The 56,497-nt window shown below is 37.0% G+C and overlaps 2 protein-coding genes across 2 annotated transcripts; both read right to left on the reverse strand.

The window, feature by feature from the left end:
• Positions 1-360: 360 nt before the first annotated feature.
• Positions 361-11,313, reverse strand: LOC143559666 (protein HOTHEAD-like). The gene is made up of 5 exons (XM_077048170.1): positions 11,138-11,313; positions 10,154-10,795; positions 1,109-1,494; positions 529-995; positions 361-424 (listed from the first exon to the last, which is right to left on the reverse strand). Exons 1-5 carry the CDS (start codon positions 11,220-11,222, stop codon positions 361-363), a joined length of 1,644 nt encoding a protein of 547 aa, XP_076904285.1. The 5' UTR covers positions 11,223-11,313.
• A 32,323-nt stretch (positions 11,314-43,636) lies between these two features.
• On the reverse strand, positions 43,637-44,821 carry LOC143559693 (F-box protein At5g07610-like). The gene has a single exon (XM_077048193.1). The coding sequence runs from the start codon at positions 44,819-44,821 to the stop codon at positions 43,637-43,639; it is 1,185 nt and encodes a 394-aa protein (XP_076904308.1).
• Between the last annotated feature and the right edge of the window lie 11,676 nt (positions 44,822-56,497).

Raw genomic sequence — 56,497 nt, forward strand, 5'->3', positions numbered from 1 at the left:
TTTTTTTCATGCTTGTATTGATTATCCTTATCTAAATTTAATGTCCATAATGTATTGGATTGTTAAAAAATTATGATTGATTTATGTAGTTTTGTACTTGGCAATGACAACCTTAATTAAGAACATAAAAATTTTATTTTATAACTTCATTTTATGATTTGGGATGCTGAACTGTGACTAAAAAAGCGGGTGTAGATGGGAATGTAACCATATAACCACATACTCCAGCTATATTTTTCAACATCAGTAGCTACTCCGTATATATGAACTTTATTAATCATGTTTTTAGGATGTTACATTATTGAAAGCTAAAACCATTTGATCAACGGAATGTTAATATCACATTAACTCATAAGTTGATCACCAATCCGTATATGGCTTCTCACCTGCGAGTCTTTGGCCTAGTATCGTAACTCCCATGTACCTATATTAAATGAAAATCAAATTAATAACCATAATGTAACAATTAGTTAATTAAAGACATTGCATCCATAATATATACATGTTTCGGTTTTCGAAATAACGCACCTCCCAAGCATCAACACACTAGCTTGAGGATTAGTTCCTGGAGAATTGAGTAAAGTTGATCCATCAATGACACGAAGAGAATTGACACCAATAACCTTATAGTCATCATCAACTACCTGCCCGATATGGCATCCACCATGATAATGCCATATAGTTCTTACAGTGTCCTTGCAATATTGTTCTAAGGAGGTACTTGTATTACCGTGTGGTATCAAGTTATATGGTAGTTTCATGTTAAGATCAAGAATGTCTTGGTCTGTCATATTGGCAAACTTGTAGCTCGAAAATCCTTCTGTATTAATTGTTCTTAGAATGGTGCTGACCCCGTCCACACATTTCTGCAAGTCTTCGGGTTCGCTAAAGTAATTGAATGTTAATGATGGGTTGTCAGCTGGATTACGGTTTACAATCTTCAACTCACCCTTAGATAAAGGGCCATTAATTTTTTCAAATACAAATCCCCCTTTCTGCAATAAATAGGTAAAAATCCACTTAGTTAAAACATGGTATAAATAAACTTTGATTATACTTTTAAGACATGTTCTCTTTAATAAATATGTTCAAACCAATAATATAAAACCTCATAGGTAAATCCCTGATAGACCGAAAGATTGGCGAAGATGAAATTAAAGCCACCGACTTCCTCAATATAGCTACCAAACGGAGTAATACCCACAACTTGGAGTACAGATGGCTGAACAACGATTGGAGCAGGAACGAAGAGTACATTTTGTGGATTATCTGCCATATCTTGACCAACATAAGGTTGTTCCAGAACAACACTGATGTTAAGGGCATCAAGTTGATCTTTTGAACCAATGCCACTCAATATCAAAAGTTGTGGGCTTCCCAGAGCTCCCGCAGCAAGTATGATTTCGTCTTTCGCTCCACCTTTCAAATATGCCACGTGCTTTTTCCCCAAACTATCTTCAAACACTACTCCATAAGCCTTTGGCTTTGACAGTCCTGTGCATGTAAGCAAGTAATTAGAAATGATCAGTGAACAGTTAGAATGCTATGATACAACTATTATGTGTTTGTTAATATTTGTGTAATAAATGATGCCTTTTATATTAATAGCACAACAGGAAAAACTTTATTAAAGTTAATAACGAGTCACTAAAACTAATTGGTTTACCCACACACTGGAAGTGTATGTGATTAACGCCCTGCTTGTGGTGCGCGCATATAATGTATATATGCGTGAACGTCCCTCGGGTGGGCAAAAGTGAAATTGCACTAATTTTGACGTTATTTTACTAATCTCGTGAAAATAACGTTAAAAGTGGCGGAAGGTTAATCAGGCATCATGTGGTGGCGTTGATAGCCGAAAGACAAGGGTACATGCACCAATCAGCCGGTGTTCTGATGATTGAGTGCTATGTGTCTTATGTCCAAGGCTTGATGCAAAACTACTATCGAGCCGGGGGTCTCATCGGAAGCAGCCTCTCTATCCCTATGGGGTAGAGGTAAGCTGTCTACATCTTACACTCCTCAGACCCTACCATAGCTTTGCTATTGGTGGGATATGCTGAGTACGATAATGATGATGATGATCTTAGGGGGTGTTTGTTTTTTCTTCAAACATCTTCAAGGGAGCTAATGTCTGCAGGCGCGCAGACATTACCCTTGAAGACTGTTTGTTTTTTTTCTTAAAACAGATCTGAAGTTATCTTCTTTCATCTTAAAAGAAAAGCAAGAAAATCTTGCTTAAAACATCTTCACAAAAAAACCCTACTCTTCTCCCTTTGCAGCCACCCTCTCATCCACTGCTCCTACCACCGTCCGCCAACACCACCACCCACCGTACGCCGCCACCACCACCCCCGTACCCCGCCGCCACCGTCCACCACCATCCACCGCCACCACCACCGTCCACCACCCACCATCCATCACCACCACCGTCCACCACCCACCATCCATCACCACCACCGTCCGCCACCACCACCACCATCCATCACCGCCACCACCACCATCCATCACCCACCACCACCACCATCCATCACCGCCACCACCACCACCATCCATCACCACCACCACCGTCCACCACCCACCATCCATCACCACCACCGTCCACCACCCACCATCCATCACCACCACCGTCCGCCACCACCACCACCATCCATCACCACCACCGTCCACCACCCACCATCCATCACCACCACCACCATCCATCACCGCCACCACCACCATCCATCACCCACCACCACCACCATCCATCACCACCACCGTCCACCACCAACCAAAACCATCCATCACCACCACCCATTATCCACCACCACCATCCACCGCCACTACCCACCGTCCGCCGCCACTACCACCATCCACCACCACCACCTTCCACCACCCACCAAAACCAAATCGGCATGGCAAGCAAAGACTAAAAACTAGATGTAACTTGAATAAATGACTTCTATCTTGTGAGATAAGTTTGACAGTTATGCAGACAGTATCAGCTTATAAAAACAAACAGTCTTATATTTTCAGCTTGCAGATCTTCAGACCACATCTTCAGTTGCAGACATGAAAACAGATGAAATCAGCTTGCAGACAGTTTATGTCTGCAAAAACAAACAGCACCTTAGAGTAATCGTGCATCTTTTAATGTAACTAATAAACTATGGTTACTTTAGAAAACTTCACCAAATATAGTAAAATTTCACTAAATAGCCATGATTTGTATAAATCCTTTTCTCGAGTCAACTGCTCTTGTATCGTTATAAAAGCTTATATTCCAACTGGCGTCATACATAAGCTTGAGTCGCTTAGAAGCATCTCGATATGTGTACGATCTACAAAAGCATCTAATCTACGATAGACTAGTGACGCACATGAAGATAATTTAAGGGAAAATACTTAAAATGGCCCTTTTTAAGAGAGAGAAATGAGTAACTAGTCCTAAATCCCAACATATTCTCAAAATAGCCCACCAAATTTAGACTGAGGAGACGAGATCTGGAAAAATATTTAGGCTAATAAAATTTTGACAAATTTCAAAATCCGACGGTTTTTTTAATATTGTTGGGGGACCGGTCCATATTTTCTATTAAAAGTTCTTCTAAAAAAACAGTCTTTTCTGACGGTCTTTTAATGTTTCCTAACGGGTCCCCTTAACTTCCAAAAAACATGAAAAATTGTGCCTTCAAATTCAGTCTTTCAAGACGCATTTCGAGTGAATTTGTACCAAGAAGACCATAGATTTATAAATATTGAGGGACCCGTCCATATTTTTTAACTAAAATTTATTTTCCAAAGCTTTCTTGCCAGACGGATTATCTAACCCCTACAAATTTTAAAGACATGGAAAAATGTGCCATATAATTTTGTCTTTCAAGGCACTTATTTGGTAAGTTTGAACTAACGGGATCATATTTTTAAAAAGATTGAGGGACCCGTCCATATTTCTTCACGAAATCTTAATATTAAAAGTTGTCTTGACGGACGGTTTATTAAAGATTCTTATCTGGACCCTACAAATTTTGAACTCATGGAAAAATGTGCTTACAAATTTGTCTTTCAAGACACGAATCTTTATAATTTGTACGAAGGAGATGAGTATGTAGTATAATCTTACTTGTCCGTCCATATTCACATTATATCTATCATCTTCCTCAATCCTCAATAATTCATTCACATCTTTTCATCAAACTCTAAATCTCTAAGTATTGAATCAAATCATGAAGTTTAAGAGGGGTGATCAAGTGGAGGTTATGGATATGGGTCCCAGGTTCATTGGATCCTATTACGATGGCAACATAATCTCAACGCTCCATGGAAGTTAAGGTTTAGGGTGGTATGCGAGGAGGTTTAGGGTGGTAAAAAGGGGAAGATGATGAAGATAACTCATGTATATTCTTTGGATGAACACGTCGGAATAGACAGAATCGCATAATATATTTTCGGTCTAGACGGATTATAAATAAATTTTGAAGGTGTAGACTAGATTTCAACACATAAGAAATACACTACTAACTCGTCTTCTTGGTACAAATTCATCTGAAATGCTTCTTGAAAGATTGTATTTGAAGGCACAATTTCCCATGTTTTTTGGAAGTTAAGGGAACCCGTTATGAAACATCAAAAGACCGTCGAAAAAGACTGTTTTTTAGAAGAACTTTTAATGGAAAATATGGACCGCCCCCCAAACATTTTTAAAAAAAACCGTCGGATTTCGACACTTGTCAGAATTTTATTGGCCTAAAGATTTTCTCATATCTCGTCTTCTCAGTCCAAATTTAGTGGGCTATTTTGAGAATATGTTGGGATTTAGGGCTAGTTACCCCTTTTCTCTCTTAATTAGGGCAATTTGGGATTTTTCCCTTTTTTAAATACACATAGCTCAAGTTTTGAAATCTCTTTTAAACATGTATTAAGTATTTATGAAAAAATTCTTAAAATAGTCAATTTTAACTAATATTTCCCAATAATTGTCAGGGATCAAACAAATTCTCAAACTAGCCATATTTTTCGATCGGATCTGACCAAAGACCGAACTTATCCGACTGAATTTTGGACCTTAAAATCGAGCTACGTGTCTACGTTTTAATGGATCCGACTGAATTTCTTAAAATTCCGTCGGATCCGACTGAATTTTTCTACCTCTGAAACCCTAAACCTCCATAACCAACCTCCATCTTCATCTTTCTTATTTCTTCACAAAATCAAGCAAATAAATAGTTTTAATCGCTTAGTTTTGGGAGGAGAACACAACCACGATGTTCAGTTTCACTCTAGAACACAAAATCAAAAACCCCCGAATTGAAAAATTTAGGATTCGTCGGACAAATTAAACAGTCGGATCCGACTGTTCAGAGTTTGTTTCCGTCGGAGCCGACTGTCATCTACTATGACGGTTCTTCACGCTAATCGGTCAGCCGGAAGGCTAAAGTGTCAGATCCGACTGAACATGAGGCCACGTGGCTCGTCGTGACCAGTTAAAAACTCCATCGGATCCGTTTGTGCTTTGGTAGTATCCAACCGGAAAATATGGCTAGTTCCGGAATTTGTTTTGGTATGCGGCTATAATTGGAAAAAGTTGGTCAAAATTGACTATTTTGGGAATTTTTCCGATATTTATTTATTATTCAAAACAATTAATCAAACTATACATACACCTTGTTGACTCATGTTTTTCGTGACAAAATTAACCTACGCTAGCTTACAAACGACTCGTCTACACCCTACTAATTATTATAAAACAAAGTTTTTCTAATATTGGGAATTATAAGGTTATTCAACAATGGGTAAATACTAGCGTGTGGTAAAATAATTAAATTATGGGAAAATTCTTAAAATGGCCATTTTAGGAGAAAGAAAGTGAAAAATAACCCTAAATTTCAACATATTCTCAAAATAGCCTATCAAATTTGGACTGAGGAGACGAGATCTGAAAAAATCCTCCGGCCAATAAAATTTAGACAAGTGTCAAAATCCGACGGAATTTTTAAAAATATTAGGGGACCAGTCCATATTTCCTATTAAAAGTTCTTGAAATTAAACAGTCTTTTCCGACGATCTTTTAATGTTTCCTAACGGGTCCTCACAACTTCCAAAAACATGGGAAAACGTGCCTTCAAATTCAGTCTTTCAAAACGCATTTAGGGTGAATTTGTACCAAGAAGACGAGTTTGTAGTTTATTTCTTATGTGTTTAAATTTAGTCTAGACCTTAAAAATTTATTTATATTCTGTCTATACCGAAAATATAGTATGAGATTCCGTCTACTCCGACATGATCAACTAAAGAATATACATGAGTTATCTTCATCATCTTCCACTTCATACCACCCTAAACCATCCTCTCATACCACTTTAAACCTTATCTTCCATGGATTTTGATAATGTTGTTGTTTGTTATGGTGGTAATTGGCAAACCGGTAACGGAAGGTATGATTATGTTCCAATAAACTGTAAATGGGGAGGTGTTAGTCTTGCTTCAAACATTAACCATTCCAAACTAATTGATTTACTTGAAGCTCGGTTTAAGGTAAACACATTTCCCGATTATCATACAAGTTCTCATCGTACTCGTATCCGGTTGATTCAAGAGTTAGAATTTGATGAAAATTTGTGAATGAATGATGATTGATGAAGATGATAAATATAATGTAAATATGGACGGACAAGTAAGAATATACTAAATACTCGTCTCCTTCGTACAAATTTTAAAGATTCATGTCTTGAAAGACAAATTTTTAATGCACATTTTTCCATGAGTTCAAAATATATAGGGTCGAGATAAGAAATTTAAAAAACCCGTCTGGCAAGACAACTTTTAATATTAACATTTTGTGAAGATATGGACGGGTACCTCAATATTTTCAAAAATATGATCCCCTTAGTTCAATTTTTTCAAGTAAGTGTCTTGAAAGACAAAGTTTAATGGCACATTTTTTCATGAGTTTAAAATATATAGGGTCGAGATAAGAAACTTAAATAACCCGTCTGGCAAGACAACTTTATAATATTAAGATTTCGTGAAAAATATGGACGGGTACCTCAATATTTTCAAAAATATAATCCCCTTAGTTCAAAATTTTCAACTAAGTGTCTTGAAAGACAAAATTTAATGGCACATTTTTCCATGAGTTCAAAATATATAGGGTCGAGATAAGAAACTTAAATAACCCGTCTGGCAAGAACGATTTGGAATATAAATTTTAGTTCAAAAATATGGAGGGATCCCTCAATATTTATAAATTTATTATCTTCTTGGTACAAATTCACCCTAAATGCGTCTTGAAAAACTGAATTTGAAGGCACATTTTTCCATGTTTTTGGAATTTGTGGGGACCCGTTAGGAAACATTAAAAGACCGTCGGAAATACTGTTTAATCTCAAGAACATTCAATAGAAAATATGGACTGGTCCCTCAATATTTTTAAAAAACCCATCGGATTTTGACACTTGTCAGAATTTTATTGGCCGGGGGATTTTTCAGATCTCGTCTCCTCAGTCTAAATTTAATGTGCTATTTTGAGAATATGTTAAAATTTAGGGCTATTTTTTAGTTTCTCTCTAAAAAAAGAGCTATTTTAGAAATTTTCCCTTCTTTTTTTATATGCAGGGGTGGAACATCATAATTGGGCATTTTATAAAAGGGAGTGTAAATCTTGACGACACCTGTTACATTTTTTTACTGGTTAAACATTTCGTAAAATGAAAATGTCAAGGGTTATATAGAGTATTATGTTTGGTCAAGATAGTTGGTGATAGCTTTTCCATCTCTTGTCATATTATTATAATATAAGTATTTTGTTTATAATTATAAACTAAGTAATAAACCCGTCGCGTTGTTGTTACGTATCAACATAAATTTGGCCGGTATTGGTTAAACTCTTTATTGCCCCGTCTCTAAGTTCAAAGAATAAATTTATAAATGTTCAAAACATTATCGCCACACATACAACATAAGATCAATACTACACGAAGTCAATCATATTGGCTAGGTTCTTGATGATATCGACATTAAAGCCAAAACAATTATTCAAAACAAAAGTATAACAAAAGAACACATGCAAAACAAAAATAGATAAAAATACAATTTATTCATATAATACTGTTTCTTTATATTAAAAAAATAATTTTCACTCAGTTTATTAGTATATATCAACATGTTTTTTAACACTAAATATCAAAACATAATATATATATATATATATTTAATTGATGTGCCTATAAAAATTATTGTCATAAATAATAATAAAAAAATATCATACAAATGTGTCCATTAAATGTAAACAATAAATACACAACCTACACAAAGTTATATAACTTACACTTGTTTTGAGCAATAAAAACGTACAACATACAAAAAACATACAACTTACATATGTAATTCGACATCAACAATTATATAAACTACACAAAGATACACATATCCTACACATGCGTAGGTTACATGTTTCCCGTGTGTAGGTTATATGTTTTCGTGTGCGTGTGTATTTTATTGATGATGAATTTTGTGTGTGGGTTATATGTTTTTCGTGTGTAGGTTATATGTTGTCTTATTCTTAGAACAAGTGTAGATTATACGTTTTTGTGTAGGTTGTATGTTTTTTGCTGATATCTAATGCAAACACATGTAAAATAATTTTTTGGTATTATTCATTATAATGTAAGTATGTGTTGATGGATATCAATATATTGAGCTAAAGAAATTAGTTTTGGATATAAAGAAATTTTAATGTATGAATACATTATACTTGTGTAGAAAAAAAATTCAAGACACAAAAATAAGTTATAAAAACAATTGAGTTCTTAATATTTTCCAATTATAATAATTTAATTAGTTATATTAATTAAGTAGATAAGTATTATGATTAGAGTTAATTGTCATTTTAGTACATGTGATTTGACCAACTACGCAACTTTAGTACCTATTCTTCATTTTGTGCAAATGGCTACCTCAGTTTCAAAAAACTTGCATCTTTGGTACTTTTTTTTCTAACTCTGTCTATTTTTTTCGTTAAGTCAAGGATAATTTGATAACTTCGTTATTTTCTTTGTTATTTTCTTTTATTTTAAACACTTATATCTTGTAAACCCTAAATCCTCAAATCATAACATCAAAATCCAAATCCTAAATCCCCAAAGCCTTTCTCCATATCACCATAGGGTTTAAATTTTTTACGACATTTGGGGATTTAGGATTTGAATTTTGATATTATGATTTGGGGATTTAGGGTTTACAACATATAAGCGTTTAATAGAAAATAAGTAAAAAAAAAAGAAAAAATAACGAAGTTACCAAATTATCCCTGACTTAACGGAAAAAAATAGACGGTGTTAGAAAAAAATACTAAAAATGCAAGTTTTTTGAAATTGAGGTAGCTATTTGCACAAAATAAAGAATATGTACTAAAGTTGCATAGTTTGTCAAACCACAGGTACTAAAATGACACTTAACTCTATGGTTTATTAGTTATAATAATTGAAGAAAGAGAATGATTAATACTTTATTTATTTAGCTTTAAGCATTTAAAACTTAAAACAAAACTAGTAATCCATATTCATTTCTCATATTTCTTGCAATAATATCATTTTTCTCTTAAACCATACCCTATATATATAATATAAAGATATATTTCTTGGGTTACTTTTAATTGGTTTACTATTTTGTCAAGATTCTTTAGTACGAGCACTAATAGAGTATTTTATTGTCCATTTATAATAATGTGTGTTTTCAATATATAGGAGATATTTTTCACTAATAAAGACAAGAAGACAGCCAAGTTGGATGGGTTGTGTGTAATGTTTTCAGACTTTCATCTTGCTGCATGCTTAGGTTCGGGTCCCTGTCCACACAACTAGTTTTTGATTTATTAAAAAAAGGTTTGACGGGTTCAACCAGTTTTTGATTTATTAAAAAAAGGTTTGACGGGTTCAACCGGCGGTCCACCGGTTCCGGTCGGACCTTAAACCGGCAAACCCAGGCTGTTGGAAACGGTTTATTATGCGAACCGGACCAGCTTACATACCGGGTCCCGGTCCGCCCGGTCCAGTCCGGGTTTCAAAACATTGCTCATAACTCATTAAGGTTGTTCAATGCTCGCCTCGTTTTTAAACTAAGCAAAGTTCGAGCGACCTTTGGTTTGTTTCAAATAAGTCGTATGTGTAATGCGTACCTTTACGCTTAAATAAGACTTTGTGAACTGTTGCATGTAGATAAAGAGCCAACCCTTCTGGATTTGCATCCTGTAGCAAATTGGCAGCCGTATGTCGTGTTCCATTTTGGTCGAAAATAGAACCACCCACTTTGGTACCAATGAGATGATCAAAAGTATACCCGTTGTCCGGTGTGACTCCGGCTTCCAAAAGACCAGCTTTTAGTGCCGATTGCCAATTGTCCAAAGGCAGCTCATAAACAAGCCTTTCTTCTATCCACTGGTAAGATTCTTCGATTAAATCTGCGTCGGTTAGTTTGGCCTCCATGTTGAATTGTTCTTCACCACGAGAGTAAAAACCGCCATTAATCGATGTTCCACCACCCAAGACACGAGGTCGAGAATTCACAACACCTTCAACTATAAACTGTTGAGAGGGTGAGTCTGGTGATGTGTCAAGTAAGTAGCGAAAAATATTCGTTACACTGGTGATGTTAGGATCGTTGTAAGGTGAGCCACCGCGTTCGAGTAATAAAACTGAGTAGTTGGTGGATAGAGTGGTGGCAATTGGGATTCCAGCAGTACCTCCTCCGATGACGATGTAGTCAAAGAATGAAATCCTCGGGGCTTCTGTTGCTTCATGCATGAAAGTATAGTTTGGAGCTACGTATAAAAGAAATAACACAAAATTAAGTTATAAATTTCTAATTGATCTTAATTAAAAAGGCATAAACTAATGAAACTGAAATCAATGGTATTTTAAAAGAAAACATGAGCATCATTGAACTGTCCATATAGTTAACAAATTAAGAAGATTCTAATAAGTAAACGATTTAGTAATTGAAATTTTGTAAAAACTGAAATCTGCTCTAACCGCCAGTCTAGTTTACCGGTCTCACAGCCGGTTTAAAAAGACTCAACCTGCACGGTTGTGTAGCCAGATTGTTGTTAACTTCGACTATGAAAACATTGGCCTAATCAGAAAGATAGAGTGTACGTGCATACCAAATTGAGCAGCGCCAAAATTTAGTAGTAAAAGGATGGTAACAACAGCAGCCGATAACATTCTCCATGATCTATAGACCATCATGTAAAGATGATGGCGACTACACAACTATCAATATGTTTATAAGGAACTTGAGATTGTTTAAGATTCGTGATGCTTTGTGTGTGTTTATGAACATGGAAATGAGATTAATTTAATCTATTTATATGACTTTGGATGTCTACTGTTAATTAAGAGATTACATTTACAAATCATAGAGATAATATCCCTTTATTATTATATCTAACAGTTTGACTTGACTTTCAAAATATAGAATAGTAGCATAAAAGGATTCACAATAAGGATTTCGAAAAACAACACATAAACATGCATGGTCATCCGCCCATATCAAAAAACACAATTCTTTAAAAACAACCAAAACCCATCAAATAAGAAATTTTAAAAACACCAAAAAAACACTATCACGTCATCACCACATTTGATACCCAAAACCATCCACCTGACCCAACCACCTGCAAAAGTGCCCACCTCCATCTCATATTTTCTAGTTCTTAGCCAATAACTTTTTTTATAAAATGAGTCCCATAAATCGAGTCCACAATAAGTAAAAACTGATGACGTGTAAAAACACCAAAAAAATAACCCTAAAAACACCTTATTGTGTATGCTCTAACTATCATTCGATATGTAGAGTCATCTTCTGTGAACAGTATTTCATACGTATAATTATAATATGTTGTCTCATATCTTAGTTAGTTTTATTAAATTTTGATATGATCTAATATTTTATTGCATAAACTGTGAAATTACAGGATTAGATAGCATGTCTTAAAGAGACTTGAAGCAAACTCAACAAACAAAAACGTTCACGAACGAAGATTAGAACAATTGAGAAGTACAAGAAAAATAGGATGATACAAGCCATAGACACAATATGGACCAACATTGGTCCTTATAAAAAAGTGAATTGTGCTTTTCGTTTTTTATGTTTTGATCAAATTTTCGATGTGCCCTATACGATAGTATCTTTTCTCCTTAACCCAGTTAACCTTGTTGCTTAAAGTTGGTCAGCTGTGTTGCATATAAAGGCAAGTTGGTCTTTTTTACCACAATTATTTGAAAAACAATATTTTATTAACTTACAAATAAAATAAATTATGAAAACTGAAACGAAAAGACTTAGACGAAGCAATTCTCGATGATTCTTCTTATAATTAAACAAGTGCAATGACCACTCTTTCCGATAATTTCCACCACCATCTAGCTGGCATGAATTCTTTAATCTCGCCACCATCGCTGAAAAGCATGGGCTGAAAGTGGAATCAGGGAAAGTTCTTAAGCATGAGAAAGTCTGTTATGAGAATCAACACGTTAACGTTTTGTAGGTCCTTAGAACGGATCAAACAAAAAACAACTAGAGTTCTTGGATCAATCTGGACCACCTAGCTAGCGAAAATCACTAATGGTTAACCAAGATCTCGAATCTTGTGGTGTTGGATTATTACCTGATGTGGAAGGGTGAGATGAGAGGAGGGTAGGTTAGAAGATAAGATTTGCAAGAAGGTTGTTTGAATGCATAGGTATGCTTCCCTATATATAAGAGAAGCATCCCATGCCTCATTTCATTATACACGGCCCAATGGGCTCAACATTACAAGGCTTCGGGCCAAACATACAAGTAAAGAAACCGGCAAGCTTACTATTATACAATATGAATAGTTCAAATAAATACAATAGACTAATAAACAAAACGGGACCCTACATTCTCCATCTAGTCTTTAGTATTTAATCAATTAACTCTTGTATTCAGTCGGTCTCGTAATCAAAGCCGTCCTCTCAGTTGAATAATGATTCTCAACAAGATAGTGTACAAACTTGTTGAACTTCTCAACTATTTCATCCGTGTTGTCGCGTCGAACGTCTTCGACTGTACCCAATTAGGAGTTGTACAGCTTCAAGAGGTCTTCTTTGCTGAGTGCCGCAAGCTCATGTTCATCAAAGAAGGAGGTGGTGCATGTTTTCACAATGAATGACCACTTCTTCGGTGTTGTTATCAAACTCCTAACAAATGAAGCGCTCGAACAAGTTGGGCAAGAATGGTTCGCCATGATAATTGCTCGCCCGTCCTTGTAGGTCTTGTATTGCCACATCTTCTTTTTCTTTCCTATGACAGGATCAACCTCCGTGGGGTACCGGAAGGATTTACCCTTGTTGAGTTTAAAGTCAGGGTAATCCTTCTTCCAGTGTATGCTCAAAAACCGATTAAACCATCCATTGACCTACTTCTCTATCCCGTAATGACCTACGATTCTTCTAAAGTAGTTCATATCAAGCTCGGACAGAGTATGCATATCCATGATATGCATGTAAGTCAGATATTCGTTGGCTCGTCTAATGGACCATGTTTCATTTCTAGGGTGCCATTTGCAGTAGACGATTCGAGAATCATCCAAGTAGGATAGATTCGGGGTTGCACGCTTGCTCGATTTCTGATTGTACAAAACTTGTTCTTTCGTCGTCTCGGAGCTTAAGACGTTTCAGCAGCAGCATCGGTAATCTGAGCGGGAAGAGCCACCACATGCTCATCACGAACCGGAGTATCCGAGTTCGGAGTGTATTTGATCCCATCATTGTCTTCTTTATTTTCTTCCACGGCTTCTTGAAAAAGAGATTTGGTACCTGCTAAGAATCAACATTAAGATGGAGGAGATTTCAGCCTCTAATGCAGCATCCGCATCTCTGACTTTCTGTGCGGGATCGTCAGAAGTTTCCCTTGGCGAGTCTTCATATGTTGTTCACTCACCTTATTTCCCCCAATAACACCATCAACACCATCATCATCATCACCATCACTACTATCATCACGCAGTTAATCGAAACTATCATGAGGATCATCATCCTCATCATTCTCATCATCAGTTTCATCATCATCATGAGATTCATCATCATCGGACTCGTCACCATCATCATCATTACCCTCAACTGCATTTACTCCTACAGCCTGAGCAATCACTTGTTCAACTGAGGTAACTACAACAAGTGCAGTTTTAATAGCAGAAGATCTCCAACCCATCTAACATCAACAACAAGGTTAGCAAGAGCAAATCGTTTTGTGTTGCTTTGCTCAACACATTGCTCTCCACCCTGTAACCAACCTTTGAAAGTCTCCTGTAGACGACTTCTCAAGTCCTCAATATCATCGTCAGTCATTCGCATGACTTCCGTTGCAGCAAGATAACGATTAACAAGACCCTTGTTGATAAGGTATTGATCGTTGTTGAGGCTTCTTTGTTCTTCAATCTCTATCTCCAACCGCTCAATCATCGACCTAACTCCACATTTTCACCAATAAGGGAGCCCACATTTCTTGAAGAAGTGTGATCACCCTCCAACAAATGAACACGAGAGTCAAGAGTCTCACATTCAATCAAGACTCGATCAACACTTGATTCTAGCTCCCTCCTCATATTTTGAGAAAAGTTTGAGGAGGAAGGAATATCGGTTTCAAGATGTGTGACCCTTGATTGAAGTCTAATAACGTCATCATGACGTTCATCATTAATTAAGCAAGGACTTTTGACTAGCCATTTGTTGTTAATTGTCCACCTGCCTTTGTAGTTTTCAATACAAAGTCTTTGGCTCTCGATCAGGGCTCGATCAACCTCCCTATCGTGCTCCAGTTGAGCAACTCGAGCAGCCAGCTCATCTTTTTCCTTTAAAACTATCTCATTCACCTCCTGTTGGTATTTGACAAATTTTATGTGTAATAACTCGGGTTTTCCACTTAATATGTTATATCCGTTACCCGACCCGTTTTATGTTCGGGAAATTTTATCAATAAAAATATCGCGTTTATCGGGTAATTATTATTTTATTTTTAATTGATTATTATATTTATTTATTATATATAAACTACGTTGAAAGATATACATTTTTAGCCCAAATCTAAACTTTAAACCTATTTTGTTTCCTCCTAAATAGTCTAAGGACTAAATAGCAAATATGGTAATCTTATTATACTTTTACTCATCAACCCATTTACCCAAAACCCGTATCCATGTTCAACCCGTATACCCAAACCCATTTAAGTTGCTTGTAGCATAATATTCGTCTGAACTATGGAATTGATTTGTGTGTTTGATTCTTCTTACCCATTTCGGTCTCACCGTCACATTGAATTAAGAAATAACAAGCGTTTGCGATAAGAATCGTTTCTATTATGAAACCGTCCTTACTCGTTTTTTGGTATTATACCATAGAGACCATTATAATCAAATTAATCTTGCCTGCACATACTTAGGATCATCGCCTACTAATCCCCTTAGTTAATTACGTTTTATCAACTTCCTTCTAACCCTAGTTTGCCCGTCTGTTTATCGAACAGTTCAACCACATTACCTGATCTTTTAAGGTGATATTTATGTAGAAACATACTATAGAGCTTCAATCGCTATTGATCAATTCATAGTGATCAATCAATCAGATCTAGTTATTGGATATGTTATGTGATTAATAGATTAATGAACGAAGTGTGTGAGTGAACGATTTGGCAGAGTAACATCTTAGGAGAAATACTTTAAACACACTTATTAAATTACCAAGGCATGAACAACCTATTTATAGATAATAGACACCACTAATTACGCATGTAATTATGGTATTGTAATCAGTCTTTATACTATTGTAATTAGCCTTGATTGTATGATTTATCTCCAAAAATAGGAGATCTCTTGTATCATTATATATTGATTACCATGAATGGAAGAAGGCAAGGAATCATATTATTCTATATGGTATCACCCTCACGATCCTCCTACTCTCTGCTCAAACTTTCATCACACCTTCTTCTTCTTCAATGGCCGACCAAAAACTCCATCCCGCCGTCACCGTCTCCAACATCCGAACCTTCGTCCCTGTCAACTTAGACAATGAAGCCGCCGACTACAACACATGGTCGGAACTATTTCGAATTCATTGCACGGCGTTTCTTGTGGCCGACCATCTTGAGCCCCGTCCCTCACCCGCTGCTACCTCGTCCACAGACAAGGACAAGCAATCGGCTTCGCCACCGGCCGACTCGTGGGAACGCCTTAATGCCATCGTCCTCCAATGGATCTATGGCACAATCTCTACCGGTCTCCTAAAATCCGTTATCAAAAAGCGCACCACCGCTTATGATGCTTGGAAAGCCATCGAGAACCTCTTTCAAGATAACAAAGCCACACGAGCTCTATTTCTCAAACAAAAATTCGCAAACACACGTCTCGAAAATTTTTCCTCCATGCATGAATATTGTCAAGAGATCAAAGTCTTGGCCGATCAACTGAATAATGTTGATGCACTGGTTGACGAAAACAATATTGTCCTACAAACCTTAAACGGCCTCACCGAACAATACGAAACCGTTGCCACCGTCCTACAAAACACCAAACCTTTACCCTCATTCTTTGAAGTTCGTTCCCAATTATGCATGAATGAAACCACTAAAGCAAACCAAGCCCTCCACTCCTCTCAACAAGCCGCAACCGCACTTCACGCCCAAAGCCAAACTCACTCTCCCCCCCATACCACTTCAGACTTCACCCGTGGCCGAGGCCGTTCCCGTGGACGCGGTCGTGGTCGTTCCTCGTCATCTCAGCCAAATCGCTCCAGGGGGCAGATCCACCATCCAACTCAAAACCTACACCCTTACATTATTTTTCCCAACAACTGGGCCTCCAACCAATGGGCTAACTACAGTCCACAACCCAACCAAACACCACCCTGCCCTTACCCGTCAACCCCTTGGCAGACCGGTTCACATGGAATTCTGGGCCCACGGCCCCCACAGGCTCACTTGGCTACTTACAGCCCGACGCCAACCGACATTGCACAGGTGCTCTATGCTCTGTCTATGAGTCAGCCGTCCGATCCCGTCGGATACATGGACACCGGCGCATCTGGCCACATGGAACAACCCAGTATGAATTCCCCGTCTATTTTTAATACTTGCACTAATAAGCGAATAATTGTTGGCAACGGGACAACCATTCCCATTATTGGACAAGGCAACAAAACCTTACCACCCCCATTCCCCCAACTTAAACTAAACAACATTCTTTATGCTCCCAACCTAATTAAAAATCTCATCTCGGTCCGTCGCCTAACGACAGACAATTTACTTTCAATTGAATTTGACCCGTTTGGTTTTCTTGTGAAGGATCTCAACACCAAGGAACCTATCCTACGATGCAATAGCTCGGGAGATCTCTACCTCTCACCACCAATTTCATCAAGCCTCCCACCAACCCTACCGCTTTAGTTGGCATTACTCAAGACCGTTGGCATCAACGACTTGGGCACCCGGGCAACACTTTATTGCATTCGTTAAAGTCTAGTTCCTTTATTAATTTTAGTAAACCAAACAATACGCTTTGTCAATCCTGTGTTTTTGGAAAAAGTGTTAAACTTCCGTTTTATGATTCTATGAATAAAACTCATTTACCTTTTGACATCATTCATAGTGATTTGTGGACCTCCCCGGTTTTTAGCACCGGTGGTCACCGCTATTATATATTATTTCTTGATGACTTAACAGATTTTTTATGGACTTATCCTCTTACCAATAAATCTCAAGTTTACAACACATTTACCAACTTCCATAACCACATTCATACACAGTTTGAACGTAAAATTAAGCAATTCCAATGTGATAACGGCACGGAATACACCAACAATAATTTTAAACAGTTTTGTCACATCAATGGAATGCAATTACGTTTCACGTGTCCCCACACCTCCTCCCAAAATGGCAAAGCCGAGAGAAAAATACGAACCATCAACAACATGATTCGTACCCTCTTATCTCAAGCTTCTCTACCTCCCTCATTTTGGCATCATGCACTTGAAACACCCACCTACCTCCTAAACATTCTTCCTAAGAAAACCAATTAATTCTTATCACCCACTACCTCTCTATATAATGTCCTCCCAATCTATACACACCTTCGCGTATTTGGTTGCCTATGCTACCCCATCAACCCCTCCACCACTATACACAAACTCGCAAACCGCTCCAAACCTTGTGTCTCTCTCGGCTACCTTTCAAACCATCGTGGGTATAAATGTTTTGACATTTCCAATAATCAGATTATTATATCCCATCATGTCCAGTTTGAAGAATCCATTTATCCCTTCTCCATACAACACTCTAATACCACCCTAGACTACACCTTTCTTTCCCCTCCCCTCAACCCACTGTTGTGGGATAATATCCACCCATCCAACCCCACTGCCACACCCAGTTCCCCACAACCCGGCCCAACTCCAACCAGCCCACTCGTATCCCCACAGTCCACCCCCACCAGCCCAACTCCAACCGGCCCACATACAACCTCCCCTGGCCCAACTACCACACCTTTAGCCTGCCCTCCGGACTTGCCCACAGCCACTCAAACATCACCTCCACCCACCCCTCAACCTGCCCGTACCATGCAAACTAGAGCTATGGACAGTATCACCAAACCCAAACACCCATTCAACCTCAACACTATTTCCATCGTTCCAATCCGGAAAACTCCCCACCTTGCCTTGTCCACATCTGAATGGTTCGACGCCATGCAAAAAGTATTTAGTGCACTTATTAAAAATGACACTTGGGAACTAGTACCACGTTCTTCAGACATGAATATTATTCATAGTATGTGGCTTTTCAAACACAAATTTCGTTCTGATGGCTCTTTAGAACGGTACAAAGCAAGGTTGGTATGTGACGGACGTAGTCAACAGGTTGGGGTTAACTGTGGTGACACTTTCAGTCCCGTGGTAAAACCCACCACTATACGGACGATCCTCACTTTGGCTCTCTCAAAATCATGGCCCATACACCAATTAGATGTTACAAATGCTTTTTTACACGGTCATTTGCAGGAAACCGTATACATGCACCAACCAATGGGATTTCGCCACCGGGACTATCCTGATCATGTCTGCCGCCTCAAGAAGTCTCTCTATGGCCTCAAACAGGCACTCAGAGCCTGGTACCAACGGTTCACTGATTTTGTTCTTCAACATGGTTTTACTCAATGCAAGACCGATAATTCATTATTTATTTATCGCCATGGTCATGATGTGTCATATCTTTTAATCTATGTGGACGATATAATACTCACCACCTCCTCTAACCAACTCCGCCAACAGCTCATGCGTATTCTGGCCGGTGAATTTGCTATGAAGGATTTGGGTCCGTTATCCTATTTTTGGGGTATCTCCGTTACTAGAAAGGGTGACACACTTTTTCTGTCACAACATGCATATGCCAAAGACATCATTCATCGCGCAGGTATGGACTCATGCAAACCTGCAGCAACGCTAGTAGATACTCTGAGCAAATTGACCAGTGAACCGGATTCTTCATTTGATGATCCCACCAACTACACAAGCCTTGCGGGTGCTTTGCAGTACCTAACATTCACAAGACCCGACATAGCATACGCCGTTCAGCAAATATGTATGCACATGCACTCTCCTTGCATGGCACACTGGAACGCTCTTAAGCGTATCATCAGGTACTTACAAGGCACCGCTGACTATGGCCTTCATCTCCGATCTTCTGCGGCACTCTCCATCCGAGCCTACACAGATGCTGATTGGGCAGGTTGCCCGGACACTCGTCGCTCTACATCTGGGTACTGTGTCTATCTCGGCGACAACCTGATTTCATGGTCCTCTAAGAGACAATCCACCATCTCTCGTTCTAGTGCGGAGGCCGAATACCGTGGGGTTGCTAACGTAGTTGCGGAAATATCTTGGCTGCGAAATCTTCTTCTTGAGCTACATCACCCTTTGACCAAAGCTTCCTTAGTCTACTGTGACAATGTCAGTGCCATTTACTTATCAGGCAACCCAGTTCAACATCAACGAACCAAGCACATCGAACTCGACATTCATTTCGTCAGGGAGCACGTTCAAAAAGGCCTGGTTCGCATACTCCACATGCCTTCCCGCTTTCAAATAGCAGACATATTCACCAAGGGACTTCCTCGGGTTCTCTTCGACGATCTTCGATCCAGTCTAAGCATCCGTATGCCTCCCGCTTCGACTGAGGGGTGTAATAGACACCACTAATTACGCATGTAATTATGGTATTGTAATCAGTCTTTATACTATTGTAATTAGCCTTGATTGTATGATTTATCTCCAAAAATAGGAGATCTCTTGTATCATTATATATTGATTACCCTGAATGGAAGAAGGCAAGGAATCATATTATTCAATAATAGAAGACGAATGTCATTCGTTACACATGTCGTAACGAATGACCTTCATTTGTCTTCATTACAATAAATAACATAAAGATATAGCGAATGACTCATTCGCTATACCCCATTCGTCAACATTTCACGATGAATGGGTACGTATCAATAACGATTAAGGTCCATTCGTTAAACATCCTTAACGAACGGACACGTATAACAACTTAACTCTCATTAGTTAAACAAGCTTAACGAATTAAATATAACAATGATTATTCTGAGTTAGCATAATATTAAAAAATTTGAAGTTGCATAAGACGAATGTAGTGATTCTTAATTATAATAATAGTTGAAAGTATTGGATTAGAAATGTTTAAATTTTGAATAATAATCTTGTGTTATTATTTAAAATTATGGGAAGTATTGGAATATTTAACTAATTGATATATATATTTTAATAACTTATAGAAAAATAAAAGGCAAAGATTTCGGATTTTATGGAAGCATGGTAAATGACTCTTAACTATATTAACTATTTTTTTTAAATTAATGTGAAAATGGAATATCCTTAAAATATAATGAGAAGCATGATTAAGTTATAAATAATAAAATAAAAATAAAAATAAAAATAATATATATTTCTCTTAAGTTACATTATAATTAAGATGTGAATCTTAAAGAATTTTTATAAATTTTAATTGTAAATGTTATAACTGTAACTTTTTAAAAAAAATATGTATAACTTTATTATTTTGAATATAAACCATAATAAACTCTTTAATTTTGTACTGACCAAGGTAAAACTAACATAACCCAGTTAATTGTATTTGTATAAAATTAAAATTAATAAGTTAATATATATAATATCGAAATTATATAAATAACTGATGAAAACGATATTCTAGGTTTCAATATCCTAAATGGTTATTGGAAAACGAAAATTGTGGAATGAGATTGAAACAAATTTTTTGGTTTAATGTTTGAATGTTTTTAGTTAAGTAATTTGTATTATAAGGTATATTAAATTAAATATTTTTAAATGTATGGAAAAAAATTAATCTAGCTATAAAATATATATTTCTGAAGCATTTTGGTTTGAGTTATGGATAAAAATATTGAAAACTGAATATTGATCTTCTTATTGCTACAACCATTTATACTACACAAAAAAGTCATATAGATAAATGATAAATAGTTCATATAGTAAATCTTTATACATATAGATTATAATTATAATGTTCAAGATATAAATAATATGTATTCTCCATGGTTGCAATATTTATACAAAATGTTGGGTGAAAATTAAGAAAAATACATATTTTCCTGAGTTCAAATGCATTATGAGATAATTTTAAATCCAAATTTGAAATCAGACGTATATAAAAAATTATGCACTACTGCTCGAATCCCCATTTAAAAACAATTTGTAGTTTACATACAAATCCAAATTTTTCGACAATGATGCATCTTTATTTTATATAATTTACAATTATATGTGACTTTAAATTTTTATTCTAACGTGCTTGCAACTTCAATTTTGACTTTTTTCATCTTTTCTTATTTCACAACTAATGTTAATGAATGAATCGAGTAGGATTTACAGTTAATAAAAATTGAATTCATATAATAAAATAACTTAAAAGATAAGGTAAAGTTAAAATAGAAAGAAAGATGAAAATGAGAAGTGTGAGAAGGATTTGTGACCACATAAAAAACCTCTTAAATATAAATTCAAAAAAAAATAAAAAAAAAATTCATAACTTAAAATATAGATAAAAAATGAAAAAATTAAAAAAACTAAAATGTTTGAGTCATCATTCCCGTTCAAAATTTTTTAATAAAAAATAAAAAAAATAATGACGAAAAGACACAATGCCGAGATCAAAGACACAGTGACGAAAATGAATAAAAGACACAATTATAACTAAAAAAAGACACAATATATCGCAAAATATAACACAATGTCGAACAAAATATAGCACAATGTTGAATAATATAACACAATATAAAGAAAAAAAGACACAATGTCAAGCAAAAATTACACAATCAATGACGAAAATAAACACAAAACACAATTATAAACAAAAAGACACAACGCCTTTTTAACTTACCATTTTTTTATGAGAACGAGAAAGACGGTGGAAACATTTTTGTGTTTCTACTTTTTTTGTTTTTTTTTATTAAATTTTGAGTAATGATTTATTTATTTTAATTTTTTAAGGGTTTTTGTGTGGCTACAAATCTTTCGCATCCTTCTCGTTTTTGTTCTCTCTTGTAGAATAACTTGATCCTAAAAGATAAGGGCCATATATTAAAATGGGTTGAAGAAAAACTGAGGGTGGCTAAGAGATTGACAAGTGACAAGAATGGTAGTCTTTTATTAAAATAGATAGATACCAGCTTTATATGTCCATTTTTAGTTTTTTATTTTATTTATTTATTTTTGTTTTTTGGAACTGCAATGCATTATATTAAAACAAATTGAAAAGCCTCTAGCTAGGAGTAGGCATGTTCAAAACGGTTTGGGACTAGGAACCGGGTTCGGTTCCTATATTCAAAACCCCCTTTTAAACCGGTTCCAGGCTCGAACCGGTTCTCCCACCCTCGGACCCCTAACCTATGGAACCGGTTCTTACCGGTTCCTACACTGTAACCGGTTACAGTGTAAAAAATTTTTTTTTTTTTTCGTTTTTCGTTTGCGATTTGAATTCTAAACTACGATTCGTATTTGTATAGCATGAAAAATAAACAAAACAGTTAACATAAAATTCATTTTATTTACTTTAAGAAGTTCAAAAAAAAAAAGGTTACATGTTTTAAAATCTTCAAAAACAAACTAACAAAACATTAAACTTCTAAATATAAAGTTGTGACATATTATTTCTAGAAAAGCCTTCTTGTTCGTCGTAATTATTGAGCGGCGACTTCTTCCTCGGAATTACTTGTAGAAATGCCTTCTTGTTCGTCGTGCACTCGAACATCAAGTGGTGTTTCATCTTCGAGAGTGCTTACGTGTTGAATACGATCGATTGAGTCCAAGTGATCCTTTAAGCAAATGCACATCTTCACCGACTCCGAATTTAGTCTTGTTCTTCTCACCGATATTACCCTGCCACTAAGAGAAAAAGCGGATTCCGAAGCTACCGTAGAAGCTTGGACGGTTAGTAAATCACGGGCCATGGTGGCAAGAATCGGAAACTCGGTTTCCTTTACCTTCCACCAAGCCAAAACATCAAAAGTGCCATATTCCTCTTCGGATAAACCGGTAGAGTAATCATTTGCACTATACCTTCCTAGTTCGCTTGAAGGGGTGTTACCCCTTTGTTTTTTAGCCGTTACGTTGCGAACGGTGTTCATAAGGATAATTATGGGATCTCGTACTCTAGTAGCACTTGAACTTGATGAAGACCCCCCCGGCATAGGCATGCGTATGTTTGACCCATATTTATTTAAATAAAAGTCATACATAAATTTAAAATTCAAGTTAAAATCATTTTTTGCCTCTGTTGAAAAGTTTGGGTCAACTTCATGCATATCTAAGGCTGAAAAAATTTCGTCTATCACACATTCAACCCCCGTAACATTTAACATTGGGTTTAAAGCGGCGGCGCAAGTAAAAACCGGTGGCAATTCAAGAAAGTATTTTTTTAATTTAAACTTCATTGGTAATATGATGTTTGAAAACATTGGACTTTTATTTTCAAATTCTTTAAGATTGTTAACGATTAAAAATAACTCCGAAAGAACCAAGGGACTTGTCGGATAATACGTTCCCGATAGTTTCGTAGTTGATGTTTTAAAAACTTCAAGAAAAGTCGATAAGTCATTGATAATTTCCCATTTCTCATTTGAAAAGGGGATTGCCAAATCATTCTCGGCAAGAGTATAATGAAACATTTGTAAAGTTTCTCTTTGTTTCAAAGCACTTTGAAACATTATGCAAGTGGAATTCCATCGATGAGGTACATCCCAATTAGCTCCCAAAGCTTTTCTTCCCGTATCTTTACAAAATTTTCTATAATCCATTTGTCTTTTTTTACTTTTCTTAAAAACTTCATGTAGCATTAGTCTAAAATCGTTTATAACCGATGTAACCTCATCCGAAGCAAGTCCGTCTTGCACGATTAAATTAATGATATGTGCAACACACCTTGAGTGAAAAAATACACCATTGCAAATCGGCGTATATTTTAATTTTAATTTATCAACCGCCGATGTATTATTCGACGCGTTATCAAATGCCATTGAAAATATTATTTCTAGTTTATAAGTTTTTATAACATAATCTAAAATTTCAAACAAATTATCTCCCGTATGTGGATACTCAAAGAGTTCGAAAGCAATGGTGCGTTTCATCATTTCCCACGATGACGGGTCTACCCAATGAGCGGTGACACAAAGATAAGATTCGGGTAGACCATGTGGAGCCGACCAAACATCACTAGTTAAGTTTATTCCCGTATTTATATTTTCAAAATATGCAATTAGTACCTCTTTGGCCTTCTTCCACAATTTTAAACAATAACGTTTAAGAGTATGACGACTTACGTGAGTGTATTGTGGTTGAAGCGTATCTCGAATCATGGCGGTTAAGCGAGGGTTGTCGAAGTGGCTAAACGGCAAAGCTTCTTGAATCACAAACTTCGCCATACGATCTTGAACTCGATCAATTTCGTATGTAAATATTCCGCCTTCACTATCCATTTGCGTTTGTTGCGAATCGACGTTCTTTTTCAACGCCTTGCAATACGGTTTTTCGATGTGTTTCTTCAAATTTGAATTCGAAAGTGGGTTTAAATAAATCCCACAAAACTTGCACCGAGCCTTCAATGAATGGTCACTCAATTCAACCAAATCCCAATTGCACCAAATCTCTTGATTACGATTATGAGGTACAATACGAACGAAACTTGGTGCGGCGTTGGAACCTTGACCAACCGATGATTGTGAGGCATCCATAACAACAAATATGAATATAGAATTAGAGAAAACAAGAGATTAGAGAACTCAAAACGTTGTAATAGCGTTTTTTTTGTATTTTTTTTGCGTTCGGGTTTGCGTTTTGAGTGTTGTGATGAACCCATGACACCAAATATCTATTTATACTAGTAGTGGGGTGCTTGGGGGAGCCAAAAAACGGCTATTTTTGACCCCAACGGTCAAAAACGGCCAAAAAAACGGCTAGATCGATCCAACGGCTAGAACCGGTTCCGGTTGAACCGGTTCCGGTTCCTACCCGCCCCCACTCAGAAATGCAAGAACCGGTCACGGATCATCGGGTTGAATCAGATAGGGTCCGGTTCCTACCAAAAACGGGTAGGAACCGGTTCGGTTCCGGTTCGGTTCCAGGAACCGGTTTTGTTGATCATGCCTAGCTAGGAGCTGGAGGAAAATTCACAATAAACAAACAAAGAAGAGTAAACAAAAGAATACAACCCAACCCAACCCAACCCAACAAACAACTCAATCCATTAAACAAGATTAAGGAGAGTTAATCCAGAGTTAATCCATTAAATAAACTCCTGTTGCTGAAAATTTTATGTCCATGTGACCTATGAAATTGTAACTTATATATTTTCACGGGTTCAGGTCTAATTTTGTTTAATTTCGTCATAAGTCACGTATTTATCTGTTTTTAATTGTTTACGGATCATACTACCAACATAGGAATAAACTTATAAACTATTAAGTATCATAAATCAACTTAGCATTTATGAAACATTAGGCATAATCTAGGTTATATTTTTACTAAGCTACATTTTTTAATCATTTTTATATTTCTAAACTTATAACTATTTAATAAATGAAAAAAGTTAAAGAAATTGATTCGTCTGGTAGTTTTCTCGATTTTCTTATAATTATTTTGTGGTTTTCTCTTAAACCCTCCACTATTGAAAAAAGGGTAAAAACAAAAAGACTTTTATTGTGCTAAGCTTACGAATAATAAATAATTATATATAAGTGGTGTAATTATTAACATAATTAATTTTTTAAGTCACGGAATATATGCTTCTTAATACTTCATGTATAATTGTGACACGAAAGGTTAAATGTCACTTCCTGGTGGTTTCGTACGCTTCACGCATAAACTCACCCTTGCAAATTAACTCGCCCGTATATATTTAAAGTTTTATTTTATTTATAATTTCATCTAATTTCTAAAACAGCATTGTCATTGGATCTCAATCACTTAAAACAAACAAAGATAAGAACCATCATTATTGTTGTTATATTTTCATTCAGGGAAAATTCACATATTACCCCTTTTGAAAATAGAGAATCCCATAATAGTCCAAAAAAATTTCAAAATTCAGAAATAACCCTTCGAATCTCGTCAGAGGCGACACCTAGGTAATCGAACCGACCAAAGATTATTTGAATCTCGTCGGCTCGTCCACATTTTAAGTAATATTGTCTACCACAGTCAAATTTTAAGCAATCTAGTCTGTCCGTCCAAATTTTTGGGTTCTTCCTCTTCCTCCTCCTCCTCCTCCTCCTCCTCCTAACCCTCATTCTTCCTCTTCTCCTCATCCTCATCCTCCTCCTCATTTTCCATCTTCTCCTCATTCTCCTTCTTCTTCTCATCTTTCTTTAACATTTTTCTCTATTCTAGGACATCCTTTCTTCAAAAGGATTATTATGAGAAATTTTCCTTTCGTTTATGTATAAACCATTATGAATTGCAAAGTTGTTAATATTGATTTCAAACTTATCAACCTCGAAAAATCTATACTGTTGGTTATAAAAAGAAGTCGAATGGTTTGGTATCTTCTTTTTGGGTGACCTTCTTTAAGATGGGACATGTACTGAATGTCACTGTTAGCCGCTGCCTACTCACCAACTCCTGCCATACCACGTGCATAGCCGGCAGTTGGTAGAAAAGGAATAGTACACAGCAGGCCTGGTCATTGTCAGCCGCTGCCTACTCACCAACTACCAGCAGGGCACGTGCGTAGGCCACAGTTGGTGGAACAGGAATACTATTCAGCCGGCCACACCTCCTTGGAAACCTACCTTCGGCTATAAATACCCCAAATGGTATGACCATCTCATCTTATCATATTATCATCATATTATACATGATATCTGCTCTAGCAATCTCTTAGTATACAATTATATTTAAAGAGCAATCTAGTCTGATTCTCACGCCGGAGGGTGGTCACAAGGAGGACCCCCCCTTTCTCAGTGACAAGCTCACGGTGTCTGTTTTGCAGGTTATCAGAAGAACCATCTTTGCCGGGTCTAACCCCTCGTGGGAAACATCTATCTAATCCCCAGGTTATCCGTAATCTGCCCGGAGTCCGGTTAGTGTTTCTTCAGTTTGGTATCTTCTTTTTGGGTGACCTTCTTTAAGATGGGACATGATCTAAGGTCATTGGTTTTACCTAATGGATGAAATGGGTTTCTATAGGGTAAATTATTTTGTACGGATGTCGTTATTGGACCGTATTCCTACTAAAATGGCACTGTCAGTAAGATTCATATATTTGGGTGACACGAGATGTGTATTATGTGAGGCATTAGTTCAGAAACTTCACAATTTGTGCATTATCAGGTGGGTATAGTTGATTATTCATGATTGGATTAAATTACGTCCTAAATTAGTGCATTTTGATCCAGTGGATTATTTGGTAATCATGGAATAATATTTTTTTCGATGTCAAAATTGGTGAATGACATCAAATCGGCCTCATTCTTATAGGTGAAGCATTTGAGCAAAGATCATGCTTGGAGCCAAAGAATTGGTATAATGATAATTTTGTGAATATCTCATTATAGATTGGTCACATGTATAATGAATTGTAATTTATAATTTTCCTTCTTTGTATGTTTGGGTTTCTTGCTTCTTGCAAGTTTGTATCATTTAATAAACTAAATTAGCTAGTATTTGTGTCCGTCCGATGCAACATGTTTGTGAATCTCATTAACCGAGTTGTTAGTGATAATGTACTAACGATCTCTAATGCACGGAAACGCCTGGAACCCATCGTACACCGTCCCGGAAACTCGTCGAGGAAGGAAACGCCTACGGGGACGGTTGCGGGACGTTTCCATAATGTTTCCTGATATTTGGCGACGTTTCTAAACGAACCCGTTAAATGGGGACGGTTAAAAAAACTATTCTGGGACGTTTCTGATGAAATCCGGCGCCACATACGGTATTCCGACAAAGATTCCGGCGCCGGAAAACGGATGAAGAAGAAAAGGTGGTGGTTGTTTTATTGTTAAGGTTAAATTTAAGTTTAGGTTTAACATTTAACCCCTTGATATTTCACTTGTTTGCATCTAGTCCTTCAAATTTGTTAACATTTACATAAAAAGTATAAAATTAGGTTATGCATTTTTACATTTAACCCTCTTTATCTAAACTAGTTTACATTTGGTCCTCAACTTGTAATTTTATACATAAAATGTTTAAAATTGACATTATATATAAATAAAAGTTATATATTTTTTTTATTTTTTATTAATAATGAATTACTTATCTATAATATATATTTATTTTTATATGTATTTATTGTTGTACACGTGCCGTACCCGTTTCTTGATTTTTTGAGTTTTGCCGTTTCTCGTTCCCGTACCCATGCCCGTTTCCTGTTCCCGTGCAACATAGCTAACGATCAAACAACATACATACATACATACATACATATCATCAAAACTACATCACAATTTACTCTTTTTTATAATTTAAAAAATCATGTGACCATTTTCATCATTCAAATTAACAACATTTTAACGTCAATAAAAGTTTTATTGTATACATATTTGACTTCAACGTGGAGTTGGTTTATGTGCAATGTTGGGATTAGCATATTTAAATTTGTGTTTTAGCACGACGTCAAATCACATATTTAAAGTATTTCGAGACATAGATTTGTTATCAAATTTGTATTTTACGCAAGTGGTTAACATAGTGTACTGTAAATAAATGGAATCTCTATACACGCACGCTTGAGTTTTTTTTCCGGAAAATACATTGCTTTCACTAACGGTCACTAAATACTCTAGCAACTTACCAACACTATATATACTGCAAATGGTATTAATCCGGGCTAGGCTTGCCATTTTATACTTTTCATTTATTTATTAGATGGCAACTAAAATTTTTGTATACGTGTTTTAATTCAGTATTAAAACATGACGAATGATAGTATTACTGTATTAGAATCCTCTTCTCTGTTTGTGATATTTCCACTTCTCATACAAAACCCTACAATGATACATAGTCTTAAATTCACTTCTAAGTTTTGGTGGGATATTTTGATGTGTTAGTTCATATACAAAATCCAACATGGTAATGCACGAGCGACTTTTATGATTTGTAATATTCAATAATCTATTGTGATTTATTAATTGTAAGATGTGAAAATTGAATACAGTTAGTTACTTGTTATGACTTACATAGTTTTGTTTCGTTTAACTTTAACTAACTCATTAACACATGTGAATGAGGTTTTTTTTCTTTGAACTACGAATTCCTTTTAATTCTTACCGTCTATAAAACTTGATCCCAAAATTTTCCTCTCACAAAGTATTTAGAGAGTTTAGATCGACCTAACACGTACGCTTGGGGATATCAACGTGAAGTTGGTTAGGTGCATGTGCATTGTTGGAATTAGGTCAATTAGCATATTTAAATTTGTGTTTTAGATCGACCTAACACGTGATTGGCATATTTAAATTATTATGAGATAAGTATATAATAGTCTGACACATGATTATCATATTAAACTATTTTGAGACTTAGATTTTTCAAATTTGCATTTTATCATAATCAAGGATTAATGTATTGCTAGGTAACATACCAGGTTGTGTGACGGATTACCACTTACCAGGTTGTCGGGTTGAGTTTTTCAACCATAATGAAATAATTAACACATATTTATTTGTGTCGTGACAAACCCACTTAGACTGTCCTCTATGGTGAGGGGCTTCGAAGCCCCTCCCCAGTGCCACGTCAGCGCCACGTGGGCACTGGGGCTACGAAACCTCACCTGAAAGATGCTCCTCTATGGTGCGGGGGCTTTGAAGCCCCTTTAATACATATGTATGTATGTGTGTTTGACAGATAGAGAGAGAGGGCCCCACCATCCAAGCCTCATCCGCACCCAGCATCACAACAACCTTCACCATCAGCGCCCCACCACCAAGGGCGCCCCCTTGGTGGTGTTGAGCGCCCATCGGCGCCCGCCATGTCATATGTTGGAGCCCCATATCGACCAGTCTTAGAATCAGGTCGTGTTCAGGTCCACCCCTTCGAGGCCATCGTAGTTGAATTACATGTCAAAGCGAAGTGGTAAAGAGAAGGTTGAATTACATGTCAAAGCGAGTAACTTTTAGTTTGGTCGTATTGGAACTATCAACCCGTTAAACACATATCATATTTTAGATATATTTTTGCCGTTTCGACTCATAATTTAAGAAAAGACAAGTCGACCCTATACATATGTAAAAGGTCAAAAGTGCCACATTGGCGAGAAACTGATTAACTAGATACTAAAGGGAATTCTTTTACCATGTGTACTTGTCAGGCGGATAAATCTGGATAAAAGTAATCGACAAATTCTTGTAATTCCCAAATTGAATTATTATTTTTAACAGCAAAGGTCCGAACACATGAGAACAACCTAACAGTTGGATCACCCTTTTGTCCGAAGACAAAGCGTGATGACCCGACACACCCAGTTAAAAGAAACCCCAAATTAATTTATGAATCACAAAAAAATAGCATACACATTTCATTTATACATTATTAAAAATTTCAAATTACAAAGTTAATAGTATTATCCCACCATTCTCTCCCGCACAAGAAGCGTCCTTTCCTCAATCAAGACTTGTGTAAAAATGAACAAAATTGTAAAATGTACTCTAGCTCAATGCTAATCGTTAGGCACTAATTAAGAGAAAGGTTCTAGAGTATGTCTTTATACCGTTGTGTTAGGTTGATCGTCACGGATCACCAAGTTAGTGGATAAATGGGTCATTGATTGGTCTATGTTGACCAAATGGTGGGTACTAAATCTCGCAAATAAAACAATAAAATAAACCTACTTAGACTTACTAGTCACATGATCCTAGTATTGAATGGAAGTAAGATTTGTGTCGACGGATTAACTATATTATACCAAAAGCGTTTAAGTGAATATGCGATTATTCCTAAAATAAATTAAAACATGGAGTATTGAATTAAATAAACTTAAATTACCATAAAAAAAACTAACTACTAAGACGAATTAATAAGAAAATTAAAAGAAAAACATTAATTAAATTGTTGAGTGGATTTAGATATTTAAAAACTATTACAACATGACTAAGGAAAATTCTTAATTCGATTCGGCTTACGATCATCAACAATTATGGTGCAATGCTCATTTGTTTAAACTGTTTGTATCAATACTAGATTTCACGTCATTTGGACATCCCCTCCATCTAATTTAGTTCGTTGATTAAAGCCAATTCTGCTACTCTAAGCTCATGTTGTTCAGATTTTAGCATGTAGGTTGCGACGATAGAAGTATGAACTAAAATTAAACACAAACGTCATTTAGAATACTTAATTAGATTGTGTGATTCTATAACGAGTTTAGATTAAGCATAAAACGTTATTTGTTCCTTTTATTAATCATTAAAAACTTATTGGGATTTAAAACTTGAAGAATTTTATTAAAATAATTAACAAAGTGGCAGATTTTATTAACAAGCTAATATGTTTTTGAAAAGGATCCTGGTTCAAGATAAAATAAATCATTCAAAAGTTTGATCACATAACCGTTCATAGAGATGTGTCAAAGAAACAAACTATACCATTGAAACTAAAAGAGTTTAGCCAAACATAGTGGCTAATTCAATCAAAGCAAATACGAAACAAATCATGAAAAATAAATGAACCTTATGAAACGAAAAAAACTATAATATTTCAAGCCCCCTGATATAGGGCTGTTCATGAGCCGAGCCGAACTGAGCGAAGGCTTGCTCGTTGCTTGGCTCAATCGTTTACAACCAAACCGAACCGAACCGAACGGCTTAAATTCGAACCGAGCGAAAACCGCAAACGAGCCAAAATTGAATCGAGCATTTTTCGATCGAACATCGAGCGATTTCGAGCATTATTGGTTTCTTTTTCACTTTAAAATTTTCAATAAGAAACAAATTTGAAGGTTGTAAATAATATATTTTATAAATAAATTAGCAGTTTTTAGAAAAACGTGCAATAGATTGTAATTTTTTTATTAAAAATAAGTTTGAAGTGAGATATAATAATCATGTAAACAAACTTGTAGTATTCTAAAAACTTGAAGTGAACAAATAAAACCATAAAATTGATGGAATATGAAAATTTTAAAGGAGTAAAAATAATTGTAAGTTTATATTTATGTGTTTTGTCTATATATTTATATATTTATTCACATGTAATTATATATAAAATAAATTAAAAATATTTGAGCCGAACCGAACCGAGCGGACCTTTGCTCGTTGCTTGGCTCGTTTACAAACCGAACCGAGCAGAGCGGCTCGTTTTCAATCAAGCGAAAAACAAGCGAGCATTTTCCGAGCGAGCGAGTTCGAGCGACGAGCGGTTTGGACGTCCATACCCTGATATCCTCTCAACTCGATGGCCCAAACGGATGTTTACTAAAGCCCAATCCACATTCGCTTTTTAATTAGTTTTCTTCTAGTCCACCTTCCAAGTCCCGTTATATCAGAAATTCAGAATCACATAACGCATACCGTACCTCCTTTTCTTACTTTTCTAGGTTCATGAAATTTTTGGGAGTAGCCCAATTTATGCCCTCAAGACCAAGTACATGGCTAATTTCATAACTTTCGTTATTTGAAACCTAAAACCGGTCAATCAGAAAAACCATAAAGTCATTTCATTTCTTTTAAGTTTTAACTACAAGTACTGTAAAGAAAAAATATGTATCACACAATGTTACATATATCTACTTCACGAATTTACATACATATATCCCATACGAAGTGGCGATGTGCATATACGTAGCTTACGAGTTATGTATTTGTAACTCGCTAACTTAATATATATATTTTTTTGTTACTAATTAATTATTCTTTCGTAAAGGTTAATACGATACAGAGACAATGAAAAAGAATTGTAGTTTAAATGTGACTTTTTCGAAGTTTGCTAATAACTTTTTAAATTTTCTTGTGATAATCTAAACTCTTTCTATATATTTTTTTTATATTAAGAGTTAACAAGTTGTTTTACATTTATAAACATAGAAGTTTAACTTCCATTCATTTCAAGGACCATATGGGATGCATTTGAGTGAACTCTTAAGATGTATAAACATAATTTTAAGATCAAAATCATGGTATAGTCATAGTGCGTGTACCATTTGTGTGGTTAATTCTTATATGAAGCATGATCTCGATCACATATTTGCATCCATGTCCCCAGACAATCTCCAACTTTTTATTTTTAACAGCGATAATTATATTAATTAAAACTAAGGTAGTGTTTGAGGTGAATGAATTAGAGGTGGAATAAAATCAATCATTGCCAAAGAATGAAAAAAAAATTGTTTGGTTGGTTAATAGAATGGAATAATTCATTACCTAATCCATTACATTCCCTCTAAAATATATTTCAAATTCATTCCATTCACCGCACTGGCGAAGCATAGTGAGGGCCCGGCGGCCCCCCCCCCCCTGTTTTTTTCACATAATAGTGTAAGTTTATCCGTTTTTCATCCGAAATTTGTTATACGTAGTGTAAATTAAGCCGTTTTTGACTGAAAATTTATGCCCAGGCCCCCTGTTTTTTCACGCAATAGTGTAAATTTACCCGTTTTTCATCCGAAATTTGTTATACGTAGTAGTGTAAATTAAGCCGTTTTCGACCGAAAATTTAGGCCCGGACCCCCTTTTTTTGCGCGGTAGTGTAAATTTACCGGTTTTTCAACCGAAATTTGTTATACGTAGTGTAAAGTAAGCCGTTTTCGACCAAAAATTTAGGCCCGGGCCCCCTTTTTTTGCGCGATAGTGTAAAATTACCATTTTTTCATCTGAAATTTGTTATACGTAGAGTAAATTAAGTCGTTTTCGACCGAAAATCTAAGCCTGGACCCCCTTTTTTTGCGCGGTAGTGTAAATTTACCCGTTTTCACCCGAAATTTGTAATACTTAGTGTAAATTAAGTCGTTTTCTGTCGAAAAACGCTTATAATTTTTTAAATAAATTTACCCGTTTTCTGTCGAAAAACGTTTTCTGTCGAAAAACGCTTATAGATTTTTTAAATTAAGAAAAAATATGTATCACACAATGTTACATATATCTACTTCACGAATTTACATACATATATCCCATACGAAGTGGCGATGTGCATATACGTAGCTTACGAGTTATGTATTTGTAACTCGCTAACTTAATATATATATTTTTTTGTTACTAATTAATTATTCTTTCGTAAAGGTTAATACGATACAGAGACAATGAAAAAGAATTGTAGTTTAAATGTGACTTTTTCGAAGTTTGCTAATAACTTTTTAAATTTTCTTGTGATAATCTAAACTCTTTCTATATATTTTTTTTATATTAAGAGTTAACAAGTTGTTTTACATTTATAAACATAGAAGTTTAACTTCCATTCATTTCAAGGACCATATGGGATGCATTTGAGTGAACTCTTAAGATGTATAAACATAATTTTAAGATCAAAATCATGGTATAGTCATAGTGCGTGTACCATTTGTGTGGTTAATTCTTATATGAAGCATGATCTCGATCACATATTTGCATCCATGTCCCCAGACAATCTCCAACTTTTTATTTTTAACAGCGATAATTATATTAATTAAAACTAAGGTAGTGTTTGAGGTGAATGAATTAGAGGTGGAATAAAATCAATCATTGCCAAAGAATGAAAAAAAAATTGTTTGGTTGGTTAATAGAATGGAATAATTCATTACCTAATCCATTACATTCCCTCTAAAATATATTTCAAATTCATTCCATTCACCGCACTGGCGAAGCATAGTGAGGGCCCGGCGGCCCCCCCCCCCCTGTTTTTTTCACATAATAGTGTAAGTTTATCCGTTTTTCATCCGAAATTTGTTATACGTAGTGTAAATTAAGCCGTTTTTGACTGAAAATTTATGCCCAGGCCCCCTGTTTTTTCACGCAATAGTGTAAATTTACCCGTTTTTCATCCGAAATTTGTTATACGTAGTAGTGTAAATTAAGCCGTTTTCGACCGAAAATTTAGGCCCGGACCCCCTTTTTTTGCGTGGTAGTGTAAATTTACCGGTTTTTCAACCGAAATTTGTTATACGTAGTGTAAAGTAAGCCGTTTTCGACCAAAAATTTAGGCCCGGGCCCCCTTTTTTTGCGCGATAGTGTAAAATTACCATTTTTTCATCTGAAATTTGTTATACGTAGAGTAAATTAAGTCGTTTTCGACCGAAAATCTAAGCCTGGACCCCCTTTTTTTGCGCGGTAGTGTAAATTTACCCGTTTTCACCCGAAATTTGTAATACTTAGTGTAAATTAAGTCGTTTTCTGTCGAAAAACGCTTATAATTTTTTAAATAGATTTTGAGTCCGCCCCCCCCCCCCCCCCCGGTGTCTTAGTCCAAGCTTCGCCATTGATTCACCCCCCTTGTTTTTTTTTCATTTCATCCACTCATTCACCCTACATCACCTCCATCACCCTCTCATCATCACCGCAGCCGCCACCGCCCACTATCGTCGTCAACCACCGCCGCCAACCACTACCACCACAACCGTTGTCACCCAGCACCACCGCAACCCACCCACCACGACCAACCACCACCACAGCCATCACCACTACCGGCTTGCTATTACCACTATTGCCAACCACCACCACCGTCCGCCATCGCCACACCACATGTCACCGCCAAACACAATCACCGATTGCCACCGCCAATCACCGCCTGCCACCCACCATCATCACCGCCACTTGCCACCAATTTTTCTTTAATCATTCGTATTTTCCTGCCTTAGAAGCAACACAAAGTATTGATCCATTCACATGTGAACCAAACAAGACAATGGAATGGTAATGATCATTCTATTCCTTTGTCCATTATATTAGCTTGTCCATTTTATTCACGCATTCATTCCATTACTTTATACCAAACAGACCATAAGACTAGTGGATGGCTTACGAGGATAAGATTACAAAAACTAAGGAACAAAACAAAATATAATTATAGAACAACGTCACATCTTATACGATCCTTTATTACTAAACCTTTGAATGCCAATCGTTTATCGCCTTTCAAATAAGGGTAAATCCCTCTAAATGTCTATTTTTACTTTCTTGGTCAAAGTTTTTTTCATAAATTTTTATAATTCCTTCATACACCACCCGGCCACCACCTCCACTGTTGTTGGTCGTCTTCATCTTCGACTTTTTGTTAAAATAAGAAAATTAGAAAAAAAAAAGTTCAACGTTTAATAATCGATCACATATTTGTCGGCTAACAACCACCGTCACCACCGGTCGTCTTCATTCAGCCGCACTAAACTACACTAACCACCTGTAAACATCCCAGATCCGACTTTATTGCATGAATAACAATAACGTCGGTTCCGACGGAGACACGATAGCTGACCGTCGATTCCGACAGGAACATATATAGCTCAACAGCGTCACCCCCTCGCCTTTACTAACACACTCCATCAGATCCACCATTAACATGGACACGTGTTGCTTGATCGTTGGCTGAGAAAAACTTCGGTTGTCAGAAAAAAAAAATACATGCCCACTTAGGCCAAACGCAGTGGGCGAGAGGTTGGGCGAAATGGGGGCGAAATTGAGGAGGAACACCGCCTCCCGGCGAAATTGGGGCGATAAGGGGCTGGAGCGGGGTTAAGTTGTTGCCGGAAAGAATGATAAAATAATATTATTTTATTAATATGACCGTTGTCAAACGGTCAAAAATAAAAAAAATAAAACTTAATTAAAACAATATATATATATATATATATGAAATTGCACTAATTTTAACGTTATTTTACTAATCTCGTGAAAATAACGTTAAAAGTAACGGAAGGTTAATCAGGCATCATGTGGTGGCGTTGATAGCCGAAAGACAAGGGTACATGCACCAGTTAGCCGGTGTCCCGATGATTGATTGTTATGTGGCTTATGTCCAAAGCTTGATGCAAAACTACTATCGAGCCAAGGGTCTCACCGGAAGCAGCCTCTCTTTCCCTATGGGGCAGAGGTAAGGCTGTCTACATCTTACCCTCCTCAGATCCTACCATAACTTTGCTATTGGTGGGATATAATGAGTACGATGATATATATATATATATATATATATATATATATATATATATATATATATATATATATATAAGAATGGAGTGAAAATAGAGATTAATGAGAGTTACACATTCACTTCTCATGAGTTCTTTCGAGTTCTTAAAACTCAAAGCGGTTCTCAAAAGAAATCAATCATATATATATATACACACACACACACCTTCTTCTCCATTTCATACACAACTCATACCCAAATTCTTCAAAAAATCTAGCAAAATGAATCCTAGAAACAAACCGAACCAACCGAATCCCGTGGAACTCGCCGCTACCATGAGAGAAATCATCAAAAAACACGTAAAGTTTGCCGAGGAACTCAACGATGCCATGAGAGAAACCAACAAACAACACGAAAAGATTGTCGCTATGTTGAAATTGCGGGAAATGAGTAAAGAATACGAATCCCTCAAAGCGGTCGGGTTACACGAAGAGGCCGCATTATTGGAACGACGACGAATTGAAAAAATGCGCGAATATTTTGGATATTAGTTTTTTTTAGTTATGTATATATATTTTTTTTTTGTATTTCTTTTCAATTTTAATACTTTTTTATTTAATTATATGTTTAGTTTAATTATAAAAAGAAAATAATAAAAAAAAGATACTGTAGGCCCAGTTTGTAGCCCCTACACCATTACACCTCAAAAACAAATTCCCACACTCCTTGCTGGCTGGACGCCACGTGTCGCAATTCGCCCCCCATTTGTAGCTCCTTCACTACGCATGGCCTTGTTAGTCCATGTTCTCATCAGTTATTGCACATGCATATTTATCTCCAAGTTTGTAAGCCTATATAAGGCCTTCTTGTTATGTTTAATATTAAGAAGAATATTGAAGTAAATTACATGTCTTGTTCTCTCTATTTTTTTGAAGTCTAACTCGCTTAAAGGGTCACTATCTTGGGAGATTAGCCATCTCGAATCGGCTTACTATCAGGCATCTTCTCGGTAGATTAGGCGATTGCGAGCAAACAGACCAGGAGGTTTAGAAAAGTTATTATTATTATCATACCGGTGGGTGAAATGTCTGTGACTCAAAAGCAATTGCCAGTGTTTAGATACGGATTTGAAACGAAGGATAGAAATAACAGGAAGCCGGATAAGGATTTTGGTTAAAAGGTCGTCGTTGGAACCGATTCGTGCTAATTATCGATCATTTTCTTGGTTTTGGAGTGTTGAAGAAGATGTATAATTATTAGGGGTTTTTGTGCTTCGACTAAACGATGGTAATTGCATAAACGGAAAACAACGTAATGGAAGTGGGCCAAACTTGAAAGGCCGGGCCGAAGTGTGCTAATTCAGTGGGACAAGCCTAAGTTAAAGCAACTTTGTATAGAGGTGGACAACAAAACCGGTTCCTGGAACCGGTTCGGTGGAACCGAACCGGAACCGAACCGGTTCCTACCCGTTTTTCGTAGGAACCGGTTCGGTTCCGTTTCAACCCGACGATCCGGGACCGGTTTGACATGTTTGGAGGTGGACCGGGTAGGAACCGGAACCGAACCGGAACCGGTTCTGGAACCGGTTCGACCGGAACCGGTTCGGAACCGGTTATAGCCGTTGGAGTGGTTCTAGCCGTTGGGAAACGGTTTTATGGCCGTTTTTTGACCGTTGGGGTCAAAAATGGCCGTTTTTTGGCTCCCCAAACACCCCACTACTAGTATAAATAGGTATTTGGTGCAATGGGTTCATCACAACACTCAAAACGCAAACCCGAACGCAAAAAAATACAAAAAAACGCTATTACAACATTCTGAGTTCTCTAATCTCTTGTTTTCTCTTCTTCTATATTCATATTTGTTGTTATGGCTGCCTCACAATCATCGGTTGGTCAAGGTTCCACCGCCGGACCAAGTTTCGTTCGTATTGTACCTCATAATCGTAATCAAGAGATTTGGTGCAATTGGGATTTGGTTGAATTGAGTGACCATTCATTGAAGGCTCGGTGCAAGTTTTGTGGGATTTATTTAAACCCACTTTCGAATTCAAATTTGAAGAAACACATCGAAAGACCGTATTGCAGGGCGTTGAAACAGAACGTCGAGTCGCAACAAACGCAAATGGATAGTGAAGGCAGAATATTTACATACCAAATTGATCGAGTTCAAGATCGTATGGCGAAGTTTGTGATTCAAGAAGCTTTGCCGTTTAGCCACTTCGACAACCCTCGCTTAACCGCCATGATTCGAGATACGCTTCAACCACAATACACTCACGTAAGTCGTCATACTCTTAAACGTTATTGTTTAAAATTGTGGAAGAAGGCCAAAGAGGTACTAATTGCATATTTTGAAAATATAAATACGGGAATAAACTTAACTACTGATGTTTGGTCGGCTCCACATGGTCTACCCGAATCTTATCTTTGTGTCACCGCTCATTGGGTAGACCCGTCATCGTGGGAAATGATGAAACGCACCATTGCTTTCGAACTCTTTGAGTATCCACATACGGGAGATAATTTGTTTGAAATTTTAGATTATGTTATAAAAACTTATAAACTAGAAAATAAAATATTTTCAATTGCATTTGATAACGCGTCGAATAATACATCGGCGGTTGATAAATTAAAATTAAAATATACGCCGATTTGCAATGGTGTATTTTTTCACTCAAGGTGTGTTGCACATATCATTAATTTAATCGTGCAAGACGGACTTGCTTCGGATGAGGTTACATCGGTTATAAACGATTTTAGAGTAATGCTACATGAAGTTTTTAAGAAAAGAAAAAAAAGATAAATGGATTATAGAAAATTTTGTAAAGATACGGGAAGAAAAGCTTTGGGAGCTAATTGGGATGTACCTCATCGATGGAATTCCACTTGCATAATGTTTCAAAGTGCTTTGAAACAAAGAGACACTTTACAAATGTTTCATTCTAGTCTTGCCGAGAATGATTTGGCAATCCCCTTTTCAAATGAGAAATGGGAAATTATCAATGACTTATCGACTTTTCTTGAAGTTTTTAAAACATCAACTATGAAACTATCGGGAACGTATTATCCGACAAGTCCCTTGGTTCTTTCGGAGTTATTTTTAATCGTTAACAATCTTAAAGAATTTGAAAATAAAAGTCCAATGTTTTCAAACATCATATTACCAATGAAGTTTAAATTAAAAAAATACTTTCTTGAATTGCCACCGATTTTTACTTGCGCCGCCGCTTTAAACCCAATGTTAAATGTTACGGGGGTTGAATGTGTGATAGACGAAATTTTTTCAGCCTTAGATATGCATGAAGTTGACCCAAACTTTTCAACAGAGGCACAAAATGATTTTAACTTGAATTTTAAATTTATGTATGACTTTTATATAAATAAATATGGGTCAAACATACACATGCCTACGCCGGGGGGGTCTTCATCAAGTTCAAGTGCTCCTAGAGTACGAGACCCCATGATTAGCCTTATGAACACCGTTCGCAACGTAACGGCTAAAAAACAAAGGGGTAACACCCCTTCAAGCGAACTAGGAAGGTATAGTGCATATGATTTCTCTACCGGTTTATCCGAAGAGGAATATGGCACTTTTGATGTTTTGGCTTGGTGGAAGGTAAAGGAAACCGAGTTTCCGATTCTTGCCACCATGGCCCGTGATTTACTAACCGCCCAAGCTTCTACGGTAGCTTCGGAATCTGCTTTTTCTCTTAGTGGCAGGGTAATATCGGTGAGAAGAACAAGACTGAATTCGGAGTCGGTGGAGATGTGCATTTGCTTGAAGGATCACTTGGACTCAATCGATCGTGTTCAACACGTAACCACTCTGGAAGACGAAACACCACTTGATGTTCGAGTGCACGACGAACAAGAAGGCGTTTCTACAAGTAATTCTGATGAATAAGTCGCCACTCAATAATTACGACGAACAAGAAGGCTTTTCTAGAAATAATATGTCACAACTTTATATTTATAAGTTTAATGTTTTGTTAGTTTGTTTTTGAATATTTTAAAACATGTAACCTTTTTTTTTTGAACTTCTTAAAGTAAATAAAATGAATTTTATGTTAATTGTTTTTTTTATTTAACATGTTATACAAATACGAATCGTATAACACCGCTCTTGATTATAATTCAGCATTTGACTTGCGTAAGCCAAAAGACTATAATACATAGCAAACTCAACAAATGTAACACGATACAGATTTAAGTTCACCATTACACGATACACGATACAGACTAATCAATTCAAACACGCTGACACTCATAGCATTAAGTTCAATATGTTGTTTACCATTGCTCTGTGGGTGAAAAACAAAAGTAGCATGAGCCTCTTCAGAAATCAGAAGAACACAAATCATCACCTACACAAGCAGCGGAAACGAAAAACGAAAAAAAAATAATATTTTACACTGTAACCGGTTGGAACCGGTTACAGTGTAAGAACCGGTTTAGGAACCGGTCAGAACCGGTTCCACCGGTTCCGGGTCCGAGGGTTGGGGAACCGGTTCGGTTCCCTAACCGGTTCGACCATGGAACCGGTTTAAACAGTGATGTTGACTAATGGAACCGGTTCTGAACCGGTTCCGGTTCCTTTGACCAACCCGATTTGATCACCTATAACTTTGTAGCCGATTTAGTTTTTAATTTGGTTTAGGATAAACTATTAAGCTTAGTATTCAACCATAACGCACATTGATTAATACTTTTAATTGAACTATATTCACTTAACATAAAATTCCTCCTTTCTTTTGTTTTTATCTTTTGTTAAAACATAATTTGTTGAGAAATAAATGCGCTCTATAGTGTTAAAATGTGTATCATTTTCATTTTTTCAAGAATTTTACATGAGCATAAAGTTTGATCGCATGAGATAAAAAAAAACAAAACAACATTTAAGTACCATTTTTCAACATAATCAATATTCGATCAATGTTGAATATTTGAATTTAAGACGAGTGAGCATGACAATAGGAAACAAAGTTTACCTTATGTTAGACCAAGTTTATCAACAACCTTACACTATTTGAGAATTACAAAAATAGACTAAATCAATTTGATTCAACAACCCAGCCGTGAGCACAACCTAAGTCACGACCCACATTCATTTAAAATAATACTATTTAAAAAAACGAACATTTTTTTAATTTTAATAAATTTTATAGACTAAATTAAAACATGAAGAAATGTTGCTTGATTGATTCAATTTCTCTGTTAATGCCAACATAATCAATTTTCGTGATATTAACTAGATCTCATATTTTTTTATCACATATTTTTTGTATCGTACATCTCATAGCAATGCCTACTCGAGGCCTCAAGCACATAGGCAGAGCTTAGTGAGGGACAGGGGTGGACCCGCCCCGACGTTCTCATCCAGGCTTTGTCACTGCTCAAGCAATCATCATGCTAGCCAAAAAAGTTTAGCAAACCGAGTTCTTTGTTGTCCATTGTTTTAGATGGGTTACTCATTTATTTATGGCTCAAACTCGACTCGGACTCAATAGGGCTGAGCTCGTTTTGAGAGGTTTAATCGATCCAATGTCACTGTGCTACATTCATGACTCTAGTGGTTATATTCATGTGATAAAGTGAAATCTTGAACGATGTCCCATGCTTATCAACTAGCCAAATATGTTCCTCTTTAAATGCAGAACACAAAAGACCAGCCACAAATTGGTTACTAGCTACAAAGTGCATAATGCTGTATGAAAATTAATAATAAGATTTCTCTTTTTTTTTGTCTTCTCTTTTCACGACAAAAACATAAACTAAGAAACAGATAACAGGTTTTAATAAAAGAGATGCAAAACAAACTAAAAGACATTCCAATTAAGCCAGAATATAAACTTGAAACTAATTAAATTTCCAATTCTCCTTAAACCATGTTTTCAACAAACACAAAACCTTACTAAACCTTCCAGTTTGATCATCAACTTAGTACCAGATATAAACTAATATTTTGAAACACATTTAAACACCTTAATAGAAAACATAAACAAACCTGATTGTCTTCTAGAAAGAAGACAAGGTTTGGATGTAACGATGAACACTTGCGAATTCATATGCGAATTCATTGTAGTCTTTGTTGCTATACAACTCCTTAAAACTCTTGTCGTGAACGTTGTACCTTAGCAACTTACTGGGAGTTAACAATACCAAGAATGTATCTTCGTCTGATATACCTCTAACCACATCCACGACTCGAAAAACATAACGGTTTCCCGAATTCATGTTCCTGAAATTCTCCAGAGCCTGATATTGCCAAATCATTTCCGGAACATCACCCAGAAGTGCATTAACTCGATAATTGACAACCCACCCCGAATGATCCCTCAACATCTCGTACACATTCAGGCTCAAAATATCTTCTTCGGGACCCGCGCGTGATAAATGTAGATGCCCTCTCGATTCCCCTAAATACAATGTATATACTTTATGAGACACCAACCCCTCTGGCATGGGCGATATTTGTAGCTGTTCGACATCTAACTTGTAGTACAAGATTTTATTACTTCGATAATCGGGAGCCCAATGAACTGCTCCATTCCAGTAAACCACCTGGTGGTGGCGGAACTTGATCTTCTGCGAAGAGAAAGATTCGACACAAATCTTCCATTTCCCTGTATCAGACGAGTAGACTTGAATCTGGATCAACCTCCGGGATCTTTCTAAAGCACAAACGCAAACAACTTTGTAGTGCACACAATCTGTTTGATGAAATGCGAGAGCCACAGAAAGGATGGTGTCATCAACACTCCGCCATTCGGGGACTGATGGCAATGGGATGAATGCGAGTTGCTTGGTGATGGGATTGAAAACATAATATTCATAAGCACCGTTGTGAAAGGCAGCACAAAGTAATAAACCGTTACAAGAATGCTCGATTACGACACTATCGAGACCACGGAAAGGAGCAGTACTTCGGTCTTCACCATCAAACGCGACATATATAGATTTTGGAACGGCATGGCAATGGCCGGTGAAATGAATGCGAGCAAAAAAACCAGGAGATTTTAAAAGCTTACTATCATCATAGCGGTGGATGAAGTGTTTGTGAGTCAAAAGTGATCGCCAGTGTTTAGATACGGATTTAAAACGAAGGATGGAGGTTGCAGGAAGCCGGACAAGGATTTCGGTTAAAAGGTCATCGTTGGAACCAATTACTGCTACAGATTGATGATGATCGAAATCCTCCATTGGAAGACGATACTCGAACAAACCGTGGGCCGTAGAGTTAATAAGTAAGAGCATTCTCATTCCATCCCCTATAATTATGTGTGGGGAGTTTGCAAATTATAAGGTGGGGTTGTGAGTGATTGTGAGTGTAAATTATAGGGTGGAGAGAAAAATGTAGTGATTTTTTGTAAATTTGGGGAAACATTTGGGGAACATTGTTTGCCCCTATTTATTTTTTAATATTTGTTGGATTGGTTGTGAGTAGAGGAGAGAGAAAACTGTAATGATAAAGCCAGGTATAAAAAATATTATTTAATTAAACAGAAGAGAGAAATATAATATTTTTTAGTATAATTATAGATATATAAATGAGGAATGGGATGAGAATGCCCTAAGAGTCAAGAAGACACCTTGAGATCCCCCAACTTATGAAATACATGCACATTAATACTTCAACGTTGGCAGCAAAATAAAATAAAACAAAACAACATTTTGTTAAAAGATTGCTAAATGAATTATAGCCTTAAGCCCTTAATATTATAGGTGTCATTTTCTGAACATGTCCCTCGAATATGGTGCATAATTATAATGGCGTCACATGACATGACCAATGGCGGATCTACATAGCAAATGGGTGGTTCCGCTCCGAAATCATTTGAGAGTTTCGAAATTATAGTGTATGATATATAGAAAATATTAGAGAGAACCTCCTTATAAATTAGAAAGGAACCACTCAACTAACAATATGAACGCTGGTCTAGTTGGTAAGTTATTGGTTTTGTAAACTGAATGTCACGGAAGGGACTCTGCAATCTGCATACAGGCGGTTTTTTTGAACTTTTTTTTATTTTAAAATTAGCTTTATATCAGTTATACACTATAATTGTTCTTGATGTTCTTAATTATAAAATTATTCGTTAAATTTTAGTTTTATGTAACATCATGAAAATTTCGAGTTCAAAATGTAAACTTTTCAAAGTCTAGGGACTAAAATTGCCAAATACCAAAGTTGAGGGTTAAAAATAAAAATTCTGATTTCCTGACCCATCACGCTACGCGATAGATCAGAAGAGAGACCCATCGCGTACCGCGATGGGTTGTCTGACACGTTTTGACACGTGTGCCACGTGGCACACGGTGGCAACGTCTGCCGCCACGTGGCAGGCCTACCCAGTGACTCATCTGACCTACGTCGCGGTACGCGACGGGTGTCAGAGAGTCCGTCGCGTACCGCGCTGGGCTTCCGAGTTTTGTCTATAAATAGCAGCCAAGGGGTGGATCATTTTTCACACCAAAATCTGCTCTCAACTCTCTCTCTAACATATCTCTAGTTTTTGTATTTTTCCTCGAAGTTCGTGTCTTATTTCCTCGATAAACGTGCCCCGATTTCCTCGTTTGTGTACCAACGTTTCCTCAAAGTGCGTGTCACCCTCCACCCACATACCAAGAAGGTGTTTGTTATTATGGCAATGAGTCTCGATAAGCGTGCCAACAAGTGTTAAAGATTGGCGTTATCATTTGACGATAAAGGAAATCAAGCGAAGTTGGAGTGCTGCTCAAGTTCCTAGGGTTTCTAAACGCCAACAAGGTTAGGCGTAACGACAAATGAATATAATATAATATTATATTAAAGGCTTAAGCCTTAAGTCGAGGTTATACCCGATACCTCGAATAAAAGAAAAAGAAATACAAACATAACAAAGAAAAGAAATAAGAATATGAATTGACATATATATATATGCGTGTAAGTATATATGATAATATTCTTTGTTATGAAATTATTATTTAAGTAATAAAGAGTATTCTTAAATATTAAAAAGAAAAGAATACGTTTCTTGGAGAAGAAGAAACGTCGGGTTTTTATATAAACTAAAGGTTTATACTTACTTTTAAACTAAAAGGTTTTCAAGTAAATGAGATATATGAACTAAAGGTTCATCAAGGTATAAAACAAGACTAAAGGTCTTAAGCCGGATTGTATATTCGACTAACAAATGTTTATACTCGTACTATAGGTGCGAGATAAAAAGGGAAAGACCCTTGGACGGTGAGTGAAGCCGATCCTAAAGCGAAAAGGTGAATACGCCCCCAAACTTTTATAAACTTGTTTTCAATAAGTCAAACATGTTATATGAAAATTGTTTACAAGGAACTATGTGTTCCTAAAACCGTTATAGATAAGAGTATGAACCTAGCCCTCAGGCTGTGGTATACGTGTGTCTGGATCCTTACATAGGTGGTACTACGCGGTGGGCAGGCCGCACCACCCTTGGTCGTAGGACGCTCTCCTGCAGGGAGTACGACCTTTGTGTATATTTACGGGTACTTAACTAAGTCGAATGCTGCGGTGTTTGCTGAGGTGACCTAGAGTAGAGGCTCAAGTTTATAATGTGTTATTTGAATTTTTTATTCCTAAGCCACGTTGGGCCGAGGCAGGCGTAGTCTCAAGGGGTGATAAAGTAAAAGAAATATTTTTGCGTCATCGTGTTCATCAGCATTCGTTGCTGACGTATTTTCTTACATTTTGCAGGTGAACAAGATTTGCGCTTGGAAGTATCGAAGTGCTATATTAAATCCGATGGCTCAGATCTTTTTTTAAAACTTTAATATATAAATGGTGGTGGTTTTTGTAATGTAAAACAAGTAATCTTTTGTACTTAAGTTCGGGAATCTTTTAAAAATCCCGACTTTTGTTTATGTAAATATTTACAACTTTAATCCACAAGTTTTCCAAGACTTCCGCTTATATATCGTAACTCTGATTTATTTACACTTGTGGTATCAACATATGCGTCGCACTCCTAGGCCGTTTTTTGGGGTATGACAAGTGTTGGTATCAGAGCCATCGATTTTAGCGAATTGGGTATCATAAAACAATACCCAAGCTTCGATCCAAGTATAGGAAATAATTGTTTATGTGTTTTAGGGATAAGATAGGCTGGTAACCTTTCTTTCCCACTCCACAATCTAAACCACCCATAATATTAGATGTCATTCAAAGCTCATATAGAAGACTTTGTGCGCAAGGCAAAGGAGGCTGGAATCGCCGAACCTTACCCCGAGGATAACATGAGTGATGGATACTATGAAACATATTTGACCAAGATGTGGAGCACGATTGGTCCAAACCTGTATACTACCCCGGAAGTAGACACTATCCGATAGACGTTCCCGAGAGTCCACCAAAACCAAGTATTGAACCACCAAGGCACTCAAGCTATCATCCACCGACAATACCAATGTACTATTTCTCTAAAGTACCAACGTACCACCCATCAGAGATCCCCACTTATCAACCATCAGAGATACCACAATACTATCCGACCGGATACCTACCACCAAACCCTCATCCATCCTATGCTTTCTTATCCAACTTGCCTATCAAAGAGGAACCGAAATCCCCATCTTCCGACTGGATGAAATGCCATTTCGATCAACGGCGATGGCATACCGAAAGCTCCACTTTTAATGAAGTCAGTTCTCAACCAAACAATAATGAAGGGCCGTCCCGTAAGCCCAAGATGAGGATAATGATGCCTTTTGAGAGTTTCCAGATGCCCCCAATAAACATTGAGAATACACAACTCATGGAGGAAGATGAACCGGAAGAAGAAGAAGAACCCGAAGAATAGGAGGATCCCGATGAAGAAGAGGACCCCGAAGAAGAGGAGGACCCTGAGGAAGAGTCTGAGGAAGAACCGGAAGAAGAGCATCCTGAAAATCCCAACGAGATGTCAAGCTCAATGGAAGGATCACTCACTTCCCAAAACCCAAGCTACAGTTCTGTTGATCCGTATGTCCAATACCTTGAGAAACTCAAGAACCAAGCTTCGTCAAGCTTCCCACCATTCCAAGGAAGGATTCCATCAATTGAAGAGCAAGCTGATGAAATTCGAGAGCAAAACCAAGCTGCCAAGACTTACCTCTACCTTTCATCCAATATGACTTACGTTCCGTATCCTGAACCGAGGGATCACTATGATATGGTGCCACTGGGTTACCGCGACCCACCTCCACCATACGGATACCCCAACGTAGTTCTGCAGTCGTATGAAGAACACTTGGACCGCGCTTTGCACGAAACTGATGACTGGAGGAAGAAGGTGGCCGAGGAAGAAAAGAAAAAGATGGGAGAGAAGCTTCTTCACAAATGCAACAAATTGAAGAAGGTTGTAAAAAGGTTTCTGAAGGATTGAGGCAATGGCGACGAGGGATGTGAAGAAGAAGTTATGTGTAAAATAGTTTTGTATGATATGTGTAATAAAGAACGTAGAAACGTTCTTAAAATAAAGATAGGATAATCTATATATATATCGTCGAAACGCTATATATACACATACATGTGTTTATTGTAAAATAAATATATATATATATATATATATATATATATATCTTGTGATATATATATATATATATGTATGTGTAATAAAATATGTGTTAATAAAAGAAACGTTGTTAAAAATTTCAGACTTAATTGAAAAGATAAAAGAAAAATGTCTGAACAAAGCAATAACAACGAGAATGCGAGAAAAGAAAAAATGATAAAAGATAAGGGAAAAAGTCCCGAGAAAGAACAAGAGGAAGAAATTCCCGAAAAATACATGAATAAAATACAAAAGATGATTAAGGATGTTGTTAGAGAAGAATCAATGGCTAGGTCTCAATCTAGACAAACTAAACATTCTCATTCCGTTCATCCTTCTAAATCCGTTAAATCTCGTCCGAATCCGTTTCGAGTCGAGGAAAGTGTTCATGATTCTAACGCCGATGGAGGAGTTAGACGAGAATTCAAGAAACTTAAGATCAGTGGGTGTTCGTTTAAAGATTTCAAATACTATGGACCGAAAGAGTTCCATGGTGATAAAGGAGCCATCACGACTGTGAGGTGGCTTGAGGAGATGGAGACGATTGTGATAACGAGCAAGTGTTCCAACGAGGAGAAGATCCAGTATTCTGCCCTTATGTTCAAGAGAGAAGCACTTGAGTGGTGGAATGCTTTGTTGATGAGCAAAGGGAGAGAGGTGATGTATAGTTTGAGTTGGAATGAGTTTAAAGCGTTGTTGATGGCAAAATTTTGTCCCATGCATGAAACTGACCAAATCCAAACGAAATTTCTTAATCTTAAGGTCGTAGGGACACACCTTCGTGAATACAACACGAAATTTCATGAATATTGTCGTCTAGTTCCCCAGCTGGTGAATCCTGAATCCAGCAAGGTTACAAGATATATTTGGGGACTACCACGGGAAATCCGCGACATGGTGAGGTCTCACCTACCTCAAACCGCTGACTCTGCGATGAAGTTAGCTGGTTATCTGATGGGCGGCATGATCCGCAACAAGGAAGAGGATAAGAAAGTGGTATCAACCAATGACCAGAAAAGGACTGGAGGTTCCAACTTCAAAGGCAAAGGCGTAAACCGACACCAAAATCGGTACAATTCCAACGCTACGCTTTGTAAGACCTGTAGGAGGTATCACAAGGGACGATGTAGTTTCGCTCCGCCTCCTAAAGTGTGTGAATCATGCAATCGCACAGGTCATGATGCTGCTGATTGCTGGAAGAAGAAGATTACTTGCTACAATTGCAAGGAGATGGGCCATCTAAGTTTCGAGTGCCCAAAGAACAAACCCGCGACTGGTGGTGCGGGTGGAAGTGGCAAAGACAAGAAAGGAAACTCTCGAGTTTTCGTACTCGACACAAAGAAAGCCGCTGACATGCCGGAAACCATTACCGGTACGTTTCTAGTCAACGACACCTATGCTAGAGTTTTATTTGATTCGGGTGCCAATTTGAGTTTTATAGATTATAGTTTTTGTAGTCTATTAAACGAACCATTAACAAAATTAGATAAAACTCTAAGCGTCGAGACTGCTAGTGGCGAAATCGTTAAGATCTCCGAAGCCCTTGAAAAAGGAAAAATTATTTTAGCCAGTTATATCATGCCTATCTATTTGTTGCCCATGAGTCTGGCTGGTTTTGATATTGTACTTGATATGGATTGGTTATCCAATAACCATGCTCGTATCATCTGCAATAGCAAAACCGTTGAACTTTAAGCCCCCGACAAACGAACGATTCGAATTAAAGGGGACAAAGACGCTGGCCAAGTTAGCATAATTTTCATGATTAGGGCTAACAAGTGTTTGAATCAAGGATGTTTAGCATTCATGGCCTACGTCACTGAAGAGTCAAAGCCAAAGGAGATAAAGGACGTACCTATAGTCTCCGACTTTTCTGATGTCTTTCCTGATGAACTTCCCGGAATTCCTCCCGATCGCGAAGTAGAGTTTAGGATTGATCTTATTCCCGGTACTGCTCCGATCGTCAAAGCTCCGTATCGCTTAGCGCCAACTGAGATGAAGGAATTAAAGAAACAACTCGATGAGCTATTGGAAAAAGGTTTCATTCGACCAAGTTCGTCGCCTTGGGGAGCGCCAATTCTGTTTGTCAAGAAGAAAGATGGTTCCATGAGGATGTGTATCGACTATCGTGCGTTAAACAAAGTCACAATCAAAAACCGATATCCACTCCCTCGTATCGATGATCTTTTCGACCAACTTCAAGGTGCTAGCTTCTTTTCTAAAATCGATCTTCGTTCCGGCTATCACCAACTCAAAGTCCAATCCGAGGATATTCCGAAACCGCATTTCGAACAAGGTACGGCCATTATGAGTTCACCGTTATGCCATTTGGACTTACTAATGCGCCGGCTGCGTTCATGGACATGATGAATCGTATTTGCAAGCCTTACTTGGATAAATTTGTTATCGTATTCATCGACGACATACTTATTTATTCAAAGTCAAAGGCTGATCATGAAGTCCATCTCCGAACTTTGCTTGAAATTCTTAGAACCGAGAAGTTGTACGCCAAGTTCTCGAAATGCGAGTTCTAGTTGCATAAGGTACAATTTCTTGGTCACATCATCAACATTAACGGTATTCAAGTCGATCCCGCTAAAATTGAAGCCATCTCTAAGTGGGAAATTCCAAATTCGCCAACCGAGATTCAAAGTTTCTTAGGTTTGGCTGGCTATTACCGTAGGTTTATCGAAAACTTTTCTCGAATCGCTGTTCCCCTAACTTTCCTAACTCGTAAGAACATCAAGTATGAATGGAGAACGAAGCAACAAGTGGCGTTCGATATACTTAAACAAAAGCTCACCCAAGCACCTATATTGGCCTTGCCAGAAGGTACTGAGGATTTTGTAGTATTTAGTGATGCATCTCACTCCGGCTTGGGATGCGTACTAATGCAAAGCAAGAAAGTAATCGCCTATGCCTCTCGTCAACTCAAAGTACACGAAAAGAACTATACGACTCACGATCTAGAGTTAGACGCCATAATCTTTGCACTTAAGATATGGAGGCACTATCTCTATGGAGTAAGATTTACCATGTACACTGATCATAAAAGCTTGAAACATATTTTTGACCAAAAAGAGCTTAACATGCGCCAACGGCGATGGATGGAAACGCTCAATGACTACGATTGTGAGATTGTTTACCATGAAGGCAAGGCCAATGTTGTGGCCGATGCCTTAAGTCGCAAGGAACATGAGAAACCCAAAAGAGTCTGAGCGTTACGTCTAGAACTCCAAATTGATCTCATCGAACAAATCAAATCCACTCAAACTCAAGCGATCAATGAAAACCAAATCTCCGACGAAAAACGTAATGGCACCATTGACTCGTTAGTCAAGGGTGACGATGGTATCCTTCTACTCGATAATAGGATTTGGGTACCAATCGTTGGAGGTTTGCGTGAGAAAATTTTGAACGAAGCTCATAAGTCGAAATACATGATGCATCCCGGAAGTGATAAAATGTACCACAATCTAAAAGCAAATTATTGGTGGAATGGAATGAAAAGGGATGTCGCTTCGCATGTTGCGAAATATTTAACTTGCTTGAAAGTCAAGGCTGAACACCGAAGGCCTTCGGGATTGCTTCAGAAATCCGAACTTCCCGTATGGAAGTGGGAGTTAATAACCATAGATTTCATTACCAAACTCCCTAAGACGACTCGACAACACAATGCAATATGGGTAATTGTGGATCGTTTAACGAAGTTCGCACACTTTATACCCATTAATGAGTCGTATTCAATGGATAGACTAGCGCGTATATATGTGAACAACATCGTTGCTTTGCATGGAGTACCGTTGTCTATAATCTCTGATCGAGACAGTCGTTTTACGTCTCATTTCTGGAAAATCTTACAAGCACTCGGCACAAAGCTAAACCTTAGCACCGCCTATCATCCGCAAACCGATGGGCAAAGCGAAAGGAACATTCAAACATTGGAAGACATGCTTCGGGCTTGTGTGATTGACTTAGGTGGAAGTTGGGACAACCACTTACCCCTAATGGAATTCTCGTACAATAGTAGTTATCACACAAGTATTAAAGCCGCACCATTCGAGGCGTTATATGGTCGAAAGTGTAGAACGCCCGTGTGTTGATCTGAAACCTGAGACAATCAATTATCTGGACCCGAGATAGTCCAAGAAACCACCGACAAGATTCTCCAAATCCGAGAACGACTTAAGACGGCACGTGATCGCCAAAAGAGTTACGCCGATGTCCGTCGTAAGCCATTGGAATTCAATGTTGGTGACAAAGTGTTATTGAAAGTCTCGCCTTGGAGAGGCGTTGTTCGCTTCGGTAAGAAAGGAAAATTGAGCCCTCGATTTGTTGGACCTTTTGAGGTACTCGAACGAATTGGCACTGTTGCATACTGATTGCGACTGCCTGAGAAAATGCAAGGGATACATGATGTATTCCATGTTTCGAATTTGCGTAAGTGTTTGACCGATGAATCGTTAGCTATGCCATTAAAAGACGTTGAAATAAATGAAAACTTAAAATTCGTAGAACGTCCAATTCAAATTGAAGATTCAAAAACAAAGAAATTAAAAAGAAGAACGTTGAAAATTGTGAAAGTTAAATGGGACTCGCGTAGAGGGCCCGAATATACTTGGGAACTCGAATCGGAAATGAGAAAGAAATGCCCCCACTTGTTATTCCTAAGCCTCGTTGGGCCGAGGCAGGCGTAGTCTCGAGGGGTGATAAAGTAAAAGAAATATTTTTGCGTCAGCGTGTTCATCAGCATTCATTGCTGACGTATTTTCTTACATTTTGCAGGTGAACAAGATTTGCGCTTGGAAGTATCGAAGTGCTATATTAAATCCGATGGCTCGGATCTTTTGTTAAAACTTTAATATATAAATGGTGGTGGTTTTTGTAATGTAAAACAAGTAATCTTTTGTATTTAAGTTCGGGAATCTTTTAAAAATCCCGACTTTTGTTTATATAAATATTTACAACTTTAATCCACAAGTTTTCCAAGACTTCCGCTTATATATCGTAACTCTGATTTATTTACGCTTGTGGTACCAACATATGCGTCGCACTCCTAGGCCGTGTTTTGGGGTGTGACATTTTAGTTTGTTAGTTTTGATTTGTTAGTTTGTAAATGTTGATAAAGGAACTGATATACATAAAAAACAATATAGAATCACATTATATGCTTCGACTAGACTTACTAAAGCATTGTTGAATGGTTTGTTAGATTTTCGTGGTCATCGTAAAGACTATCGTGGTCATCAATTCTCCATTTGTAGATCTATCTCTACTTTGGTGTCACGTCTCACCTACTTCATACGTACATAAATCTAATTTTAACAAGAGCAATGTTGAATTGTATCAACTAGCTAAACTTGTTAAGACTTCCATTAATTCTTTAAAGTACGAAACCAGTCTCACGGATTCTTCCATCTTTATTCTATTTCATATGTTATATACTTTGTTAGGCTAAGTGTAATGGGCGAAATACAGAGACGAAATGGGGCGAATTTGAGGGGAACAGTACCCCCTGGGCGATTTTGGGGCGATAAGGGGGGAAATTGTCGCCGGAAAAGAAGAAAAAATACTATTTTATTTTGTTTGTGTGTGGGGTATATATATTACTATTTGTAGCCCTCTACACCATTACACCCCAAAAACAAATTTCTATCCCTTGCTGACTGGGCGCCACATGTCGCAATTCGCCCCAATTTGTAGCTCATCCACTACGCATAGCCTTAGGCCATCCGTAATGGGGCGAATTTGAGGGGGAACACCGCCCCCCCCCGGCCGATTTTGGGGCTGGGGCGGGAGGGTTTTGTCGCCGGAGGAAGAAGAAATAAATATTATTATTATATTAGTATGTGTTATATATATATATATATAGTTATCAAAAGCGTTCGCCTGGTGCGCCTAGGCGCAATTTTCAGGCGAGGCGCAACTATACCGTCTTGTACCGTCAAAGGCGTTTTTCTGGTAAGTTTCCGGCCAAAAATGACTTTCCGATGACTTTTCCGGCCAGATTCCTGCCACTTTCCGGCGGACTTCTGCAAATTATTGCCATATTTTGTCTGGGACAGATCCGTGGTTCCGGAGAGCAGAAGTTGAAGAGGAGAGAAAGAAGAAGATGGGAAAACAAAAGCCAAGACTTAGGCTTAAAAGCTTATGTTTTGAAGAAAAAACTGCATAAATGACTGTTTCAACTGTTTCAATAGTTAACAAAATTCATTTTTCTTTTAAAATATTGTGGCAAGCACACAATAATATATGCTATTATTTCTTTTTTATAGATCATCTTAAAAGATATAATTTTTAAAACTAGTCAAGATTGTATATTAGTTTTATAAATATATTTAGAGAGTAATATTACTTTTATATATTGACAAGATATATTTATTGATTTTTTTAATGCATACTATATATATATATATATATACTTTTCATTAAGTGCGCTTTTTTTTCTTAGGACCTCGCTTTTTTTACGCCTTGCGCCTAGGCCTTAGGTGAGGCCTATGCGCTTTGGGTGCGCCTAACGCCTTTGATAACTATGATTACTATTTGTAGTCCATACACCATTACACCCCAAAAACAAAAACCTACTCTTTGCTGACTAGGCGCCACATGACGCAAAACGCCCCATTTTATAGCCTCTCCATTACACATAGCCTTGTACTATTTGCTAAGAGCCTAAGAGTATGAGAATATAGTTTTCTTAGTAAACTAATAGTTAATTGAGTTTGTTAGTAGGCAGTTATTATTTGTACGGTATGAGAGCAGTTAATCAATCAGAGAACCAAATAGTTTTCCAGTCGTCTTGTAACCAGATTATTAAATGTAGCTTTGTAACCAGATTCATCGGTACAACCTTTTTTTTGAGAAATCGTTCCATGACTAACATATCAATCATCAATCAATCATGCCCAGTAAAATCCAACCGACAGCAAAGCTATAGGTAGGGTCTGGGGAGGGTGGGATGTAGGCACACCGTACCTCTATCCAAAGGAATAAAGAGGTGGCTTCCAGAGAGACCCTCGGCTCTAAGTACATGTGTATGAAGCAAAATAAAGGAAAATAAAGCAAAATAAAGGAAATCAAAGTTTAACAGTTATATAAAAACTACTACTAATTATAATAATATTAATAATAAGATCACAGTTTAACAGCTATATAAAAGCTAATAATAATTATAATAATAATAATAATATATGTAAGGGAAATACCATTATGGTATGTGGCCTAAATAAGTTAAGTCTAAGCCCTAAGGTATTCAATTCTCTCTAAAAATCCTTAACTTTAATTCTACTTCTCCACGAATTCCTATCCTCAACCATGTCCTCGGAGAGGTTTA

Source organism: Bidens hawaiensis, unplaced genomic scaffold (assembly GCF_021521415.1).
Source record: "Bidens hawaiensis isolate Kalapana, Puna unplaced genomic scaffold, B.hawaiensis_p1.1 tig00001093_1, whole genome shotgun sequence".
NCBI lineage: Eukaryota > Viridiplantae > Streptophyta > Magnoliopsida > Asterales > Asteraceae > Bidens > Bidens hawaiensis.

Excerpts from the sequence above, each read along its gene's own strand:
- LOC143559693 (XM_077048193.1), bottom strand. The coding sequence starts at position 44,821 with ATGGAGGATTTCGATCATCATCAATCTGTAGCAGTAATTGGTTCCAAC.
- LOC143559666 (XM_077048170.1), bottom strand. The coding sequence starts at position 11,222 with ATGATGGTCTATAGATCATGGAGAATGTTATCGGCTGCTGTTGTTACC. Across the intron at positions 996-1,108 it reads ATCAGGGATTTACCTATGAG|AAAGGGGGATTTGTATTTGA; the intron begins GTTTTATATTAT and ends TATTTATTGCAG. Across the intron at positions 425-528 it reads AGTGTGTTGATGCTTGGGAG|GTACATGGGAGTTACGATAC; the intron begins GTGCGTTATTTC and ends CATTTAATATAG.